Below are 72,089 nucleotides of genomic sequence, written 5' to 3' on the forward strand. Positions count from 1 at the left end.
GATTTGACTGGACCGGTTTAACTTAACGGACGTTAACGGAGATGACGACATGAGTGATTACCGTTAGGGCCACATGGCGGCTTCTGGGCGTGCTGCATGTCAGCGATTGGACGTGGGTCCATCAGCTAGGTCGGGTCGTTCACGCTCGTTTGGTTCCGGGTTGTTGGTTGTTGGGCTGGGTTTCGGATCGGGTTTTCGGTTCGGATCACGTCAGTCAGGGGGAGAAGACGCGTGAAGATGCGTGTGGCACGTGACTTCACCGGTAAATAGTCTCGCTAGCGCGTGAGGTGCGTGTGGAGGGAGCAGCTTTGTCTGTCGACGCGTGAGAGCCCGTGTGGGGGCTCCTGGACTCTGTTTGAAGCACGATTTTCACCGCTGAACTTGTCTCAACGTGAATTTCACAATGGTGTGTACTCAATTTTGGATTTTGAGCAACTTCAAATTTGGGAAAAAATTCAAATTTCCCTTCTATTTGCCTCTATTTGGCAAAATTTCAGCAAACCTAGATGCTCTGATACCATTGATGGGTGGAGGGGACTCGCTCAATCACTAGCTGTGATTGAAACTCAGTGAGGATTGCACACAAATACACTCAATTGATTTCAATAATAAACTAGAAATAAATTACAGAGGAAAATCTCAAAACAAATCTCTCACTCACTGGTTAACGTTATTCACCCGCTCTACCCCACATCTTACATACACACACACATCTATTTATAGTAAAGGATGGATGATAGGTAGGATTAAATTCAAACAAGTAGGCTGGTTGGTAAAGGTAGGTTGCCTACTCTCCACTGCAATTCAACAACAGTGGGCTGGGGTTGGTGGAGCTGCCACCGTCAAATTTTGCTACCACTATCAAGTTTAGTTTTAATCTTCAACATAATATACAAGAAATAGCTAGCTATTACCTATATTCCCGAAATTTTTTCACTATATTTCATCTTATTCAATGAATAGCTATTCTGCGAACTAAAAAAGTCTTATATGTTTTAAACTTGGAAAAATACTTTTACACTTTAAACATTTTTTATTATTTTTTAGTAATTCAGAACTCCAATTTAGATGAGTCAATTTGATCCTCTCAAATGGAGCCAAATTGGTATGGATGTAACCAACCTTATAATTTCTCTTATAATTAAATTTATTTTAATAAATTAAAAATTAATTAGTTTTCGTGAGCAATCAAAATGAAAGACCTTTCATTAATTATTAGGAAATTTTATAGCCTATCCATGTGTACTTGAGCAACTCATGAGGGCACACACAAAATATATATTGATGGACAAATTCCTGAGTTCTCTATGCTCCTAGTAATGGACAAAATACTTCTCTGAATTAGGGCTACACCAATACATATCCTCTTTCCTGTACTATTGAATTTATTTTTATTGATATAATAATCGCATTTTTAAAATCAAATTATATTTAATTTTTTTGACAATATTAAAAATATAGCTCAATTAAAGTTCTCTCGTACTTGAAAAATTGTAAAAAAGTAAATAGCGCAAGACACAAACTTTTGAGATTTAGTAAAAAGAAGCATACGTCTCTTCAATTATCAAAAATTATACAACCTCTCTTGATATTTAAAAAGAAAAAAAAAATACAAACTCACCCCTCTTAAAGATGTAAAGATGTCACAGAACCTCTCTAAACATTTTCTTAAAAAAAAAAATACTTATACTCGTTCTCTAATTTAGCATTAAGTCTAGAGACGGATATTTAAGTGTGTCAGATTTCAAATATTCAATATGTAGGTTTTTTGAAATTTTGGGAAAACATTCATATCTTTTTGTCCAAAAATCAAGAGTGAGGCGTGTGAGATTTTAAAATCTCACGAAAAGTTTATATCTTTTTCGTTAAATCTTAGGAGTAATCAATTATTTTCTTAAATAAATAACTTTCTTACATATTTTATTTGCAAACTAAAATAAAATTAATATTAATTAAGAAAAATATTTAGAAGGAATGGTTTCTCCACGTAAGATTTGTAACCCACTAATTACAGGTTGTTATATTAATATTTGGGTCCAATAAAACTGCGTAGAATTCACACCTAATAATACTTCTCACTTGTATGAGTTCAAGTATCAATATAACATCTCACATTTGGTGGATTCCAATTTTTATGTGCAAAAACCGTTTTTTCTAAGTGTTTTTCATTAATTAATGTTTTTCTCGTGTAGATACCTATTTAGTTAATAGAATAATATCGTACCCTTGATTCTTGTACCTTGATTGTTTGGCAAAATTCTAAATAAATAGTTTTTTTAATACCATATTATTTAATTAATTAATCAACATCATATAAAGTCAAGTGCAGTTGGTCATTTTGTATAACAAAAAACAAAAAACAACAAAAAAAACACAAGTACAAATCAATGTCACCTATCCTAAAATTAAGGCATATAATCAAATACATAATTAAAGTACAAATTGTACACGGTCATCATTTAGAATAAGAACAAAACTCTCAGCCAACCTAAGCTTAATAATAATAATAATATATAGCAATATTCAAACTCTAACCCCCAAGTATGGGACATTGGGAGGAGATTGCCTTGAATGGTGGGGGGAAGAAATCTTGGGTCATATATTAAGATTGTGCTAGCGGTTTCATCTTCACACCTTTCACACCTTTCATATGAGATGTTAAGGGTTGGAGTCTCACTAATTGCCGCAAGTGTTGGTTGGGATTATATGAAGATTTATATAAATAGCAAGTCTTCTCATTTTAGAAAAACTATTGGGTACATCTTACTATGTACAAAAAGTAATTATAACTGTTTGATCTAATTAGTTTTTTTTTTATTTATTACATAGGAACTACAGCCACCAATAAGCCCTCCGGACTCCCTGGTGCGGCACTAAACTTATGAATCAGCGTCCTCCCCCTAGGTCTCGCTGATTAGGTAAAGTCCGGAATGCGGACACGGCCTCCGTGCATCAGTTGGACGTTCGGCCCACCCGACTCCCAATACACATCTCCATTACCATCCACGATCATCGCTAGCTCATAGAAAACTATCACCATCCACGGTCCCCGTTGGGTCACAGAACGAACTCTCACCATCTACGGTCCCCGCTGGCTCACAGAGTAAATTCTCACCATCCACAGATACCGTTGGCTCCGTGAGTGTATCTACCTGGAATTGAATCCCCGATACTCCTTCTTACGTGCTGATGTCTTTCCACCGCGCCATGCCCGTGGGGGCATCTATTTGATCTAATTAGTTGAAATGCATACATAGTATAATTTTATATTGATTTTAGATGTATCCTTATAATATTAATGTATGGTTATATACAAAACACAACACTATAGTCTAGCGGGGCCTAAAGAGCAAGACTTGCATGCACCGCCATAAAAAGGACTCATATTTTTATTTAAGATTTATAAACAACAAAAAAAAAAAAATAATGCTTGAAATATTTTAATATAAATGTAATCTTTCGGAGGTTTTAAAATTTTCACTAGCTTCAGTCGAAAAAATAAAAACTTCTTTTTGTATTTGGCAAAAGAACGACTCCATGGAGTCATATAAGCGGCCCAAATATATCAAATGTTAAAACAAGTATATAAGGTTTTTGAAATATTAATTAATAAAAAATTTTATTTGATTTAATAATTAGTCTTCTCGTTAAGATATCTTACTCATTCAAAATGTTCCAGTGAATCTAGAAACAAATTCAAGTAAAATAGTATCAAGATTGTTTCCTGGCTTAGAGAGTTTGAGATCGATCCAAGCACCAAATTCTTCAATTCTATCTCTCCATTTTGTTGGTGAGAGACCTTCAAATGAAAACCAAGGACCATTCTGGGAAACAAGTTGCTTTGGGACTCGGTCAGTAGGAGTTGATTCAACTTCAATGGGTTCTTCTACAATGGGAGTTGTAGTATCAGTCTGTTCATTGAATTCCTGGGTTCTAGATAATCCTGGATCAATTGGGGTTGCCATAAGCATGTGTGAGATATCCCTAATCTCGTCATCTAATGTAGACAAGGCTTCTGACAATGCTTCAGTGGAAACATCACTGTCATTTTCTTCAAAGGATGCTTCAGGGATAGTCAGAATACTGTCAACAAGCATTGATGGTGGCTGATCCTGGGATGGAAAAGGTTGTTTGAACTTTTGGTCAACAAAAGTGGGATTAGAGGATTCTGATTTGGGCAAAGCTGAGGATCTCGAAGAGGAAGGTTTGAAGGGTGGTATGAGAGAATTTCTTCTGAAGATTTCAACTGTGGATTTGAAATGTTTTGAATAATCTGGCATGTAAGAGGGAGATGGTGGTCAATGAGATGGGAAAGAGGAATAGGATGGTGAATATGGAAAGGATTTAGGGACATAGGATACTGGAGGAGGACGATGTAGATCTCGTTCCATCTGAGATAACTGATCTTTGAGTCTGTTAATCTCTGATTGAACATAGGTCCAAATATCCTTCATCAATGTATCGTCTGAGCTTAGTATCAAGACTAGCAATCCTTCTTTTCAGGCCAGTGTACATCTCATTGAGTTGGGAATCAAAATAATCAAGTCTTTGGTTCATCTGAGTGTCATGAGAAATAAGCTTGTCAACTTTATGATCGATGAAGGATAAAGTTGAATTCTGAGATCTGGCATTCTAAGTTTGCCAATTTAGAACTTGCTCTGCTTGAGTGGGAGGCTTTCTGGAGCCATCTGGTTGAACTTCAGTGTTTTGAACAAAAGGTCTAGAATGGATGTTTAATTCTGGATGTGCTCTGGGTTCCAATGGTGGAAAATGTTTTTGTCATATGGGGAAGCCATAAAACAAGGAATAGGTTGGGTTTGAATTTGGGTAGGTACTAGGTTCTGGTAAGGGACTGGGTCAGACTCTTCTAGAGGAAGTAATCTTTCTTGATGAAAAATTTCAAGAGCTCTGTCGTAGATCCATAAAGGGTTAGGTTTAGGATCTAGACGCCGAATTCCTATCCATGGGCTATTTAGGCCATCAGACTTTCTCTGAGGAGAAAATGGTTTACAAGATGATTTGGTTTCTTTCTGGTGGAATTTGTGACAATCACAATCTGGGTCACACATCATTGGATCGACATCCCAATAAAGTATATGTAATTATTTAACTTTACTTTTTTTCTTCAAAGCAAATTTTAACTAATAAGATGGAAATTAAGAAAAAAAAAATGCTCCATGAACCTTTTTCCCAATTCTAAACAGCTCCGACACCCAATGAGCAACATATATATTGGGCTGTTTTCTGTTATTATTTTTATTGGGGTAGTTTAATATTTTATTAATAGAAAGAGAAATTTAAAAGTGATGAGCTGAAATGGGGAGGAGAGAGAGAGAGAGAGAGAGAGCGCGCACGTGAGGTTGACGCGTAAGGGGCTCTGAGTCAACATGTGGATCCAAACACTGATAATAAAATAAAATGTGGGGAACGCGTCGAGTGAGGAGACGGAGGGCAATTAATTAATAAATAAATGAAGTTGGTATTACCTCTGCCGCGGCCAATATAGCAACTTAAGCATGAGTAAGTGAAATTCACTAGCTGCATTCTCCTCCTCCTCTTAATTGCTACTGCTACTGCTACTGCTACTGCTACTGCTGGCTGGTAGCGGGTGGATAGTACTACTACTACAGGGAGACGACAGGACAGGGGAGGAATGGGGATGGGATCGCCGGGCAGCAGGCGGGGCAGGTTTGCGAAGTGGAAGAGAATGGTAAGGCAACAGAGGGGAAAACTCTATATCATGAGGCTCTGTATCTCTAAGCTTCTCTGTTGGGACAGGTACTCCTAGTCCTAGCACCGCATATCGCATGCCATGCCATGCCCATATATATCTTCGATGAGAACCCTTAAGAAATCTCTCTCTCTCTCTCTCTCTCTCTCTCTCTCTCTCTCCTTCCTCTGTGTGATATATATATCTCTGTAATCTTGATCATTTTGTGTACGGGGCTGTTAAGACCCAAACTCTAGAAAGCATGGAATTAAGAAACTTAGCTTCGTAAATATAAGTAGAACAAGCTGCTTCTCTCTCTCTCTCTCTCTCTCTCTCTCTCTCTCTCTACGTCTTTGCTGGACATGGGTTTGCAGCTTATATTATGTATGCCAACGTACATATGGGCATGATTCAGAGAAACACGTAAGAATCCAACCCACTTCGAAGGTATTGGCAATATCAGTTTTTTTTTTTTTTTTTTTTCAAAATGCTTTCAGCATTATAATCAAGTAGAGGCCTTCCAGTTTGATTATTCGTATTAAGTTTTTTTTTTTTTTTTTTTTTGCCTTATTTATTGACTAACTAAATAAGCCAGCCAAGTTCAATAGTATTTATTTTTTTTATTTTATAAATGAGCTTTAAAATTAAACCTAAAACGTACTCATTAATGCAAACAAACAAGCCATTCGATTCATTTGCAATTCTTTTTTTTTTTGGTTGACTAGAAGTCCAAATTGGCTTGGACTATCCAAAGAGAGGTAGTACAAATCCTTTTAGCTTGGATCATAAATTTCTCCTAGGAGATGCAATTCTAGGTGTAACTTGATTTGTGCTTCATTATTTGCTGCCGTAAAAATTAAAAAATTCATAGATTATATGGTACAGATGATTCGAGAAAAAATATTTTTTTTTTAAATTATATTGAGATTAATTATATAAAATGGATCATTTTATATTACAAATTAATGAACTTAATTATCAAATTAATCATAAATCTAGTAAATAAACATATTGTCAAACTTATAAATGTGAGCCCGAGATAGATGGCTACCTCATGAACTTGGAAAGTCAGTATGATCTAATTCAAGTTTTGATAGTTTAGTTTGTGAAGTTCAAATTTAAATTCAAATCTTATTTATTTGACTGAAAAAGTCCAAACGAACTAGTTAGGGTTACAAACGAGTCGAACCAACTCAAACTTCAGCATGCTCAAACTCAGTCCGATATAGTTAGAGCTTGGCTCGAGCTCGGCTTGAGACTAAAAATATTGGCTTGGCCTCAAACTTGAGTTCAACTCATTTGTAGGCTCAAGTTCAGGCTTAGGCTTGGGATCGGACTTGGGCTCAAGCTGAAATTTTATAAATGATCTAATAATAATAGTTTCATACACATACTTTGTTTGAACTAAAATTTATGTCTTTCTCTTTGGGCGATTGGGATAGTATTGGACTCTTGTGATTGGTCCAACTTAACAAGCCTATTAACGAGCTCATCACCAAGCTCCTTAACAAGCCTAATAAACGAGCCTATTCGAGCTAGTTTTCTAGCCACTCACAAGTTGAAACTAGCCGACTCTCACTGTGCTCACACTTGGCTTGTTTACAAATCGAGCCCAAAAATTGGACTTGAGACTCGCTCATTTAGATAATAAACAAGTCCGGATGAGCCCTTACTGAGTTAAGCTCTTGACCCGCTCGTGAGCGGTTTGATTTGTTTGCAACCCTAGAGCCAATATAGAAGTCATCAAGCATGCATTAAATAGTTCGTAAACTACTTGACCCATTTGGTTAATTAAAAGTTCATATTAGGCTTGGGCTACACAATGAAAGGTAATCCATTTCCTATCCCTTCCCATCTCTCTTAGGATTCGAATCAAGATCTTCAATAAGTGAGGATGTCTTCACCTTTGACTACTAGGATATCTCCACCAAACACGTACACCTAATAATTTCTCAAATTAATCTTTAACATGATTTTGAAATTTAGACCAACCAATCAACCTAGTTAAGTGTCAAATTAATCAAACTGGTTAAAGTGGTAATATATATATATATATATATATATATGCTAATCAAAATTATAAATTCGTCAATTAGAGCAATAAATACTTCAAAGCAACTCTTGAAACAATATTTGTACTATTTCCTTATTATTCTAAATTAATTGATAGCAATGTCGACTAAAACAATCAAGTTTAGTATTTTTTTTTTTTAAGTATCATTTATTAATGATTGTTAAAATTAACCAAATATTTGCTAATTAATATAAATAAATTTCATTTGCAACCCCACACATAGTATTTTTATTTATGCTCCATTAATTTAAGTTATATTTTTATTTGTGCTCGATTTATTTATATTATAAAATATTTTTAAAAGACAAATAAGAATTAAGAGAAAGTACACACATATGGTGGACTAACTCATGTATTAATTGTAATAAAGTTGGTTCAAATTGCAAACTCCTTTTAAAGAGTCTAAAACTATCATGCTTGGTGATTCACATGTCACCCAAATACTTGGTGGCCGTGAGGTTGAATTAAAATTTACTTTTGAAAAAATATTATTATTAAATGAAATGTATTAATTGCACTTTTTTCCATGAAAAATAATTTGGTGTCAGGTTTTCTTCTTAATGAAGTTGGGTTTAAATAAAATGTGGAATCTTAACAATATGCATCACTAAGAATGAAACATTTGTCATCAAGGTAATGTCTGTGATAGTCATAGGTTTAAATTAAATATTAAGAATGACAAAAAAACATCCTCAAATTTTGTTTACATTTGTTCTGTTTTAAATTTTTGGCATGCTTGTTTATGTCGTACTAATAGTAGATATGTACAAATCATGAGTAGTTTAGGATTGAGTCCAAATATTAGAAAGAATTTTGAAAAATGTGAATCATCTTTTTTTTTAAAAGAATGACGGCACCTCCATTTATTTATTGATAACCCTCACTTTTGGCGAAGGAATACCGTGGTTACAAGTCAAGTAAAGAGAGATTACAAAGACAAAACTTTAAAGGCCTCCCAAACGAAAAAACAACACCCACATCCAGCCCAAAAACCGGGTTGGATGTTAATTCACACAAATTTTTGTGAATTTGAAGAGGAGTTTTAAATTGTAGATGAAATAGATATTCTATCACTTTTATTAATGATTTCTCAAAATATATGCAAGTTTATTTGTCGAAAAATAAAAGTGATGTTTTTGCTAAATTTAAAACTTTCCTTCTCAAAGTTGGGAATTAAATTAAGGTGAAATTTGAGAGAAATAAAAGCGGTAGATACCATGAGTATGAATTTTTTAAATTCTACTCTTATGTTCAATTATTAGAAATAATTCATGAAATTACTTCACCTTATTCACCTACTTCTATTAGCATTTTTAAGAGAAAAAACATAACTTTAATAAATTTGACTAATGGTATGCTAATAGAATCAAGTGCATCTCCTAATGGTATGCTAATAAATTTAACTGCTTATCATGAATAGTGTCACATAAAAAGATCAAAGTTATACTTTTTTTAAAAATTTCGAAAGGGCATGAGCAAATTTAGCTTACCTTAGGGTTTGTGATTGTCTAGCATTGGTATTTACAATTTAAAAAAAAAAAAAACTTAAATTACATGCTAGAACTTCTACTCATATTTTTCTTTAATATGCAATAGATAATACATCCAAAAAATTTTCAAACGTTAAGAATAATGTTATTTTTTAATCAAGTAATACAATTTTTCGTGAAGAGGATTTTCTTTTTATGGTTAGAAATAGTGAGAACCACAACAATTGTGATAATATTTCTACATAACCTAACTCATCTACTCTTGCCTTTAAAAAAATGTAAGATTTTGATATTGAATTTAGGAGTAAAAAAGTAGAGGTAAAAAGAATTCCATCCTGATTATTATTATAATTATTATTATTATTAGAGGAGAGTCAAATTAACAAGAAGCATTTTTATCACCTAATGCTATTTTTTGGAAGAAGTTATGAATAATGAGATGAATATCTAATTATTAATAGAGCTTGGAAGTGATAGATTTAACGTTGGGGTGTGAAATCATAGGGTCTAATGGATCTTTAAAAAATCAAACTTAGATTGATCAATAGACAAGTATAAGACTCATATTGTAGCCAAAAAAATTAATCAAAAAGAAGAGTTTGATATTTCTGATACTTTTTCTCTGAGTTTTAGAAGTACATCCATTAAATTATTAATTGAAATTATTTCATTTTATAATCAAAAAAATCATCAAATGAATGTAAAAACTACTTTTTCACATGGGACTGATGAAAAATACTTTGATTCCTGCATAATTGAAAAAAAAAAGATATAAAAATGAGTATGATAATTGTATTTATAATAAATTTTCAGAAAACTCACATATTATTATTAATCTTTATGTGGATGACTTGCTAATTTTTTGTTCACTTTAGGTGTGATAATTACGAGATCATGTAGTATTATATATTTCTTGATCAGTTGCATTACACTCAAAATTTTGAGTAAATATGGATATGATAATTGCAAGCTTGTCTCTAGTCATTCAAGTAATCACTTATTTCCTATTTAGAGTGAAAAAAAATGTAGTAGTTAATCAAAAATAATATAATACATTATTGATAGTCTAGCCCCAACATTACATATACAATAGTTGTACTTAGTAGATTTTCTATCAATTCAGGTAGAGAACAACCAATTTTCTAAACCTTTGAATGAATATCGTGGCAGCTACCTTGCCATATTTTACGTAATTTGGTTTCAATTTCTTTTAGCAACCATGCATGTATTTTTTTAGTTAAAAGATTGAGTTTCCCCATCAGAAATTTTTGCCCAGTCAAAATCAGTCACTTTCCTGGTCTAGATTTACCCGGACTAAATCCAGTCCAAGTTTCAAATAGAGCACAATATAAATTTGGAGACTTGGTTTGAAACTTTTTCACATTACGTTTGAGAACATGGAATTCAGCTCTTGAATTTGAATTTAAGTGAATTTGGACAAAATTTCAATACAATTTTATATTACATCTTATCCAAATCCAAACCTCTTCACATATAATATTAGATTTAAAAGAAATCTAATACAATTTTACACTACATTTTATTCTAATCCACGAATCCAAATTCATGCTCCTAATGCAAGATCAAAATTAGTCACGAATACTTCAGCCCTCCTGTGGTAGGATTTGAAGCTGACAGAATTGGTATTTGGAAGGGGAAAAATTCCAGGTTTTGATTTAGGTGCTAGGCAAAAATGAGAGCTGTGATGGCATCTTGCCTAATTATTGTGGTTTCCTACAATTATGTCAAATACTGTGCATTTCAAAGGGTCCTAGGATTAAACATCCTCTTGAGCACTTGTATTTCTTCCTTCAACCCCACCCCGAAGAACAGCATATTCTTGATTGAGATTCACCTCTATTTAGCGTATAGATAGGCTTGAAGTTTGACTAATTATTTCAAATTCTTCAAATCAATAATGTAAACTTCCCATTTAAACAAATTCCTATTAATCTGGTTCTTCATAAAAATCTACTGCCGTTGCAGGGCTTTAAAATTCCAAATGTATATCAAGCCAACCTGATTTTGGATTCTTCAAGAGTTCATCAACTTCAACAGAACACCAACTGAGGACTAGCGGTACTCTTTGGATTTGAACAATTAACTCCCTGCATCTAATTCACAAATTGAGCATCTTGTAGAATTAAAACTACAAACTAGTAATGAGCTCTCAAAGCTCAGCAAAAGCTCCCTTTCCGCACCAATGTCTTACCGTACTGACTCTTCATTTCAAGAATCATATGTTTCTACTCTTAAAATCTTGGTATATGGCACCTTCGGCCTTTGTGCCAAGATGGAGCTCTACTACCAATTGATAAGTGTAGTGATAAGTTTGCACAGTATCTTAACTAGATAGCTATTTAAGTGTGAGCATCAGAAAATAAAGGGACAAGAAGAAAAATAGTTATAGAGGGGGAAATTAGATGAATCGGGAATAGACAGGGATGCCATAAACTGATTTAGCAGTTTTGTATGAGATGTCAACATCTTTTGAGAAAAGTAGAGCATCATATAACTAGAGAAGTTCATAGAAGAATTGAGGAAATCCTCGAAGTTGTAGTATTCATTCTCATAATCCATGCTTGTCCATCACAATTGTATTTAGATCTGTTAAAGCAAGTAACCCTTCCTTTTACAACAAAATTAATAGAAATTGACCAACTACTTCTTACAGTCAACAGCAGAAAGTAACGAACTGATTCATAACAATTCATATCAAACTCGTGTAAACAAACTCAAAAAGTGTATGCTCAGGAAAATATCCGTGCAGATAATTTGCTCATTAAACTTCCAAAATTACAATATATCACATGAGCTTTTATTTTTCTTTTTCCCACAATGGAAATAAAATACCTCTCTTGAGATCACCAAGATGGGTTCATAATAAGTAACATGATTACAAAAATTCATTTCTTGTTCAAATGAAAATGCTCACCAGGGGTTCCATGAAAAGGCTCCTCGGCAGACTTTTTTGGTGTTTGCCCTTGCTTACTGAGGGCCCCCTGAGGCATTGTAATGCAAACAAGAGAATAAATAAGCTCCAGTCACAAGAGCTAAGGTGTGTACTAAAAAAAAAATTAACAGAAAGTGATTCAAGATCAACACTTCCTACGGGCAGATGTGCATGTGGAGAACATTTAAAAAACAAATTCTTTCTCAGCTAGTTTAAGCTTACACTACAACTACCATGAAATATATGTTGAGAGTGAAAAGCCAAAGTGCCAAATGACTTTGGATATCTCATCAAATGTCTGTGTTTGACAACAAATTCCACATTCACTCACTGTCAACATGGTTAATTTTGGGCATCTATCAGCAGTGTTTGACAACAAATTCCACATTCTCTCTCTCTCTCTCTCTCTCTCTCAACACACAATAGTGGTTGAGAAGCTCGCTCTCTCTCTCTCTCAACACGCAGTGGCAGTCAAGAGAAGACCTTCAACTTGGTTCTCGAAGGTGGGAACATCAACATCCTCAGCATCATGGAGTACAAAAGAGCCAGGAGGACTTCCATCTTTTTATCGAATGGTTCCTCACAGCTTGGAATAAGACTTCTGGGTGACACGAAGCAATAGACACATGACGACATAGTGGCAACATCAAAATAAGGAACAAAGGGCAAAAGCTTGTCGCTGCAACTGAACGCAAACAAACAGGGAAAATACCGTGCCCCAGAGATAAACAGTGGCATCAGGAGATCCATAGCCTTCCCAGAGGGCTGCGACTGAAAGGTTGGCAAGATCTTTTTTTCAGAAGATGAGCTAGGTCGTCCAGTAATTCCCACTTCGAAAAGTAAGTATGAGGAAGGCCTCTGCACTGAAAGGGATGACACTGAAAACTTGCAAATGGAGAAAGCTACCTTTCTCTCTCGAAGCAGTTCCAACTTGGACATGGCAAGAATCTGTGTTTTTGCCCCCCACTGCCGCACTGCAGTAACTCATTAAGGATATCCTTGTACATTGAACATATACAATGCTTCACAGCAAGGAAACAATGGCCCCAATTGTTTTTTCTAATTTTCTGGGCCTGACTCCTACTCTTCTTTTGCAGAACTTGGGTGGGCCTTGACTTGGGCTCTGTACCACAAGCATGGGGGGTTATCTTTCCAGCCCCTCTCACCCTCACAAGCATCTAACTCTAGGTCCAACCCAATTCCTCCACTTCCTTCAAGTTCCATGAAGGCCCACGCAGTGTCATGGACATGGAGAGCTCAAAAACCAAAAGTAATCACCCTTACCCAAATCTACTCAAAGTGTCAAGGAGTCAGGCCCATGCAGTGGCAAGACTATACTAAGTCCAACCCAATTGTACTCATCCTTATCAAAAGAAACACTCCAAGTGTAACCCAGTGGTCAAGTCTCATGACTCAAACGCCCTTGAACCAACTACGGTTGTTCCTAGACTCAACATGGCAAGGGAGTTGAACTCAAATTCCACTAGCACCGAAGGTAACTCTTATCCCCACGGAACAACCAGAATCTTGGATGACAATGCCCAATTCAATAGCCAATGACTAAGAAGGGCATACACCCAACCTCTAGGTTGAGAGTACCGTGTGACCTCATTCTCAAATGGATCCTATGTGGGGCCCCCAATTCCACATGGAAGCCCAAGACACACCTCTATGATACCGGCGGAGGTAGGCTGCTCACCTAGTGTTCCCCCAAAAGTAATGTCTCCAAAGGATTCTTGTTTACATAAGAGTAATCGCCAAGAATCTAATGATCATACATCTTAAGTTCAAGAACCCCACCATCAACACTATCTAGATCCACCACAACATCATAGTGACATACTGGAACTATCGTCATGACATCTTCATAGTCAAGTCAAAGTATTTTGTGAATGGCCGAATGGTTTGGCCTTGAGTTCTGTATATTATATATAGACTTTACAAGAATGCTATACATGGAAAGTAAATAAGTTCTAGCATGATTCAAGTCTTATACATGTAAACTATAATTTGTCAAGCCCTATACATGTAAACTAAATACATGCTAAATGTATAAAATAATGAATGGAGAAATAAGGAAATAATTGTGGGCTAAAATAAGGAAAGAAATCTGTTGCTGTTTGTTGTTCCGTCGACAGGCCCCCTCAAATTGATGTGGGTTGATCAACAAGCATCAATTTGCTACTTAGGAAGCAATTTCGATGACGAGAGAGAGCCTTGGTGAAGATATCAACAATTTGTAATTTAGTGGAAATATGTGAAAGAGTGATAACATGAGTTTCAAATGCTTCACGGATAGGGTGACAATCGACTTCAATATGCTTCGTGCACTTATGATAAACAGGATTGGCCATGATTTGGATAGCACTCGTATTATCGACATATAGAGGTGTAGGATCAGTCTCAGAAAAAATCTAGCTCAGCAAGCAAACCTCAAAGCCAAATAACTTCAGAACAAGCAAGAGATCAATGCATCACCTAAGAACACACACCAACCAGTGATGGACCAACGTGTATCCGCACAACCAACCCAATCAGCATCGCTATATGTAGCAAGGCGAGTAGAATTGCCTACAGGGAAGAATAAACCACGAGCAGAAGTGCCCTGAACATAGCGTATGATCCTTCGGACAGCAGCCAAATGAAGATGACGAGGAGTCTGAAGAAACCAACTAACTTGCTATACAGCAAAAGAAATATCCGGTCTAGTAATGGTGAGATAGACAAGACTACCCACCAACTTCCGGTATAAACTAGGATCAGCAAGTAAGTCACCCTCCTCTTTGCGAAGCTTGGCATTTAATTCCATGGGAGCATCAACAGAAGTACCCTCCTGAAGGCCAACTGTAGCCACCAAATTACTAGCATACTTATGTTGATTGAGTGAAATACCAGAGGGACTACGATTCACCTCAAGACTAAGAAAATATATGGGAGACCCAAGATCTTTCATATGAAAGGACTCTGAGAGATAAGTCTTGAACTGAGCAAGTAAAGCATAATCAAAACAAGTAAATCACAATATCATCAACATAAACCAAAAGAACAACAATACCCATGTATGATTTCCGAAGAAACAATGAAGTGTCATAGTTGCTCTGCTTGAATGAAAATTGTAATAAAGTGGTACAGAATTTATCAAACCAGGCCCTCGAAGCTTGTTTGAGACCATAAAGAAAGCAACGAAGCTTACACACATGTAAAGTTGGAGAGGGAAACAAGCCCAGGGGTGGCTTCATATAAATACTCTTTAAAATCCCCGCGAAGAAAAGCATTCTTGACATTCATTTGATGTAGTGACCAATCACAGGAAGCAGCAATAGCAAGAATTGTACCAACAGTAGTCATCTTAGCCACAGGAGCAAAGGTCTCTTCATAAATGACATCATATTCCTAATTATTCCCAAGTGCAACAAGGTGAGCTTTGTAACAATCCAGACTTCCATCATATCGAACTTTGACTGAGTAAACCCATTTACAACCTAGAGGTACAATTGCTTCCTACATAGCTTGTTGCCAACAATCATGCTTGGCAGTGTGTGAGTAGGATGTGGGAATATCTAAATTGGACAATGCAACAATAAGAGCTAAAACAGAATTGCCAGAACTAGAAGAGGGGAACCCATACCTATCCGGGGTACAGACACTCGAGAAAAGCGATGTACCAAAGGCTCTGGAAGTGCTGCAACTGACTGAATCTGGAGCGTGGTAGGATCAGATATCGGATGAGCCACCGGAAGAGACTGTGAGCAGGAGTGTCGCATATACATGATACTTGGTTTAAAACAATAACTAACTTGATGAGGATCCGAGACCTGCTCCTCAAAGGAGGGGAGAATCACAGTAGAAGAGGACGGTACAGAGGAGATAGGAAAGAAATGTTGATTAGAAAATAACATTCCTAGAAATTTGTGTACGATGTAATGTAGGATCATAGAAAACAAATCCCTTTTGACACACATTATATCCCAAGAATGCACATCGAACAAATTGAGCAGATAATTTATGTCACTCATGAGGAGGTAAATGAACAAAACATACACAACCAAAGGTACTGAGGTTATCGTAACTAGGTTGCTAAGCAAATAAGCGGAAATAAGGAGACTCCATGAGTAGGACTTGAGAAGGTAAACGATTAATCAAGTAAGTAGTAGTTTTTAGAGCCTCAACCCAAAACAAGGATGAAACAGAGGATTCTAGCAAGAGAGTACGTACCACATCTAAAAGATGACAATTTTTGCGTTTGTTTACTCCATTCTGTTGGGGAGTAGCGCTACATGGACGTTGATGAATAATACCTTTAGAAGCCAAAAATGTCTAAAACTCAGTAGACAAATATTCACCACCGGAATCTGTGCATAATGTCTTAATAGAAACAGAAAATTGATTGTCAACATACACAAAAAACTTAGTGAAAGTACAAAAAACCTAAGATTTAGAGCGAAGAAAATAGACCCAAGTAAATCCGCTATGATCATCAATGAAAGTCACATAGTATTTAAATTTTTCATGTGAACTAACCGAGAAGGTCCCCAAACATCACTATGGATAAGATGAAAGCACTGAGAAGCTCTACTAGCATGCAAAGGGAAGGGAAGATTTTTGCTTTTACCAAGTTTGCAAGAAGCACACTCAAGAGATGAAGAATGTTCTTTATTACCAAGTAAACCAGAGTTCAATACATGAGATAAGATCTGAGTATTAGGATGGCCTAAACGACGATGTCATATCATACTAAGATCTGAAACATTATTACAAGCAAAAGACTTAATAGAAGAAACTGGAAAAAGTATTGGAACAGGAAGAAGTAGTGGAAACAAGCGCCCCACTTGTGGTCCCTTCACTATCGGCTCCTCCGCTTCTTGGTCCTGTACAACACAACCATTACAAAAAAAATTAACAGCACGATTGTTATCAACTAATTGACCGAGAGATATAAGATTCGTGGAAAGCTAAGGAGCAAGAAACACATTAGTGAACTTAGAAGAGGCATCTCTAACAGCAGCTATTGGCAAAGAATTGCCATTGGGAGTCTGAATAGCAGATTGACCAGTGTAAGGCCAAATATGACACGAGATAGTGGGATTATTCGTCATGTGATTAGAGACACCCGAGTCCACATACCAGAGATAAGTAGAATTGTTACCTTGGAGCTCCATTGCTGAGAATGCCGAAATTAGCATCTGTTGCACTATTTCGGGTGTGCAGTAATTCATTGTAGGAGGTGCAAGAACAGAGGAGTCAACTAAAGAAGAGCCAAGGGCCACAAAAGTCACTGTGGGAGGTACAATAATAGAAGTCTGTAATGCCTAGGTCTGACGATTCTGCGGGGGGATACGACACTCTATGATAATGTGACCCTTCTTGCAATAAGAGCAGTATTTCTTGGAACAATTAGCAGCAATATGCCCAAATTATTTTCAGCAAAAACACTACAAGGTGCTTGAATGAGAGGCGGTCCTCGTCGTTGAGCAGCATAAGCCACAGGGACGGACCCTGAACTACCATGAGATTGTGCTAGAGTAACTTGAGTACTAAGTTGTTGTTCTTCACGAAGTAACTCACCAAAACAAAAATCAATAGAAGGAACAAGAGAACGATTCAGCGGAGAAGAGCGAACAGATTCATACTCAAGGCGGAGTTTCATAAGAATTTGATCACGACGACTAGCATCGTGAAGACGTTGAATAATGGGAAGAGAGGCAACAGGAATATCCGCGGTAACCAGATCATAATATTCTTTCCAAAGAGTCAAAAACGCCGAATAATAGTCTTGGATGGAACGATTGTCATGTTGAAACATGGCAATCGCATGCTCTAACTGAAAACGACGGGCACCGTTATCTTAATGATATACTGTTTTTAAACAAGTCCACATGGATTGAGCGGTGCGATAAGGTCGCAAGTTGGGGACAATATGTGGCTCAACCGAGCCAAGAAGTCAAGACATAATTCGAGCATCAAGCACAGCCCATGAAGGACAAGCCGCTGAATCCTTGGATTTATCAAGATTGGGTGCACAATCAGTGCCATCAATATGACCCCAAAGATCTTTTCCCTTCAAGAAAAGTTCAAATTGAAAAGCCCACGTAGAATAATTGTTGCTCGTGAACTTGGCACACACAAGTGCGGATTCCATGTTAAAGAAAGGAGAAAATTGAGAAGCTCAAAAAAAACAGACTTTGCCGAAAGAAAAATACTACCAAAAAATTGAGAAGCCCAAAAATAAATCAACACACCTACAAAGAAAACCAAGATGAACCTGCCTGCACAAAAAAATAAATCTTGAACCAAGAAACCTGGTGTGCAGAGAATCACAAGGGCAAAGAAGCACCAGAACCAGGAATAGAAAGAACCAAGATCAACCTTCCTGCACTAAAAATTAAATCTTGAACCAAGAAACCTATTGTGCCAAGAATCAAAAGGGCAGAGAAACACCCGAACCAGCAACAGAAACCAAGATCAACCTTCATGCACTAAAAATTAAATCTTAAACCAAGAAACCTATTGTGCCAAGAATCACATGGATAGAGAAGCACCAGAAATAGCAACAGAAAGTTGTTCCGATCGACCTCCCTGCACTAAAAATAAATTGCAAACCAAAAAAAACTGTTGTGCCGAATCACAAGGGCAAAGAAGCACCGGAACAGCAACAGAAAGTTGTTCCAACAGCCCCTCAGCCACAGAAATACCAGGAAAAAAAAAACAAAGAAACAAAAACTTCTAGAAGAGAATAGACCCACAACAGCCACAGAAACGAGAGACACCTCCGAAACCGAGAAAACAAAAATAAAATAAAATTCAAAAGGAAAAAAAATTAGCAGTCAGCAGGCTCTGATACCATGTCAAAGTATTTTGTGAATGGTTGAATGGTTTGGCCTTAAATTCTGTATATTATATATAGACTTTACAAGAATGCTATACATGGAAAGTACATGTAAACTATAATCTATCAAGCCCTATACATGTAAACTAAATATATGCTAAATGTACAAAATAATGAATGGAGAAATAAGGAAAGAAATCTTTTGCTCTTTGTTGTTCCGTTGACAGAATCCACATTAGCCAAGTTCCCTCCAAGTCAAAGTCATATAACAAAACCATGTGTCACAGGCACGGGACTCTAAGGCCATGACATAATGCTAGGAAGAACATAGTCAAATTTGAGAAGATTACTCCTTTATAGGATCCCCCCTCTCAGACAACAGGTGCTCATGAAGAAAAGGAGGACCAAGAGCTAGGATCCACCAATCCTCGAAGCTTTGCAAGACAACACATGCTTTAAGGAGCAGGTCACCAATTGGGTTCTCCAAAAGATAAAGATGGTTTAGTAAAACCATCATAGTGCCCTTCAAACGCTTTGAAGACAGTGCCTTGAATGTTCAAAGATATTAAAATAAAGAAAAGGGAGGATGGGAGAAATATTAGAAAGGAATTTCAACACCAATAGGGAGTTAAAATGACTAGAATTTTCAGTGAATTACAAAAAACTAGGAAGGTGCTCTGAAGTGGCAAGGACTTGCCCCCACGGGCATGGTGCGGTGGTAAAGCAAGCGGGGCGTAACATGAGTTCCAAAGGTTCGATTCCCATCGGTGACAAAGTCTTGGTGCACTTTGTAGCTCCTCAGGGGGTCCCATCCGCATGATGTAAAGGAGGGGCCATGGGAGGGTGACCGCATCCTGAAGGTCAACCCAAGTGTGTATAAGTCGTGACCGCATATGGATTAATACGGATGGTGCATAAGGGGGGAAGGTAGCTATCCCGTGGGTTTGGTGCTGCACCAGGGGGTCCAAAGGGCTCGTCGGTGGCTGGAGTTCCCACGTGAATCAAAAAAAAATGTTGAGGAAGCTCATCTCATAGAACATAAGGGTCCCAATTATAGATAAAAAGGCTTTAATTACGTCCTTTCTTAAAGATTGCAGAGGCAATGTTGTTTGTTTGTAGGAAACTGAAGTAGTGGAGGTGGATCAGTTTTTGGTCAAAGGTTTATGGTGACAGAAGGCCTGTGGGTGGATTCCCCTTGGAGTTAAGGGTAGTGCAAAGGGTATTCCTATTCTGCATAAGCATACTGTAGTGGAATTAATGGACCACTCCTCTAATTCCTTCTATCTCCTGCTTGTTCAAGAACCTTTAGTGGATACTCATTGGGGTTTATAGCCTAGATGAAGGACCCCCCTAGACATCTTTTTTGAAAGGAAGTCTTGGATGTCAGCATCTAGTGGAGCTCCTTGGATCATGGGAGAAGACCTCAACATGGTGGTCTATCCTTATGAAAGAAGAAGGGGTAACTCATAGAAAAATTGCAGTTGTTTTTGGAATTCATCAATGAGAATACCCTCATTGATCTTCCGCTCATGTATAGCACTTTCGCTTGGTCCAACTCCAAGGATCCACCTTCTTTCTTGAGAAATGACAAGTCCATAATTTCTGCGGATTGGGAAAATTCACTTCCCTAAACTAACTCAGAGTCTCCTGCCTAGGCCCATTTCAACCACTTTTCTATACTCCTTGACATAGGAGAACTTAAATGGGGCCAAACTACTTTTCAATTCAAAAACATGTGGCTCAAGCACAACAATCTCAAGGACCAAGTTAAGCAATGGTGGTCTATGCTCCATTTCAAGGGGAAAGCCAACTTTGTGCCAGTCTCAAAATCAAAGGGATTGAAAGAAAAGTTGTGGTTGTGGAATAGAAGTACCTTTGGAAATGTTCATGTGAAAAACACTACGACTCTTAATGGCATCAAAGAACTTGACAAGTTGGATGATAAGACGCTAGGGTGGGCTTCATCATATAGAAATTGGGGAAATTGAAAGGATGGAAAATAGTAAGAGAAAATAGGTTGATTACTTCAAGAGGATCTACCTCCAAATTAGCCAAAGGCTATGAATTCTGTTATTGCTTGAATGAAAAAGCCTCGCAAAGTTACATATATATATATATATATATATATATATATATATATATATATATATATAGGGTAGGGAACCCTACTCCTATTAGGAATGTAAAATATCCCAATCCAAGTCCTTAATGGATACAATCCTAATTGATTTGGGACTCTGGGAATACTAACACATGAAATAAAAATCCTAACATTAAATAGAATCAATGTTTTAAAAGGCAATGGCTTCAAGCAAGGTGTTCTAACCCTTAAGAGGTGAGGCGTAAGGCAAGGCGTTGGTGCGTAATCCTTTTGAGAATTTTATTTTTAAATTAAAATACGAATAAATTACATTTATTTTATAGTTTATAAATAAATAAAAATTAATAAAATCACAAATATAATGTCTAAAAAAATCAAATATAATTTGCAAACTCCTTATTGGACGTTAAAAAGTTACTAACTTTAATTCATTACATAAGTCATGAAAAGAGATAGCTATAACATTATAAAGTTCAAATTATTTTCAAGATCTACGATACAACTCTCAATTATTTCGGAAAGGGTCCAAGAGTTTTTGAAATCAACTCATATTATGACATTCCTTTTATATATACATGGAGTTAAAATTTTCTAGCCAAATCTAAAAAAGTGCAAAAGGTGTGTCTTTTGTACTAATGTGTAAGCCTTAGCATGTAAGTTGCCTCGAGGTGTGCCTTGATTGAGCCTTTTAAAACATTGAATAGAATCCCATAGATTTGGGAATCATAATACATTAATTAAAAATCCCAATTGATTTGGGAATCTTAACATAGGAGTTTGGCCAAGGTCTTAATGCTAAAAGATGGGTGAAGAGTGTTGCTCAAAAAAGAATTGGACGAGATTATCAATCTAGAAGAGATCACATGGAGTCAAAAATCTGTAGCATTATGGGTAGGTCAAAGAGGGGGGTCAGAACACTAGTTTCTTTTGTTGGACAGCAAACTCTCATTGAAAATTTAATGCCATATCCAAAATCAAAACTAGGAGGGACACCATGACTATAGAAGAGGATATTAAATTTTACAAGGACCTCTGTGTTGACTCTGAAGCCTAGAGACTAGTAGTGGATGTAATTAACTTCAAATCTCTTAGCTCTTCCACTACGGTGTGGCTTGAGAGGCTCTATGATGAAGCAAAAAGTCTTCAAGCCCTCGAGGAATGTAATAGGGATAAAACCCCTAGCCAAAATGGTTTCTCTTTGGCATTCTTTCAAGCAAATTGTCATGGTGGGCGTGCTTCTCAAGCATGAGATTCTCAACACTTTTGAGGAGTTCTATAGAATAGGTAGATTCATGAGTTGCATTAATACCACCTTTGATTTTGAAGAAAGCTGGGGCTTGCAATATCAAGGATTTTCGCCCCAATAAGCCTTGTGGGATGCATCTACAAGATCCTAACCAAAGTCCTAGCTGTGAGGATTTTTTTTTTTTTTTTTTTTTAAAAAGGCCCATTCTAGAGGTCATTGGGCAGCACCAACAGACTTATGTGGCTGGGATGCAGCCCTTGTAGCAAATGAAGTTGCGGATGCCTACTGCAAGGAAAGAAAATGAGGGTTGTGTAAGCTGACATGGAGAAAGGTTTTGATAACATCACCTAGAACTTCTATATATTCCTAGAGATTGGCGTTGGGGAGCTTTGGTGCAGATGGATTGCACAATGCATCAATATCCAAGCTTTTCTATGCTCATTAATGGCTGCTCATCTAACTTCTTTTGCTCCTCTAAAGGCTTGAGACAAGGTGATCTCCTATCCCCTCTTTTATTTATCTTGGTTATGGAAGTGTTAAGCCTCATGTTGAAGAAAGCTACTGAAGGAAGGCTACTTAAAGGTCTTAGTGTGAGAAAAAATGGGAGGTTTATGGAAGTTCCATTAATGAGACCCCCTCCAATCCACAACCTTTGATGCCTTTTGGTTGGGTTTGAGGCTATTAACTGAATTTGGGAAAAAGTGAGATTATTCCAATTGGGGATAGCACAGGAGGGCCTCTCCTAGCTGAACTTCAATCTACAAGATGGGACCTTCCCATTAAATACGTGGACTCCCTCTTGGAGCCAAATTCAAAGATAAAGGAATTTGGACACTAATATTGAAAAGTTCGAGAAAATAGTAGCATGCTGGAAAAGGAGCCAGTCAAAAAGTGGGAGAATCTCATTAGGAGCAGCTTGACTAACCATATTATCTAGTACATGTCCCTCTTTCCCTTTACCTATTTTAGTTGCCAAAAGACATGAAGGAATTCAAAATACAATTCTTTGAGGGAGCTCGAGGCAGGAATTTAAATACCACCTTGTCAAGTGGGCGTTGGTTAAACAACCTATTCTTGCGGGATGCTTGAGGCTTGAATCCCTCTACACTTTCAATAAAGCACCTCCTTGGAAATGGTTGCGCAAATTCATGAAGGAAAAATGGCAGGGAATCATTGCTTCTAAATATGGGCTCAAGCACAACATCACTACTGTTGGAAGAAGATCCTATGGTGGGGAATCATTGCTTCTAAATATGGGCTCAAGCACAACGTCACTAATGCTAAAGGGATGGGATGATTTGTTTCCTCTATCTTAGCTTTCAAATGGAGAACAGGGACAATGTTTTCTTTTGGCACGATGATTGGTGCGGCTAAAGGCACCTAAGCGCTAAATTTCCTTCCATCTTCAGCTTAGCTTGTGACAAGGATGCCCTCATCAGATAGCATCTTTAGATCTCAAATCAAAAGACCTTAGAACAAAACCTTCATTAGAAATGTCGCAGATAGGGAACTTCAACCTTACAGACTTTTACAGTAATTTGCACAAATTCTAATATCGAAAACACCATCAACGAACCAAAATGGAGCCTGGATAGTAACGGTATCTTTTTACAGGAAACTTTCCCAATGGGAACAAATTGGGACAACCTCCCTTGGAATCACATCTGGAAGAATGGAGCCCCCACAAGAGCTGCTTTTCTTGCTTGGGAAGCAAAACACTGGAAGATTTTAACCCTTGACAACCAGTAGAAAAAAGGGGGCCAACAAGTATTTTCTATGTATAGTTGGCGTTGAATTAGTGGACCACATCCTCATGCACAGCCCCTATACTCGGAACGTTTGGACATGGCCTTCTCCTTAACCAGGCTGCAGGAGGGGAGTTTCAACGAGCAGAGCAAGGCTTTGACTCTCGTCCCTCTTGCCATATTTTGGTGTACTTGGAAGGAAAGAGACAGGAGAGACTTTGAAGGATCAATTATGCCCTTGCACAAAGGGTTGTAACGGTATCAATAACCCCCAAAACCATTACGTAACGGCGCTACGTAACGGTCACGGCCTTTATTTAAAACCATGTTCCACGCACAAGCATCAAGAAAAGTCTAAACAGAAAAAGAAATTACACTTCAATATATCTTTTTCACATATTCTTTCCTGTGGTACCAACATTTTGTCATTATTATCCAGACAATTTGGATTTTGAGTTTTGAGTGGTCCATATTTATCTTATCATATGGGCAAAAGATCCTACATAGAAAACTTAGTCTCTGCCAGTATTCTCGAACGATGTCTATTTAATCTTTGACAAACAAGCACATTGATGGGGATCAACATGCACCTCGAGTATCTTTCACGGATATTGTCACACGTGGACAACCACCCGAAGTCCACCATTAGATGTGAACTTTATTTGCAGCAATTGCAGAATTTATGCAATTAAAGACTTTAGCTGCAACAACTATAGTCTTTGTGCAATTGAAGACTTTAGCTACAGCAATTGCAGAATTTATGCAATTGAAGACTTTAGTTGCAGCAATTACAGACTTTATGCAATTGAAGACTTTAGTTGCAGTAATTGAAGCTTCTCTTAGAAGCTAAAAGGATGAAAACTTGCAAGTCAAAGTGTCTTGCCATCTTTATTTTACTTTTGTAAATCTCTAAGATGTCATGTGCATGCTCATGTAAGGTTATAAATATGTCATCACTTGTATAGTAAAGATCATTGCATTATCAATTAAAAAGAAGCCTTTGCTTAGATTTGTGAATCTTGTTCCTCTCCTTGTGAGTGAGTAGTGTGAGACTACATTCCATCTCCCCAGAGATTGGGTGGTGAGAGACCACGACAACCTCAAAGTCATCATCAACACTACACGCCCACTCTTCTTTCCTAGCCCACAGTCACAATCTTCCTCGAGCTTCATTATTGTCTCAAGATTCGGAAGGATCAACAGCTTGTTCGTGGTGTGAATCAAGTACTCGTACATCTTGGTGTTTGTCATTCCGAATCTTTAGTAAGCTCATTTCAATTCCTTGTTTGTTACCATCTAAGATAGCCCCTAAAGGTACCTTGTAAGCCTTGAAACTCTACCCAAATACTTGATTGAAAAATCTTGTTCATTCTCTTTGAATCTTCCTAGATTTTCAACATGAACATGCTTGCTAGTACCATGCTTAGGGAAATTTGATTTGTATGCTTGGACTTGTGATCTACGAGTTTTAATATAACATATTTTAAGTGAACTTGATTACTTGAATGAAATGATCAACTATGGATTTCTAACCAAATCATATACGTTTTCAAAATACCAACAACTTGTGATCATTAGAATATGTTTGTGATGTTCATGCTTGGTTGATTCAATTCCTTCCATAGATTGTGATATTGTGTGCGTGCTACAAAGAGGGTCAACCGTAGGACTAGGGTTACTTAGAACCGCCCTACATCATATTGGTATCAAGGCCAAGGTTAGGTTCACATTTCACCCTACTTTGTGTGACCAAACACCACTCCAAAAGGCTGCCCTAGTATTGGCCGAATCCTTCCCCAACCACTAGGATGTTGACTCGAGCCAAAAATCCTTACTGAGGTCGTAGGGCTGATGATGAGAGAGATACCTCAATAGATGAGTTGTCAAGTGAACCAAATGAGAGTATCTAATTGAGTGTGATGAGACGCATTACGATCATTCCCAAGGATCGGGAGGATTGGCGTCGCATTTCTATTTTCCATACTTACATCAAGCGTGGGAGTAAAAGTTGCAAGATGATCATAGATGGTGGTAGCTGTATGAATGTTGTGTCTAAATCCGCAACTGGGATGTTGGGATTGAAAGTTGAGCCACGCCCACAACCATATAAGGTAGCTTGGGTTGATGCCACTACCATGCCAATGAGCCATAGATGCCTAGTCCCCATTAAGATTGGTGATTATAAGGACGAGATTTCATGTGACGTCCTTCCATTGGACGTTGCCCATATTCTTTTAGGACAACCTTGGTTGTATGATTTGGATGTCTCACGTAATGGGCGTGCCAACACTTATTCCTTTAGGTGTAATGGCAAAAGAATTATTTTGAGTCCACTAGGGTTGAAAGGTGAGAAAAAGAAGACGAAAAGACAAAAACTAGTGGAGAATCATTGAATATCATAAGTAATAATCAGTTGAGCAGGAGAGTAACGATACATAGGTAGTGTATATGGTTGTCAATAGGGAGACCGAGGCACCTCTTCCTGAGCATGAAACACCACTGGAAGTATCACATATACTCTCAGAGTTTGAAGATGTCATCTTTGAGCCACCTAGTGATTTACCTCCCATGAGAGACATTCAACATGTCAATGACCTTGTTTCTGGTTCATCTCTGCCTAATTTACCATATTATAGAATGAGCCTGAGAGAACATGAGGAGTTGATGAAACAAATGAATGAATTCAGGGAAAAGGGCTTTATTCAGGAGAGCATAAGTCCATGTGCCTGCCCTGCTCTCCTTACTCCCAAGAAAGATGACACTTGGAGGACGTGCATCGATAGTAGAGCAATTAAAAAGATTACTGTCAAGTATAGCTTTCTCAAAACCATTGCTTCTGATAGGGATGTGAAGCTTGTAAGCTACTTCTAGAAAACCTTTTAGGCATTACTAGGTACCAAGCTCAAATTTTCTAGTGCATATCACCCACAAACTGATGGGCACACTGAAGTCGTGAATAGGAGCCTTAGCGACCCATTGAGATGTTTGGTAGGTGAGAACATCGCAGCTTGGGACTTATGCCTTCCTATGGCCGAGTTTGCATTTAATAGACCCGTGAATAGGACCACAAGACTTAGCCCATTTTAGGTGTCACAGAATATAGTCCTAGGAACCTTGTAGATCTTAACCCATTACCACATGAGTCTAGAGTGAGTGAGCAGGTTGATACATTTGCAAAGCACATACATGATTTACACTCTCAGGTAAGAATGAAAGTTAATTTAAGCAATGAGCATTATAAATCTATTGTTGATGTACATCGCAAGTTGCAAAAATTTTCAAAAGGTGATATGATTATGGTTCGAATTCGCCCCAAGTTGATCCCTTCAGGAAAGGTAAGAAAGCTTCATGCCAAAAAGATGGAACCATTTAAAGTTCTCAAGAAAATAAGCTCTAGTGCTTACATGTTAGCTATTCTTGATGATTTTGGTAAAAGCAATGTATGTAATGTTGAAGTTCTAACGCCTTTTCTGGAAGCTAATTCTTTTACAAAACCTAGCCCTACTAACCTGCAGATAAACCTACTCCATTCATAACTCCAGTTGCACCAGACAAGCCAAATTTACTGTTGCCACCACCATTAGTCCCACCAAAGAAAGTCAAGAAAATTGAAGAGATTCTAGATAATAAAGCAGCATACACACGAGCTAAAGCGCACCAAAAGTTTCTGTTCAAATGGAAATGGAGACCACTATCAAAAAAAAGTTGAATTCTTAAAGATGATGTCCTTCATCTCAACCCGGAGCTATATACCGAGTACATTCGACATTTTTCTCCGAAGAATTCTTTTCGGTCGGGGAGAGATTATGGAGATCAACATGCACCTTGAGTATCTTTCACTGATATTGTGACATGTGGACGGCCACCCGAAGCCCACCATTAGATGTGAACTTTATTTGCAGCAATTCCAAAATTTATGCAATTGAAGACTTTAGTTGCAACAACTGCGAACTTTATGCAATTGAAGACTTTAACTGCAGCAATTACAAAATTTATGCAATTGAAGACTTTAGTTGCAGCAATTGCAGACTTTATGCATTTCAAGACTTTAGTTGCAACAATTGCGGACTTTATGCAATTGAAGACTTTAGCTGCAGCAATTGAAGCTTCTCTTGGAAGCTAAGAGGATGACAACTTGCAAGTCAAAGTGTCTTGTCATTTTCTTTTATTTTTGTAAATCTCTAAGATGTCATATGCATGCTCATGTAAGGTTATAAATATGTCATCACTTGTATAGTAAAGATCATTGCATTATCAATTAAAAAGAAGCCTTTGCTTAGATTTGTGAATCTTGTTCCTCTCCTTGTGAGTGAGTAGTGTGAGACTACATTCCGTCTCCCCAGAGATTGGGTGGTGAGAGACCACGACAACCTCAAAAGTCATCATCAACACTACACGCCCACTCTTCTTTCCTAGCCCACAGTCACAATCTTTCTCAAGCTTCATTATTGTCTAAAGATTCTGAAGGATCAATAGCTTGTTCGTGGTGTGAATCGAGTACTCGTGCGTCTTGGTGTTTGTCATTCCGAATCTTTGGTAAGTTCGTTTCAATTCCTTGTTTGTTAACATCTAAGACAGCCCTAAAGGTACCTTGTAAGCCTTGAAACTCTACCCAAATACTTGATTGAAAAATCTTGTTCATTCTCTTTGAATCTTCCTAGATTTTCAGAATGAACATGCTTGCTAGTACCATGCTTAGGGAAATTTGATTTGTATGCTTGGACTTGTGATCTAAGAGTTTTAATATAACATATTTTAAGTGAACTTGATTACTTGAATGAAATGGGTTTCTAACCAAATCATATATGTTTTCAAAATACCAACAACTTGTGATCATTAGAATATGTTTGTGATGTTCATGCTTGGTTGATTCAATTCCTTCCATAGATTGTGATATTGTGTGCGTGCTACAAATAGGGTCAACCGTAGGACTAGGGCTACTTAGAACCATCCTACATCACACATGGCCAACAACACAATCAAAAGCAAAAAGTAATATAATGTAACTTACTGTTCCTTTCTGGGCAGTTAGCCTCCGAATTGATGGAGCTCGTGCCATTGATGAAGCAGCTGCAGCTGCAGCCACGCGTATGCTGCACAAAGATAATTTGTGAACATTAACACAACCAACCAACCCCCCCTGGCACCCCCCCTCCCCCCCCCAAAAAAAAAAAATATCACCAAATAAAGCGCTTTTTTACAACCATATCATAATATTGCATCTAGATCATCCAAAGCTTAAACCTACCGTTTATGTACGTCAACAAATTCATCCGTTTCATCCACTATCTCCTCCTGCATCCATTATAAAAAAGCAATCAAGTGAAGTTTGCTGAAAACTGAAGAAACCCACAAAATCAATTGAAGTATGAGACAGTGAAGATTGCCTGTAGAAGTTCTTCAAACACATCTTCCAGGGTGATTATGCCTATGACTTCACCATCTTCAATATCCTGTGTCAAATACGGTAACCCATTCGTTGCAGCGTCATTATATTTAGAAGAGGTTTGTCTATTGCCAACAATAGGCCTTGAAGCCTTCTCGATGTCAACAGCAACACTTTCTGACTTTTCATTATGGTTTGATAACAAAGGAGTAGTTAACTGAGAATCTCCACTAGCAACATTGTTTTCTTCAGGTATTTCCCCATCCACAATTGGCAGTGGATTCTTGCTTTTCCCTTTCACCTTCACCACAGCTGCCATATGACTGCTACCCTTCTGAAACTCATTCAATATATCATATAAAGGCATATCTGCTGGAACCCTGGGGGAATGTTCCACAAATGAACACTTCATTTCCATGCTTAAAAGTTCTAGAAAAGCAGGTTTAAGTATACATAGGGTGAGCAAGCACACCGTGGAATTCTTCGGATTGAAACAGCACTCACTGGGGTCTCCGTTTCAGGTCGTACAGTAAGAAGACTCTTTACCTATTCCAGAAATGGGTCAACAAAGAGGGGTGGGAGCAAGGGGACATATAATTACAAAGAATTAAATCAGCTGAAAAAAAAATGAAAGCCAATTGCATATTTAACAGTAACTTGATGAGGAGCTGTTAGGTTCTATTACTCACAAGGAGAAGGCCAATGATATTTTTTAGATTTCCAGAATAAACAGGAACACGGCTATGGCCTCGTGCAAGAATTTTCCCCATCGCCTCCCTGAATCAAAAAATGGATGCAGAATATACATATATATATATATATATATATATATGAACATATGTATGTATGTATATCTTTGTTCTAGAACTTATTTCAAACACATGAAGTAATTTGGGAAAAAAAAAATGAATGCACTTAGGAGTGTTGATTCCAATCTCAAACATTCCTAAACACATGCAAAAAAGCCTATCACAAGTTCATGGGATTAGTTTGAGAAATAAAACGTTAACAAACTAGTTAATGTCCTCAAGCATTTCAAATGGCATGTGAAATCGAAAGAAGTTTACAATCTCGACAACCAGACAAAAGACCTTTATAACAACAGAAAACCATCAAAACCCAGGAAAAAAAAAGGAACACGTGCACATATGTGCATGGACATATTCACGCATGTGGGAGAGAGAGAGAGAGAGAGAGAGAGAACTCATGAATGGTCAAATTTTCAGTTATCAGAACTTGTTTCAACAAAGCCAAGCTCAACCCTGAAAGCCTAAATAATTCTTCCCAAAACAAAAGAAAAAAAAAACAACAGTTTGCAACAACAGTAGGTTTACAATTTACAGACTAAGAAAGACTCCCAAAATATTTATTTAAAAAAAAAAGTCAAAACCACATTTCATGTCAAGGGACGGTATCAAAATGAACCTCATTCTAAGCAGAGAACTAAGGTAGATATGAATGAGACCAAAAAAATGAAAAACAAAGAACAAGATGAAACTATGAGCAGACCTACCAGTCCAGTTTTGAATTTACATCCAAGGAAAATGTTGACTCAATTGGTGTCATAGCCTCCTCAGCAGTCTGTTCACAAAAATAACTAAATACATAAATATATGGGAGCACCTTGATATTCTGACTGCATCTTTATTTGGTTGCCTCAGAACCTTAAGGTTGGGAGCAGGGACGAGATTAAAAAGAGTAAGTACTAAAACTTGGTAAGTGATGTGCCTAGGCATCATTTGTGAAGCCACTTAGGTTAGTTACTTCTAAGCTTCGACGTAACACTAAATCAAGCTAGCTTAATTTGGATTTATAAATTGCTTAAATTGAGATTGAGAATTAATTCTGCGGAGGAAAAGCAGGTTATTCATTATTTCAAGAATCCAGCAATATGAGCTTGTACTATATATAAATTTGTCTGAAATAGATTGAAACTTTGAAAAGAAAAATAGTTCGATTTAAATTAAGGAAAAAAATTAATACAAATAATCTGTATATTCAGGCTGGTCACATCCAGTAAGAGGTTCCATGACTCAGAGAAGTTAGGGTTCATGAAGAGGACAAGGGAAAAAGAAAAATGAGGCCATAAGCCAGTTTCACTGCTATGTATACCTTTTCCGTCAAATCCAATGCTCCACTAATAATTGTTGTCTCATCATGCGTGAGTTCACCACCCTTACCAGCCTAGAAATGACAACAGTAAAAAAGTGAAATGGAACTTGTTTTTAAGAACTTTCAGCACAGTGCATAGTGCCATGCAATAACTGTGATGCTACATGCACCAATTCCGTGTGACTTAGTTTACCTCCTGGCCATGAATGGAGACGAGGGCTTTTAACTGAGCCCGCCTAAACAGTGCTTCATTATGTCCCAGTGCCCAGTCTAGAATCTGCAGTCGTAAAAGGAGTCAATATATAGATACAGTAAACTTCTAGGTTACATTTGGTTTGCAAAATGTATTCCCAGGAATAGATTAGTTTTAGTAGGTTAATTACAATTAGTTACAAAAAAAATTATGTTGTTACTATAAAGCAAATAACAATGTGAAACATTTTATGAATCCATAATAATGAATAGACAAGAAATAACTATTCTCAAATTTCATCATGGGGATGTCTATTCATCTCTTATTGCATGTTGAATGAAATCATAAGGAATATACAGGGAATAACTATTCCCTTGATTCCCAAAATTTAAACTATATTCCATATTATTCCAATGAATAGCTATTATGTTGAACCAAATGAGCCACTAATGTTAAGAAGTAAATATGTCAAATTAAAAAAAAATTATCATTGATATCATACATAAAAGTACAAAGGGCGACCCCAGGCCACAATGCTCCCCGCTTTGCAAGGGTAAGGGGAGGGTCATCACAGTATAAGCAGCCTTACCCCTGCTTTTATGTAGAGAGACTATTTCCTTGGACTCAAACCTATGACCAACCGATCACAAAGGAGCACCAACCTTATTGAGTTAACATTGATCCAATGCTCGTCCTCATTATATAAAAGTACAAATAGTGTGAATCATTTTTTGGACAAAAAATATCCTTGTCTTTTGAAAGCAAGACGACAAATTCCTAAAAAATATAAATTCATATGCTATGCATAGAACTATAGAGGTATAAATAGTGTAAATCAATTGTGGACAAAATTATCCATACCTTCTAAAACCAAGAGGTATAAATAGTGTAACTCATTTTTTGCACCAAAATATCCTTATTTTTCGAAGGTAAGACCAAGTATTCCTTAGAGAAGTAAATCTTTATAATATACAAAGTAAATTCAACTATAATCAGATAAAATTACATTTACAATGTTCAGAAATTAATGTTTGAATATGAAAGAATAAACACTTCCATTTGATTAAAAAACAAAAAAGGTAACAGTATATATACATATCTATATCAATATTTATACTACATATATTAACAAAATTACGAATAGGGTAAATAATTTTGCGGCAAAAATATGCTTTTTTTTTTTAAATACAATAAAATAGTCATAAAAGACAGTAACCAATAACTTTATTTTATGACTGTTTTATCGTATTTATAGAAAAAAAAATTAATACCAGAAAATTAGATAAAATTGTGTTTATAAAATCTATTTTACATAAGTTAAATAATTGAACCTAGATAATAGACCAAAGAATTTTCAAAGTAATCCACGACAATAGTTTGGTTGTTTGATTTGTTACTATTCTATTAAGTTGCAAGATTATGGACCAAAAGTTTTTCATAGGAATTCAATATAAAACAATAGTTATGTGAATCCCATGTTTGAAAAAAAAAAAAAGTTGATAACTAAAAAATACCTTGCCAATAGGATACGCAATGGGATAGCAAATTATCATTAAAATACGCACGAGCCACACGAAATTCGCACCTACTGCAAGCCCATATCTAGAACATATAGCTTGTGGAATAACCTGAAAAATTAATTAAAGGACCAAATTTTTTCAATTATACACAAGTGCAAAAATTGAAGATGAAGCAAGAAGGTTTTAACGAATTGTACCTCTCCAAAGAATAGAACAAATGTCACGGATAGCACAATGGCAACGAATTGATTGAAAATTTTATCAAGGTAAAGAGGAAGGGCCTGCAGGTTGGAAGCATCAGAGAGTAGATTGCTGTAAGTAAGAGTTAAGCATGAAAATGTATGTGACTACAAGAAGATATTAAAACAGAAAAACTAAACTTTTTTCTTTAAGAGAAACTTTATCGTTATTTGGTGATCTTGTCTAGTTTTATTTTGTGAACTTCAGTTTTTCTCTTTCGTTTTTCTTTTTTCTTTGATGGTTCTCTGTCGTTATTTGGTGGACTCCTTGTCCCCACAAGACGTACCTTCTCTTTTTTTTTCTTTTTTTTTCTTTTTTTTTTTTTTGGGTAACGCCGGGTATCCACAGCCGTCAACGCGCGTCCGTTTTACGGTCCGCACGCACCGGCATGTGACTAATCCCACGCCCTGTAGCAGGAGCCCCACCCACCACAGAGAAGTAATTCAGGCGCCCGCTGCAAGAATCGAACCCGGGATGCCAGGATTAGGCTCACCTCGTGAAAGGAAATCCCGGAGTCCGCCCTTGCCAACTGAGCTCAGCCCTGGGGGCACCTTCTCTTCTTTCTATGTAATAAAGCTTCTCTTATTATTTAAAAAAAATGTAAGACAAACTTTATTAGCAAGGGTAGTACAACATGACCTATAGCCAAGGGAAGAACCTCAAAGCCTTTTAGGTTGTGGCAAATGGCGAGAACCTTTTACATAAAAAATAATGGAATAGTGGAGAGTATTAAGAATTGCAAGCCAGCAAATGGCAAATTGCCTAGGTAGGTATATGGTGCTTGAACCAAAGGGCATTGGACCAAAGGATGGGATTGTTCTTGACTCTAAGGTTATCCAAGGCTGCACAAAGAGTACAAAGATTTTGAGGGGTTGGGGGACCAACTGGAGGAACCAGCGAGAGACAAAAATGAGGGAGGAGGTGAGGTTTTCCAAAAAAAAAAAAATGTCATCATCTTTGATTTGGGTGGGGAGAGGGGAAGAGTGGAGGGAGAAGGGAGGAGGGAAGGATTTTGATGGCCCGCTGCCGCCTTTCCACTTGTAAGAGTAGATGAAAAGACAAAGAGGACATTTGGAAGTAGGTTGTTACTGGTTATTTTAATCATTTAGCCTTGTGTTTTTGCTGCACAACAGCTCAAGTAAGTGTGAGTTAGTAAGGGTATTATGGTTTTTGTCATGTACTTTTGGCATATATTATCCATAGACGCAGAGACCCATCATTTTGATTACGTCATCTAATTTACCAAATATTTTTAAATGGTATCAGAGCGTGGTCCTCTACTTCTTCACTGCTCTGCTGCTCTGTGCCGCCTCATTAATGTTGTTCTTTTTTTTCCAAGAAGCATTTCTTTTTCCCATGATTTCTGCTTCTGCAATCTGGAATTTCCAGCATCAGCCAGTGTTGCACTGCTGCTGCTTTTGCTGTTTTATTTTTTATTTTTTTATTTTTTTTAATTTCCCAGCTGCTTATTGCTGCTTCTATTTTGTGGAAGTTATGGCATGAACATCACATGTTATTGACTAGAGATGACGACTCAAAAGTTGGATGGAAAGAATTATGTTCAATGGTCTTGTTGAATAATTGGGTAAAATGGAAGACCAAACCTCAATGATAGGTTTCTCCCTCTATTTATGATATATATAAAGTACAACAGGAATGACCATAATACCCTTACTAACGTACACTTATTACAAAACAAACTCTAACAATTAATAATAATGCTAAATGACTAAATAACCATTAACACTCCCCCTTAAGCTGGTATCATATGCTCCTAGCTTCTTACAAATGAATTTCACACAAGCACCTCCCAAGGCTTTCATGAACAAATCAGCAAGCTGAAACTCGGGCTTCACTTGAGTGGTTGTGATGAGCTTCTATACAAGTTTCTCTCGAATAAAAATGGCAATCAACTTCAATGTGCTTTGTTCGCTCATGTAAGACAAGGTTGGAGGCAATATGAATAGCAACTCGATTATCACACATCAACTCCATAGGCTGAGAATGTGGAAAACCTAGTTCTTTCAACATGTTCTTCGGCCAAACAAGTTCACATGTAGTATGTGCTATAGCTCTATATTCTAACTCAGCACTTAACCTGGTCACCACAGTTTGTTTCTTACTTTTTCAAGAAACCAAATTACCACCGACAAAGATAAAAACCCGGTTGTGGACCTTCAATCAAAAGGCGACCCAGCCCAATCTGCATCTGTATATCCCTGCATATGAGTGTGACCCTGATCCTGATATAATAAACCTCTCCCCAGTGCACCTTTAAGATATCTCAAAAATGCAAATTACTACATTCCAATGACTTGTTCTTGGGGAATTGAGAAACTAACTCACAACACTTGTTGCGAAGGATATATCTGGTCAGGTGACTGTGAAATAATTCAACTTTCCAAAGGTCTCTTATAAAGACCTGAGTTAGGCAACAAATCACACATATCTGGCACTAACTTACTATTGGGATCCATGTGTGTATCAACTGGTTTGGATCCCAACAACCACATCTCATCTAAAAGACCAAGAACATACTTTCAATACAGTTCCTTTACGAGACCTTGATACTTTTATACCCAAAAAGTATTTCAATGATCCCAAGTCCTTGGTCTAAAACTTACTCTGTAGGAAAAGCTTAAGGTCTTGGATGCCTCGATCATCATCACCAATGATCACAATGTCATCTACATACACAATAAGCAAAATCCTACCAAATGGAGTATAATAATAAAAAATAACCTGATCTACTGCACACCAATGAAGGCCAAACTCAAGTACTACAACACTAAAACGGTCAAACGATGCCTTTGGAGATTGTTTCAATCCATACAATGATTTCTTAAGTCAACATACTAACCCTGACTCCCCTTGAGCAACAAACCCATGGGGTTGCTCCATATATACCTCCTCATGAAGATCACCATATAAGGAAGCATTCTTTACATCTAACTGATGTAGAGGCCAATCGCAAGTGGTGGCTAAAGAAATGAACAAACGTACTGAGGCAAGTTTAGTGATAGGAGAGAATGTGTCTGAATAATCCAAACCATACACCTAAGTATATCCCTTAGCAACAAGGCAGGCCTTCTAACGAGCCACAAGATTGACTTTCACAGTGTACACCAGCGACAACCAACCACAGACTTATCAGGAGGAAGAGGTAAATTCCAAGTATCATTATCATGTAGTTCACGCATTTCTTCATCCATTGTTATCCTCCACCCAGAATGAGATAGGGCTTCAAAAATAGATTTTGGAAGAGCAACGGAAGACAAAGTACTAACAAAACAGTAATAAGAGGATGACAAGAAATCATAAAAAACAAAATTAGAGATCGGATGTTGGGTACAAGTGCATTTAACAGTAATAAAAGGATGACAAGAAATCATAAAAAACCAAATTAGAGATCGGATGTTGGGTACAAGTGCATTTACCTTTTCAAACAGCTATAGGAGGATCAACATCATGGGAAATAAGATCATCAGATGAGGGAACTAGAGGCACTGTGGTAGAAGCTAGAGGAGGCACTTCAGCCTTGAGTCGCCATGTGCATACTTGCAAATTGGGATGATCCAAGCGACGAGGACTCAAACTAGATGAAGATGTAGGAGGATTGGGTATAGATACTAGGTTTGGAACTGGAGAGCAAGGCAGAGGAAGAGACTCATTAAGGTCAACAGAACTCAAGGAATCAAAGTAGTATGGTGTAGACTCAAAGAAGGTGACATCAACAGAGACAAAAAATCTATGTAAAGTAGGACTATAACATCGATATCCTTTTTGAGTATAGGAATAGCCCAAAAAGATGCATTTGATAGCACGAGGATCCAACGTATCCATTCGTGAAGTTAATTGATGGACAAAGGACAACCAAATATACAAGGAGGAAGGGAGAACAAAGGAGACTTAGGGAAGATAACTGAATAAGGGATTTTATTGCCAAGGACAAAGGCTGGCATTTTATTAATGAGGGAGCTAGCTATGAGCACAGCATCACTCCAAAAAACTTTGGGGACATTCATTTGATACAATAGGGTACAAGTGACTTCAAGAAAGTCTTTTTTCTGCTCTGCAATCCCAATTTGCTGTAAAGTGTGGGCACAAGAGGACTAATGGATCATACCAGAGCTAGGCATATAAGTACTGAATTGGGTATTGAAGTACTCCTTAGCATTATCACTATGAAGTCTCCTTACTGGCACATCAAATTGAGTCCTTATTAGGGAACAGAAGGCACAATATCAAACAACTCAGAACGATCTTTCATTAAATATAACCAAGTCATCCTAGAGTAGTCATCAACAAATGTAACAAAGTACCGAAACCCCAACTTTGATGTGACATGACTAGGACCCCAAATATCGGAATGGACTAGCAAGAAAGGACTAACCACTCGTTTGTCGACCCGAGAAGCAAAGGGAACTAGCTGTTTCAACTTGTCCAAGGGTGGATGACCAAGGCAACAATGGATTTGAAGTGTAGATACGAATGTGCAGGCAATGGGTCGAGAATGGACTCAAAGTAGTAAAGTCCATTAGCCTCACGTCTTGTGCCAATTGTCTTTCTCGTCTTCAGATCCTAAATAACCAAAGAATCGAGAAAGAATGTGATAAACAATTTAGTGACTTTGTAAGCTTACTAACTGACATAAGATTGAAAGGAGATTTAAGAATGTATAAAGCATAAGAAAGAGAAATGGAAGGAGTAGGATCTACTGTTCCTATCTCCTTAACAACAATAGTGGACCCATCAGCAAGGGTAACTTAAGGTAGATTTTTAGGATACGGGAGATCAAAAAAGAAGTTGGTTGCACCTGTTATATGATTAGTGGCAGTAGAATCGATAACCCAGGGGCTAGTAGGAAGGATACCAGATGACATACAAACAATAGGATTACTTTTCTGAGCAAAAGACGTAATGTGAGAAGATGCTTGCTAAGACCACTGATATTGTAGAAACCTTAAATACTCCTTTAATATGGTCACAGTACGTGGTTCACTCAAACAAGTGAACCGCGACATTCTCAAACTCCATCACAACATTCTTAAACTCATACCAATGACCATAAGATTAATTATTGGAACAATCAAAACAACCACGAACAAGGTGACCAACCATGAACAAGTCACAAATAAATCAGTATAAGACTGCCATAGCACCAAGCAACTCAGACACAGCCCCAAGAAAGCAACTCACAACACCAAAACAATTGGAGAAGTGAGCCAATGAAAATACCATGGAGAAATCACCAACTAACTTATATAACACTACCATAGCCTCACCAAAAACAGCTTATGAGCACTGTCACTGCTCCAAGAAAGTCACCAATGACTGTTACCAACACCGAACAACAAGCCCAATCTGCATCTGTATATTCATGGATATAAGTGTGACCTTGATCACGATATAAAAGACCTATCCCAAGTTCACCTTTGAGATATCTCAAGATGCGAATTACTGTGTCCAATGACTTGTCCTTGGAGAATCTAGAAATTGACTCACAACACTTGTTGCAAAAGATATAATAGGCCGAGTGACTGTGAGATAATTCAACTTTCCAAGAAGTCTTTAGTATTGTCTAGGATTAGGTAGCAAATTACCCATATCTGACACTAACTTATTGTTAGGATCCATGGGTGTATCAATCGGTTTAGATCCCAACAATCCAGTTTCATCCAATAGATCAAGAACATACTTTTTTCTGTGAGATCTGCATACTTTTATACCCAAGAAGTATTTTAATGGTCCCAAATCTTATGTTTGAAACTTAATCTATAGAAAAAGTTTGAGACTTTGAATACCTTTATCATCATCACTTGTATGACAATATCATCCACATAAGCAACAAGAAGGATCCCCGACCCGATGAAATAGGACGATAAAACATATTATGATCCATTGCCTCAAAGACCAAACTCAAGTACTACAACACTAAAATGACCAAACCATGCTTTGGGACACTGTTGAAACCATATAGTGTCTTCTTTAGCCGACACACGAAGCTTGATTCCCCTTGAGCAACAAACCTAGGTGGTTGCTCCATATAGACCTCCTCCTGAAGGTGACCATGCAAGAAGACATTCTTCACGTCTAACTGATGCAAAGGCTAGTGACAAGTAGTAGCCAAGGAGATGAACAAACGTACTAATGTAAGTTTGACAACCAGAGAAAAAGTGTTCGAATAATCAAAACCATACACCTGAGTATACCCTTTAACAACAAGATGGAATAATCCAAACCATGCTTTGGGACACTGTTGAAACCATATAGTGTCTTCTTTAGCCGACACACGAAGCCTGATTCCCCTTGAGCAAAAAAACTAGGTGGTTGCTCCATATAGTCCTCCTCCTAAAGGTGACCATGCAAGAAGACATTCTTCACGTCTAACTGATGCAGAGGCTAGTGACAAGTAGTAGCCAAGGAGATGAACAAACATACTAATATAAGTTTGGCAATCAGAGAAAAAGTGTTCGAATAATCCAAACCATACACTTGAGTATACCTTTTAACAACAAGATGGATCTTTAAACTAGCCACTGAACCATTAGGATTGAATTTCACAGTGTATACCTAGCGACAGCCAACGAGAAACTTGTTAGGAGGAAGAAGAAGATGAAGTTCAAAAAATTGACATTCGTGGCAAGAGAGTGCTTACTGGTGATGGAAGTAAAAGATCATACCAATCCAACTTGAAGAAACCAAAACAGAAGGGGCCTATAGACTTGTTTTTTACTCCCGATCCAAAGAAAGTGGTTCAAGTAGGAAAGAAGGGAAAATGAAGCAAACATCAATAAATGAGGCGTGCAAGAAAGAACTAAGAAAAAAGGCAATGGGAGATTTTGCTAGGTGGATGTATGATGCTAGAATACCATTTAATGATGTACGTCTAAGCAACTTTGCAGTGGCACTTGAATCGATTGGACAATATGGTCCTAGAATAAAGCCACTTAGCTATCATGAAGTGAGAGTTCCTTACCTAAAGGAGGAAGTTAGTCGAATAAAAAAGAGTTGTTGAAGGTCCATAAGGAGGAATGGACAAAATATGGTTGCTCAATTATGTCTGATGGTTGGAGAGATTCAGTTGCTAATAAGGACATAATAAACTTCTGAGTAAACTCTCCAAGGGGATCAGTATTCATCAAGTCTATTGATGCTTCTAATCTTGTCAAGAATGCAGATAGAATGTATAGATTACTTGATGAAATGGTAGAGGAAATTAGAGAATCAAATGTGATTCAAGTGGTAACTGACAATGCGTCAAACTATGTAGCAGCAAGTAAGAACTTATTTTTAGAACTACTTTCTAGAGTGTATATATTGTTTATTTTAATATTTTAATGGCTTCATTCCCTGATTTTTGAACAGGGAGATTGTTGGAAACAAAGAGGCCACATTTATATTGGACACCGTGTGCTGCTCATTGCATTGATTTAATTTTGAAGGATATTGGGAAGATGCCTTCAATTCATGCAACTTTGAAAAGGGCAATTTTTTTGAGTGACTATATCTATAACCGTGTTGGCATTGTGAACTTGATGAGACAATTGGAGGAAAGGAGTTACTAAGACCTACCGTTACAAGATTTGCAACTGCCTTTATCACCCTTCGTTCAATCCACCTTCAAAAGGACAACTTGAGGAAGATGTTTACTTCTGAAGATTGAAATACTACTAAATGGGCAAAGGAGTCAGCTGGCAAAAGAGCAGCTACTATTGTTTTGATGCCTACTTTTTGGAGTACCATCGTCTATGCTCTTAAGTTAACAGGTCCACTTGTTCGTGTACTCCGTTTGGTTGATGGGGAAAAGAAACCTGCAATGGGATACATTTATGAAGCAATGGATAGGGCTAAGGAAGCCAAAGCTAAGGCTTTTGGTGAGAGAGAGGATAAATTCAAGGAGGCATTTGAAATTATTGATACGAGGTGGGAATGCCAACTCCATCAACCGTTGCATGCAACTGCACACTACTTGAATCTAGAATTTTTCTATTCAAACCCCAACATTTTGCAAGATGAAGAAATTATGACGGGTTTGTACAAATGTAATGCAAGGTTACTGCCAACTATTGAAATGCAAGATAAAGTTTCAAATAAGTTGGAAAAATACAATGCTGCTAGTGGCGTCTTTGGAATTAGTTTGGCAGTGAGACAAAGGAAGACAAAAGCACCAGGTAAAGTGGCATTTGTACTACCTCTTTCTTTTTGAAAATTATTTTTGCTATTACCTAGTAGGTATTCATTTAAAATTTATTTTATAACAGCGCAATGGTGGATGGCATATGGATCAACAACTCCAAACTTGCAAAAGTTTGCTGTGAAAATTCTTAGCCTCACGTGTAGTTCTACCAGCTACGAAAGAAATTGGAGCATATTCCAAGATGTAAGTCATTAGTATATCATGGATTAATTATTAAAGAACAAGAACTACCAATCTACTGCTTTTTAGAATCATTATTAACCATATTACTTTAAACTTTTTGCAGCTTCATAGCAAAAGGAGAAATAGGCTATCCCAACAACGCTTGAATGATTTGGTATTTGTGAAATATAATCGAACTCTGAGGCGTCGATACGACAAACGTGACACCATTGATCCCATCCTCCTAAAGGACATTGATGATAGTAATGAGTGGTTGATTGGTAGGATGGATGGCGATTCTGATGAGGATGATGAACTTGTGTTTGAAGATGATAATTTGACTTGGGATTCTGTTGCTAGAGCTGCTGGACTAAATAACCCCCCGCATCACACTAGATCAAGAATAAGTACAAATATGCCATCATCGTCTAGAGGAAGAGGAAGAGCTTCATCTAGTAGTGCAACCAATGCTAGGGGTCGAACCAAAATGTTGGAACTTGTAGATGAGGATGAAATCCAAGTGGATAGTGCAGAGGAGACGGAAGAGGAAAAAGATGTTGGAGAAAACAGTTCTAATGATGAATAGGAAGATGATGATATCTTCGCCGACTTAGTTGATGATGAGTGATGAGTGATGAGTGATGATTGAGAAGGATTTTTAGATTTTATTCTTTGAAATCTGTTATTGTACTCTTTTCTTTTGATGTTGAATGATGTTGAATTGTTGATGCTTTTGGGCTTCGTCTTGGCAATTTTATTAAATTACCAATTTTGTTATTGAATGTTTTGGCATTTTAAATTCTAATATTACTAGATATTCATATGTTCATATATAAATTACCCTAGATAGACATTTTACACCATTTTAATAATTGTGCGCCTCACCTTCGTGAGGCACGCGCCTTCGCCTCGCCCTCGCACCTCGGCTTCAAAGACCCTTTGCGCCTCAGCTCGCCTCGCGCCTCTGACTACTATGGCCTCAATAAGCCCCTTCCTCTACCTAGCTTTCCAAAGTCTAGCTTGTTATCTCTGCTCTGTCATCCACTTGCATCTTCATCTAGTCTGAGTCCTTCCCATCACCTTGATGATCCTAGTTTGCGAGCGTATACACGAGGGCAACTCAAGGGAGGAAAGCCTACTCCAACTTTTATTGCTATGCCTTTAGTTTCCTCAATGATCTCATTTCCTAAGATGCTTATCTTCCATTTTTGTCTGAAAAGGTAATTAGGTAAACTACACATTTTGGGTGGAGGACTACAATGGTTGAAGAGATGCATGTGTTACACGATAGGGATACTTGGGAACTAGTACCTCTTCATCCTAATAAGTTTGTTGTTGGTTGTGGCTGCATGTATGCCATGAAAGTCAATCCTAATGGTTCTGTGGCTCGTCTAAAGTCCCACCTTGTTGCTAAGGCATATACCCAAGTGTCATGTTTAGATTATTTAGACTCATTCTCCCAATTCAAGTCCTCAAAATATCAAGACATGGCCCACACTACATGTAACGTCTTTGGCTAAAGAACATATTGTAAAAATTGGTCTTCAACATTCTTGGCCTATGGAGTTAATGTGGGGTAATAAAGCTACTATTCATATCGCCTCTAACCTTGTCTTCCTTAAGCACATAAAACACATGGAAGTTGACTGTCACTTTGCGAGAAACTTGTGCAAAAACTCATTATAACCGCTCACATGAAGCCTAAGTTCCAACTTTCTGATTATTCACCAAAGCCTTAGTGGGTACCCATGTTAAATCCATTTATAACAAGCTAGGAGCATATAACATCTATGCTCCAACTTCAATCATTTAGCATTTTGTTATTGCTATGTTAGTAAGTATGAGTTAAGAGTAAGGAATTATGGTCATTGTCCTGTACTTGGCACAGTATAAATAAAGGGAGAGACCTATCATTGTGAGTTGGCCTTCTAATTTACCCAATAATTTGACAAAGATGTTCCAAAGTAGTATATTGATCTTAAGAGACGAGCTTCAGCCCCAAACCATCTTCAGAAAATGGTTTAACAAACATCAGCTCAATTCACTTTGCAGCCATAAGTGTTCCAGTCATTACAGTTGATCATATATGGGAAGATTCACAATTTCACACACATATTTTGTTCATCATAGTAGAATCAACTAGATTCTAAAACTTTAATTGGGAGGAAAATAAGGGGCAGATGTCACAGAAAATTACAATTTATAATCAGAGCCTTCTCTCTCTCTCTCACGCACGCGCACATCCATGCACACACACACGCGCACACAAGGGAAAGTTCAATCAGTTACCTCCATGGCGGCTGCATTACAGAGAAGCAAAGTAACAAGCAGCTGATGTTGCTTCTGAACCACTGGAAGGATGGCAGCTGAAATATATTTTTCCAAAAATGAAATTTAAAAAAAAAACTAAATTAAAAGAATAATAAAAGAAATCATATTTTTCTTCAAGACATTCCAAGTGTAAAATTACCAACAAGAAAGCATTCATAGGAAACCACCTGTCAAATTAATATGCAATCCATGGGTGTACACAAATATTTAAATCAGCAATTTCGTGATATTTGATACACCATTGATAAACTTGTCAGTAAGCATCATCAGCAATTCTTAGAGAACAGAAATCATTACAATGCTGAAAATGAAACCATTACATCAGATTTTCCTTTTCAATTACATGACATTAGCTGCCAAATGTCCACTTCAAATTTCCAGGTTGCATAATAAAGTCTTCAATTCATGCATGAGATTCTATCTACTGAAAGTAATTGTACAAGCCACTCCCTTTATGGTCTTCCACCCAAAACAAGCCGCAGTCCCATTCTGTCTCATCATTTGTTGTTTTAAAAAAGGGGGGGGGGGGGGGGGGAGTGAAGTCATAATGAAGTCGTACGTACATACATTACAAAATGCGTCAATAATCTAGGTAATAATTTCTTATCCCACCTTTTACTTCTACTTTCTATCCGCATGCAGAACTTCTAGAACAACAGTAAACCTGAACAAAGAACAATATCATAGCATACGTCGAGTACCACTTTAATGTGTGCATACATTGTGTATGGAATTATCTTCATTTATTGTACTCCCATAAATCATGGGTAACAAGAGTTCCTGAATAATGGAAAATAATAAAATCAATCAATACAAACTGTAGCCATAAATCAAACACAGAATATCTGCTTCGGATCATTTGGTCAACCCAAGCATCACAACCCACTCTCTTTGGGTCCCCACAGGCAAGGTGCAGAGAGCTGTAAGCTTGGAGCATAATTAACGAAATCGTAGAGATGGCACCTTTTGAGAGCTACTCAGCTAGTAGATCATGAGAAAAGAGAAACAAACTTAGAGTTGATTAAGCAACATGTGCCCTTACAAAGTGGGAATAAACCTCCATGTGTTTTGCTTGAGAATGGAAAACAGGGTTGGCAGTGAGAGATAGCATTTATTTGCAAAATAATAGGTGGCTCAGTTTGATGAAAGCCAAGTTCACATAGCAAGACTGAATCCAAATGAGATCTGTAGCTGTTTCAGCAGGAATTTAGTAGTATGCGCGCAACTGTATGTTGCTTTTGATGAGATCAAATCAAAGCACTCTAGAGTAGATAAATAAAAAAAAAAAAAAAAAAAAACACTAAAAGAATGGCAGCAATCAGGATTACTAGTCCAATCAGCATCAGAATAAGCTTGAAGCACAGAAGTTACTATCACGAGAAGGTCATAATCAAGACTCAGCTTTAAAAATGAAGAATGCGCTTGACTGCAAACCAATGTTGAGTTAATGGATTAGCATGAACTGACCTGATTAACAGCAAAAGCTATATCAGCCTATCAGGTCCTGTTACAGTTAAGCACTAGAAGAAATAGGACCGGAGATGGGTTTTACCACCATCCACACCAGTCCTGCAAAGAAAATCACAAACATAACTATTTTCAGTCAAGAGAAGTCACACAGGAGTAGCACAAGCTTGAACTCCCAAAGTAATGAAGAAAGCCAAAAATTTTTGTAGTGTATTCTTGTTGAAGAGAATCAATAATATCATCAAGTAGCATTGGGTGTGTCGATATCCACAGACAAGGAGAAAAGCCTCAAAACCATTGTCCATTTAACAAACAGAGAGACAACACCAGTGTGTGATCTAGGAAAACCAAACGTAGGAAAGGAAAATGGTTGTTGAAACCAGGCTGAAGGATGTTGCCAGGCCGCACAAGGATTGCTACAGCTCACATAAGGAAAGGATTAGTAATAGCTGGATTTCATGTAAACCTACTAGAAAGGAGCTATTGGGAGAAGATTCTTGGTATCTAAATAAAGCATGGTCCAACAGCCAGAAACAACCATGGAAAACATGGTGCAAATAGTGGCATGCTTAAGATTTGAGTATTTGATCATAGCTAATGCCAATTCCAATTTGATCATGGAAATTTTTTTAAGCAAAAAAACCCATTTACACCCAATGATATTGTGATTAGGCAGTGATGAGACTGACACCAGCATGCCACTACTACAAAAGGCATTATATTAATCAACAGTTGCTTCCCATCACTGCAGATTCTTGTGCCTGGATAGATGTTTTAACGTTGGTAGTAGCTGTACCAGCCATGGGCTAATGATTATCAAATATTCAAGGTTTAAGAGTGTCATCTATAGAACAAATACCCATAGGATGACTACTTCCTTGTTAACCTGCTGGTAGTGTCTCCAACAGCAACCACCATGACTACCTCCATCCAAGAAAACTCCGGCACTTTTAAGACCAGAAAACCACAAACCCATCTCATCCATCATTTGTTGAAAGGGAATAACCTCGATTATAAAGAGTATAATAAGTGTCTCTTCCTCGGTCTGCATTAATGGAAATCCTCAAGACTTTACCTCTCAGTCTGGAGGCTTAATCCCACTTTGCCTCATCTATTTTGTGATTGTGCAGAGAGAGACTCCTTCTTGCTTCAGCAGGAAGAGCCAGAGGGAAGCATTTTGGGCTGCAGAACAGACACGACTTTTCTGTCAGTCAACCACTTGTCCGTTGTTGATGACACTCTTCTGTTTGGGAAAGCTTCAGATTCTGTGTGTGAACACCTACAAGATGATTAGCAGGTACCAGATCATCTTCAATAAATATTCAGTGTTTTTCAGTAAAAATACTCCTCAAAACCTCCGAGCAAGAATCACTGAGAAGCTAGGGATCAAGAATCTTGGAAGTCAAAAGAGATAACTGGGGTTGCCAGTTTTTATTGGAAGATTGAAAGAGGATATTTTCGGTTCCCTCAAGGAAAAATTAAGGCATTTTAGCTGTGGAAAACATTTTTTTATTTTTTTTCCTTACCAATTTCATCTCCATTTCTAAGCTTTCAGTTGAAAATTTTGAAAAACATAGAGAAAGTGTTCATTTCAAAATAAAAATTTTTATTTATTAACAGAGTAGCATAGAGTAAAGGTTATGATGGTGATACATGGTAGTGGCAACAAGTGGCAATGATAACCGGGTGTAGGAGGGTGACAGGTGGAAGCGGCGGCAGTAGCAATGGTCAATGGCAGTAAGAAGTGATTGCAGTGGTGATGGCAAAGGCAACAGAAGGTGGTGATGGTGGTAGCAGCAATGGAGGAGTCAGCAGAACATGATGGTGGTAGGTGCAGCAATAACGGTGATGGTGGTAGTGGCAATAACCACAATGCTGGTAGCGATGGCAACAACGACAGCAATGGCAGTGGTGGAGGAGGCAATGGCAGTGGTGATGGCAATGGTGGTGCTAGTGGAACAAATTTGAGAGATAAACTTCAAAAGATCTAGAAAAATTAAGAAGATGTTTTCCAATGTCTAGTATAAATTTGCAAAACTAGAAAATTATGGTGCGTCAAGTAATAGGGGAACTTTCTTAGAGTTCCAAGTTGATACTAGAGTTTGAAAAACATCTTTAGATTTTTCTAATTGAACTTCTCAAGTTTATTATTCCACTACCACCATCCCACACCATTTTAGTCATTGCCGCCACCACCTAGCAATTGCCTCTCCTATTGCCATCACCCTCTACCAGCAAAATCACCACAGCTGCCACTGGCACAACCATCAAAACCACAATACCACATAACTTATTGCCACTGCCAATAACTATCGCTGTGTCATCGCCATCCAACCACAGTCATTGTCATCACCACCCACCCACCTGCATCAACATTGCTGTACCATCATCACCACCTGCCACCACCATTTACCACCATCATTGCCACCAACTATCACCACCACCACCACCACACAAAACCCAACATACCAATTACTCTTATCTTTTTTTAATAGATAGTTTTCATTTTGAATTATTGAAGGCATTCTCTGCATTAAGAATGTTTAATAGAAAGAAAATTAGGAAGAAAACTAGGAAATAAAAATGAGAAATGTTTTTTACAATTTTATATATATATATATATATATATATATGTGTGTGTGTGTGTGTGTGTGTGTGTATGTATATATATATATATGTATGTATATATTTGAACATCAGTTTTTCCATCATTTCATTTTCACAAAAAAAAAATTCTAAATTCCTAAATTTATAGAGAACGGGAATGTTGAAAACTTATCCATTTATTGACTACGGCCTTACTTTCTTAAGAAGGGGGGGGAGAAAGTTTTAATCAAGGCAATACAAAGCGTTATACCAGATTATTCATGGTGTCACAAACTCACATTGAATGTGTACTAGGGAGATCTTAGACCTTAGACAAAACCTATTAGGCCTTAGATTGGTGTCAAAGTTGATTGGCAAGGATGCTCATGGTTTGAGGGCGGACAAGGTTTAATCTATAGTCAGTTGAGAAGAAACAAACTTGATTTAAAGTATTCCTTTGAACCTATTAAGTGGAAGGGATGAAAGAATTTGGCATTCGAAAAAGCATACTTAAATTTTGAGTATTCCTTAGTCAAAACTGCTTATCACTTGGCAGTGAATTTCCTCAAAGAGCAAAAGTTTGTCGTAGTACATGGAATGATCAGGGAGAACCAAGATCCTGTTCTGAAAGGAATAAAGTTTCTCATTGTAAATGGAAGTTGGTGTTCCAAATAAGATAAAACACTTCCTTTGGAGATATTTCAACAAGGGTCTCTGTTCAGTCTAATCTCAAGAAAATGAAGGTTGCAGTACAAATGATTTAACCTAATTGCAGCTCGGACAAGGAGATATTGGAGCATCCTTTCTATGGCTACCCTTTCTCGCATTCAGTCTGGTTTATGTCAGACTTCAAGTTAAAGATCTGATTGCATAGGAAGAGTGTCCTTGTGGTGTCGGGTGATGGAACTTTGCTGCACATAAAGTGAAAGGATGTTGGAGGACAATTTCTCATTTAATCAACCTGAAGGGTGAAGGCTCGAACAATCATTTATTCTCACTCTACAATAATGTTCTAAATAAAGAGGATTTCCCTTCTTTGAACAATGCTATAGTGTGGGACATTTGGCAGCTGACACAGAGCTTTCATAGTTACAATTCCAGTGTTAGAAGACGGTTCAATAGTGCAGCCCACCTAGTGGACAGGAATGCTTTGTTTGCTAATGAGTAATGACATTTTAGAGTGGAGACTGTCTAAGTTTCCCAGTTGGCTGAGAAACTTGAATCGCTTACGGCTGAACCGATGCATCAGTCAATTTGTTAAGAACAAAAATCAAGGCAGTTGTTTTCAAAAGAAAGAAAACTAATTGAAAGAGGCACAATTCAATTTATTCAAGCAAAAATGTAAAATCAATGCAGTTTTGTTTTCACAAAACAAAAACTACTTCGAAAACTCCACCAAGTATAGTCTACATCACAACATTCACCCGTGTTCTCTCTCTATCCGTGACTCCATCCACCCCTCTTGAGTTTCAGTCGAACTGAATCGCCACGCGGAAATGAAACAACGATTCCCTAATCAAACCAAACCGAATGAGAAAATGACAAAAAATAAAGAAAGCAACGAACCTGCTTGCTTCTTCTCGTCAGAAGTGCCGCTGCGCTGGAGAATTTCGAGGTCAACAAGACTAAGGGACATGAGACCTAGGGTGAGACCAGACATGATCCCGGCGAAGAGGACCAGAAAGCAGGAGATCCCGGCGTAGGTGAACCACCAGAAGGATCCAAAGGCTATGCCGGCGGAAAGCACCGGAGCCTCTCGCGCTACCATGGCAGCGGCGGCCATCCGAGCGACGGCCACCGCATTTACCAGCTGCATCGCCCCCGGACTCTCTCTCTCTCTCTCTCCCTCTCTCACTGTCTCCCTCTCTCACTGTCTCTCTCTCCCTCTCTCCGATCTCTGAGAGAGTCTGACTGCGATTATGGGAGCGGTCGGTTTTGGTAATGCGCAAAGAGAAAATGGTTTGTTTGTTTGAGTTCCGGGAAGAGAGCATTGGACGGACTCGTGGACACAATGCTGATTGGCTTCGTAAATTTTGGTACACGTGGCAAGATTTGGGTATTTTGTTCGAATGGGGATATGGTGTGTGACTTGGGTACTTCTAAGGAGTACGTCTTCCCCGAGGACAATAAAAAAATATATTGAAAATCTTATTAATAATATAAATTTCTATTTTTTTATTTTATTTCATATTTATGCTCCATAGTATACTAATTTTTGAAAATTTTTCTAACTTTCAAAATTTAAGAATTTGGATAAAATGTCAAGGTCAAATAATTTTTAAATAAATATAAAATACGAATTTCTATTATATTGTTTAGATTATAAATGATATGAAAATCATAATGATTACAAATGTTTGATTGTAAAATATTCTTTTATAAACTATGTGATAGATTAAGACAATACATTTTTTAGTCCCCATTATCCTTTATTTTTTTTCCTTTGATATTATAATGAAATTTTCCTTTTACAAATGAAATCCAGTTTAACATCAACTCCAATATAATATAATATAATACAATATAATATGTTAAATTTATATAGCAGTACACAAATTCTCTAGTGCACTCATTCAAAATTAGTGTGAATTATAACAATAAAATTAGAAATTTCATTTTTTTTGGACTTAATTTGGATAGAATTCAAACACTAAGCAATGGTGTGAATTTAGATGGAACAATGATGTAAAGATAGGGATTGGTAAAAATCATAGCAATTGTAGAAAAAGAGAAAAAAGAGGAGGTGAAAAAACTTAAATTAGAAGAGGTGTAAAGTAGGGGTATAATTGGTTCAGTTTGGTTTGATTAGGGGTCAAATTGAAAACCAAATCGAAAATTTTGATTTTTGAACATTCCAAACCGAAATCGAAACCAAACCAAATTTGTTATTCCATGAAAAATCGAAACATTCAGCACTTCGATTTCGATTTTTAAACGATTTTCAAAGGTAGTGGTGCAGCACAGCTGCGCTACCTGCGCAGATGGCAGAGGTGAGGTGAGAAGACTAGGAGAATCTAAGAGAGAGGCAAATCGGCATCGCAGAGAGACTGAGAGTCTGAGAAACAGAGAGATATTGAGAGTCTGAGAGATTGAGAAAGACCGAACCGATTAGTCCTTTGCACAGCAGCTGCCACCAACCTCCTACATTTTCTGCAATTTCTTCTAGTTGTAGCCCCCTCTGCAATGCCTCTTTGTTGTCCCATCTTTTCCTACTCCTTCACGCCTTGGGCTCTCCTCTTCTCCCCCATTTAGTATGCTCGGAATTTCTTTTCTTCCTAAAAATTTGCTAGGCTTCTTAGGGATTGAATCCCAGCAATCTCTTCCAGGGGATTGTCTCCCTAAAATTGTCGAAAGACACAAGCGATGAGACCTACTTGTAGGGAACATTGTTAGGAATCTGTGAGCAATAAACACACGCCAGAAAAATAAGAGACATCAGAAAATTACGTAATTCGGTTTAGATTGACCTACGTCCACGGAGGTGATGGAGGAATTACAATAAATCGGCAATCAATAGCCGTGGACACAGCTCAACGCGGCTTGCACCAGCTTGCACGCGGCACCAGCTCACACACAACACCGCGTCTTTGGCTCCAGCTACTCAACAAACATCATCGAAATGTCTAGCATTTTCCTTTTTTTTAATCCTTTACATCTACGATTTGTTTGATTACGGAGAAAATGTAGGAGTGAAATCTGAAGACTGAAATGAAAGTATGAAACATTGAAACCCTAGTCCCCATTTCAGCCCGGCAAATTTATATATATTAAGTAATTATATTAATTTATATATTTTTTATTTAAATCAGTTTTTCAATTTTTTTGGTTCAATTATATTTTGAAACTAAAATCGAAACTGAAAATCGAAAAATCGAATCACTTGTGATTTCGGTTGAGTTTCGATTCAATTTTTTATTTTTCGGTAATTTTTGTACACCCCTAATGTGGAGAAGGTGAGGGAAGAAACTAAGAGAGTGAGAGGAGAAGAGAGTGAAAGAGAAAGATAGATAAGGATAGAAAACACTCGGGCCTATATAAAATTGGACTAGTTGTATTATGCGGGTAAATTGATTGAGAGAAGTTCTATAAGATATGTTTTATACCTATTTATATCTTTTTACGGTTGTTTTTGTCGGCTCGGGAGTATAGTCAATAGGGGGTGAACTGACTCTTTCGCGTATTTTCAAATTTCTCTACAAAATAAAATTCTTGGCAAGAAATAGGCAATTATACCACAATATATGAAATGTAAATAGTGCACAAGATTTAAAATAAAGAGAAAGGTAGAGAAACTTAACACCGGTATTTTAACGTGGTTCGGCACCAAGCCTACGTCCACGCCTTAAGACCAACTCAGGGATTCTTCAATCCACTATAAACTCCTTCACCGGTGGAGAAGTCTTGCAATGAGAGAACAAATCTCTCAATGCTCACCAAGAGCCTTCACATGAGAACAAATCCCACAACGCTCACCAAGAGCCACAAGGTTCACCAAGAAGCCTTACAAATCGATTCACCAAGAACCTTCAACAACGGTTCACAAAGAACCTTCAACAGGGAACAAATCTCTATACAACAAGAAGATGGGATACAAAGAAATGCTCCTTGATTGAGCTAATATCAATTACAATACAAACCTCACGCTATTCTCTCAAGTAATGAATCAAAAAAGATTAGAGAGCAAGAGAGAAATTGAGCTTTTGTGAATATAAAATAAAATGCAAAGTGCTTAGGGTTGATGTTTAAGATATGTTTTTCACTAAAAACTTGTAAACCCTCAAAAACTTGTCTAAAGAAGTCTATGGACTTGTATTTGTAGCCAAAAACACGAGCTAGTTGTTATGTGACCGTTAGGAGTGAATCCCATATGATTTGCTCAAGAACTAGCCATTTTCTAACCGTTGGTGTTCAGGTCTTGATGTTAATCCTCGACGAATTGCACCCATTGTCAACAAGTCACCCTCAGTTGTTGACGAATTACCCCTTTTCGTCGACGAGTCACCTGGGCTGAATGGCTACTGGAAAAATTCGTCGACAAATCAAACCCATTCGTCGACAAGTCCTGCCAATTTGTCGACGATTCACCCCTATTCGTCGACAATTGTCCTGTTTTTTTAATACTAATTGTAGACACCCCAATTTTAATCAGACCCACCTAAAGACCTGGCATAATAAAGCTAACCTTTAAGTCCAATCAAGCACTGTTTGTTCTTTTTGAAATTAGAGTCCCATTTGTTTTTCAATTAGTCTTTTTCGAATTTGGGTCTTCGTATTCTAAGAGAAATGAAGAGTCTTTTTAATTTTTATTTTGAGCATAGTTTTGCTAATCTTAATTGGTGTCCCGTAATTGCAAAAATTAATATTTTTAGGCTAGGTTTTGAAAATCCTCTGTTTTCAAAATTAAGTTCTTTAAGTTTTAATTAAGTTCTTTTGATTTGAGTCCTTTATTTTTCATTTTTGAAAATTGAGTCTAAGTCCTAGATCTTAATTTGAGTCCTTCAAAAGTTTTGAATTAAGCGTTTAAATCTGAAATTAAGTCCTTCAAAATTGGGAAATTGAGTCTTTTTATTTAGTCTTTTTCAAAACCAAGTGTTGTGGTTAAGTCTTAAAGGCCATTTTATTATTAGATGACTTTTTAGGAAAGTTTGGTCAAACAAATTTTGGGGCAGAATTAAAAACATAAAGTAACGTCACATTTCATGGAAAAGGGGAAGGGCACGTGCGCACACAGGAAGTACAAACACAGAAAATATTATAGGGGAAATAAAAAGTGCAGAAATAAAATGTTACAGGGAAAATAAAGTTGGTATAGGAAAGGTGTACAAATAGAAGGTGCAGTACAAAGAGGGGTGGGGGTACATCCAATTATAGGGGTTACAAATGAAATCAAATACATAAGTTTATACAAATAGTAGTTGCTGGGGGAATAACTATGGGGTATATACATGCAAAAATAACAGGAAAAAGTAAATACATGAAATGAAAATTCCATGCCCTCCACTCCCAGGTTGCCACCTAGACCTTCCAAGCTCACTTGTGCACAAAGAGAGAAGAAAACACATCAGCAAAATGAAATTCATAAAAGAAAAGGGCAATCACATGTGCAAGGAATTAGGTTGTTAAGAAAATATTCCCTGCTAGAAGTGAATTTTGTTAAAACCATCCACGCTAGAAGGAGAATTTTGGCGCCAAAGCACCCCTCGGGCCTCCCTATAAATAAGGAGGCTCGCACTATAGCATGACATGGTAGAGAACATTAGAAAGTCTCTGCAAAAATTGAGGGAGAAAGATCAGAAACCGAGTAATACCATGCAGAAATTGGGAGATGAGAGAATTAAAGAGCAATTTTGCCACAATTGAAAATGAGAGAACATTAGAAATACTCAGCCAAAGTGAGAAAAGGAAACTTTGTAGTGTTGGAGAGAGGATTGTACAATCACTACAAAAAATCAGGGTATTAGTGAAGGATCAAATCAGTCACTAATACTTATAAATTCGTCACTAATACTATTAGTGACAAATTTATAAGTATTAGTGACTGTTTTAAATTAGTTGTTATATCTGCCATTACTACTAACTATTAGTGACGAATTTAAAATCTATCACTAATAATACAGTATTAGTGATATATTATAACTGTCACAAAAACCCTAATACTGTCACTATAAATTCTACATCGGCTCTGCTCAAATTCGTCACTAATAGTAGGGTATTAGTGAATGATTCAAATTCGTCACTAATAGTAGGGTATTAGTGATGAATTACAAATTCTTCACTAATAGTACAGTATTAGTGAGGGATAAAAATTCGTCACTAATATTAGGGTATTAGTGACGATTTTGAATCCTTCACTAATAAATAAAAAATTAAAAAAAAATTAATACTAATTTTTTTTAATCATCAATTATTATAAAAATTTGTAATTACATTTTCGCATACATAACCTGAAACCATAATTACTACAAAATTCATAAATTATTCAAAATTTCGAATTCAAATACAAATTCAATTAAAATAAAGAAATAACATCTGTTCAAATAACAAAAAAAAAATTCAAAAAATTCAAAATTCAAATTCAAATACATTATACAAATTCAAATTAAAATACAGAAAGACACCAAATTAGACACCCCATACAGAACAGAAGCAGAGAGCAGAGAACAGACACGACAATTCAGTAGCGGGAGTAGAATAGTGCATACACAGAAGAAGGAAAAGAAGGTCAAAGGAATTAGAGTCTTGAGATAAAACTAATTTTCCTTTTCCCCTACTCTTAGCATGTAAAATTAAATATGAATGCAGAATTCTGAATGTAGGTCCCCCAATTCAACACTTAGGTTCATACTTGAACCTAAACTCAAGAGTACGTAGTGATCAGACCCGAACCCCATATCCGAATCCTTGAAATCAGTCCTTCGTTTCTCTTGAACTTGGACTAGGGATCAAACCCATTTGGGAATAACTGAACCTGAAACTAAACTCCTGTTCAGATTCTTTGAACCTGATCCAGCCCCCATTTGCCTTGAACCTGAATCCAAGTCTGGGTTCTCACCTTGTCTTGACCCGACACCCGTAGCCCATTTTCATTTCTAACCTGCAGCCCATTTTTAAAATTGAACCACAACCCATCTTCATTTTAACCCAAGGTTGTTAAAATGTTTTAACCCAAGCCCGTCAAAATATTTTAACCCTGAAGCCCATATAATCTTTTAACCTAAGCTTATTAAAATGTTTTAACCCAAGCCCATAAAATGTTTAAACCCCAGACCCACTCGTGTTTTAAACCAACCCAACCATCTACTTTAAAAATTGACCCAAGCCCATTAAAATGTTTTACCCCTAGGCCCACTCGTGCTTTAAAATACCCTTTTTTTTAGCCCAGCCAGTTTAGAAATTGACCCCAAATCCATTTCAAACCCAAAAAGCCCACACTGACTTAGACCCACACATGACTGAGTCACGTAACCCACTCGGGTCAAGCCAGGTCCACACAGCTCACTCTGGGTTAACTCATGTGAGTTAACCCACACTCACCCAATCGAGTTGAGGACGAGTTGACTCGTCTTCAACCCCACACTCGGCAAACCAGAAACCCCCTAACCCTGCAATCTTAAACCTTAACAATCAAAACAACATTCAACCATATCATCACAGGATCGAAACCAAGATTTTGAACACGTCCACATCAACACTTGATTGCAAGATTCAATATTCAAATAATAAACCAACCAACATTCAAATTAAAAAAAAAAAAAAAGCAAGAAGGGTGTGAGAAAACTTAACTTCCCTGTCGGCTTTGAACCATTCTCAGGTCTTGGTTGGAGCTCACCACCCCCCTCAATCTTACACGCAGATAGACCATGAGCTTTGGCTTCACATTGAGAAGCTAAGTGGAGTGCTAGTTAGAGATCTGGGGTTTTCAGAAGAAACCCCTTTGAGAAGGGAGACAAGAGAGGGGAGGAGAGTTATGCCCCCGAATGAAGCTTTTGGAGGTGGAGTTACAAAGAAAGAGAGGGTTTAGAGGTAAATAAGAGTGAGAGGCAGTGGCAGTGAGGCTAGGGTTTTGGGACCTAATCGCAAGTTTGTAGACAAGAAGGAAGGATAAGAGGATCAGGGATGGAGAGAGGTTGAGAGGGAGAAGGTAAGCTTATAGGTGTAGGGTTCTAGTGTTGCAAAGAGGAGGTTAGGAAGAAGAAAGAAACCTAGGGTTTCTTGTTCAAAGAGAGAGAGAAAAAAGAACAGAGAAAGAGAGAGCAAGGGCTGCAAAAAGGGAAGGACAAAAATTAAAGGAAGGGAAAATTTTGGCTTAAGTATCTTAAGCCTTGAAGCCTCCGGATTGCAACACGTGTCACACTTCTAGTTGTGCGATTAGAAAGCTATGTAACCTCCTCCATCACCGTGCGATGTGTGCTTCTTCTCAATGAGCCAGATCTTGCCACGTTGACAATCCATGTACGTCTCATCGCAGCCGTTGGATCTTTGATCCTCATCAACAACAATGATTGTCTCATGTCAGAAGCCTTCATAAATGCTTGTACGCTCCTTCTGATTACGTACCAAAACTGCGTAATTGGGCGTTTAACTCAGGCTTTACGATTTATATTTTTAATTAAATGTCCAAAATTGTTCAATATTTTAATAAAGTGCCAAAATTATCAATCTTGAACTTTATTGCACTATTCATATAGTTTTGGTAATTTTTTGTGCAGGAAAATTCTCGGGAATCAAAACCGACACCTGTTCGTATTTCGTGCATAACTTTTCCATATGAGCTCCAATTGAGATGATTCAAATTTCTGGAGAAAGAGAAAATGATCATCTACAACTTTTGTGTTTTGAGTTTTGTGAGATACAGGCTCCAAAAGAGCAGAATTTGTGACGAACAGAGAACAAATAAACTAAAAAAAAAATTAAAAGAATTGGATAGTTGATGTGACCCGGCCATGCATAGCCGGGTCGGGTTGGCTAATTGGGTAGGGCTTCTCTTTTTTTTATCTTTTTAAACCCCCCCAGCGCTGCTTCCATCAATCCCTCTCACGCTGCCTTCTTCTTCTTCTTCCTCTTCTTCTTCTTCTTCTCCTTCTTCTTCTTCTTCTTCTTCTTCTTCTATTCTCCTTATTATTCTTCTTCTTCTTTACTTTGCTTTACTTCATTCCATCTTGCTCTACTTCTCTTCTCTCTGTTCTCAAGTTCCACTAAACTCCTTACTGTCTCCTCTGATTTGCTATTGTGCTGTGCGTGGAAGACCAACCCGAGCATAGCCTTGCCGAATCCCTGTTCTTGCTGTGTTGTTGCTACCAACCCGAGCACCCCTGCTTCTTTGCTCTTGCTGCTGTCCTGCCTCACTTATTGTTGCTGCGTGCTGAATATCCCAAAGAACCCGAGAGGTCTTGCTGTGCTGCCACAACAAGACTCTCCCCAGCTCCAGCTCTTCTATTGTTCTTCCAGTGCACCGCAGCAGCATCCTTCTCTGCTGTCCAAAAACAGCAACACAGCAACAGCCCCTTGCTGTCCGCACAACACAGCAGCAGCCCCCTGTTCCTCCACAGCACTGCCTCCTCTCCAGCTGCAACACCAGCAAACCCGAGCACACCAGCGGCTGCAAGAGTTTCACCAACACACAGCAGTGGCCAACCATCATATGCAGCAGACACAAACACCACCCTTGCTGGCCACGCACCAACAAGACTCTCCCCAGCCCCAAGGCTCTGTTTTTCACTCTCTTTTCTTTCTTTCTTTTTCCCTTGTCTTTTTAAATTGCAATTGAATAAATTTTATTTTATTTCATTTATTAAAGTTAATCTGCATTTAGGATTTGGATATTTGCTACGTAATTTTTTTCTTGAAAGTTTAGTTTTTATTCATTTATCTTGCCCTTGATTAATGTTAGTGTTAGCTTTGAAGACTTTAAGTTAATTGTTTTTTGTTTATAATTCTTTGGTCTATCTCTTAAAAAAAAATAAAAAATAAATAAAAAATAAAAAAGAAAAATTCCAAAAAGAGAAAAATGTTTTTGTTACGTAATGTGCTTGCATTTTGGTTCAAGATTGTGATTTGATTAAAAGTTTGTTTTTTTTTTAGTGTGTGTGAATCTGATTGAGTTTCCATAGTGTGTTTTTAATTCCATGTTCTAGGTTACCATTTTTAATGAGCGCGTGTGTCAATGTTTCCTTAGGTAGATTAGAGTTTCTATTCTAGCGTGTTTTAATTCCTTATTTGTAGTTTCCATTTTTAATTAGTGCGTGTCCCAATGTTTCTTTAAGTAAACTAGAATTTCTATTCTTGTTTCTTTTTAGTTTTAGGGTTTTTAAATTGCGTGTTATTTAATTTGTCAAAAGTAAAATTGAATCATCTTGAAAAATCCGAATCTGAACCGAGTTCAGTACAATTTTGTTTTCGATTGGACGAACGTAAAATTTGAGATTTAAACGCCTTCCCTGAGGAGACGATCTAGCCCTTGGGCTTAATATTACACGACAGAACTCCTATACTTGGGATAGCTCTCGAGCTGCTCATTTTTCGAGTGAGTCACCTTCGCACCCCAGGAAACACGTGGCAAGCCTGTCCCCCACACTATTAATGCTTGAAACGACTCACTGCAAGCCATTGGATTCTTGCCTGCAACGGACACCCAGGATTGAGCCACATAGCCTATCCTCATCTGCATGCGTCTCCCATTCATCAGATGACACGCGGCAGTGGCCTTGACCGGGCCTAAAATTGGTTGACCCTCCCCTTGGACCGATTCTGCTTCAAACCAGTTTGGGTCCTCTGAACCGGTATTGAAACTAGTTTAGTCTTTTATTTAATTCTATATTTAAATCCTTTAATAATTCACCAAAATTCACAAAAAAAATTCATAAAAATTTAGAAAAATTATTATAAATAAGAAAAATATGCTTGATCAGTTTTTTATGCTTATTTCCATATTTTTAAACTTGATTTTAAATTCTGAAAGATGTTAAAATCATAAAAATCAAGAAAAATACCAAAATTTCATGAAATAAATTTGCAATAAAAAGTGTTTTTACACTTAGAAAAATCACAAAATTCAGAAAGCCCATGATATATATATATATATATATATATATATATTTTTTTTTTGTTTTCTTTAATTGTCTTTTTTGTTATTTGGGGAAAAACACAAAAAACTGTCACCAAAATTCAAAAAAATTACAAAAAATATTTTTGAGGTTGAAAATCATCTTTGACATTCTTTATTACCCCAAATGCACTCCCAAACCTCCTGAATTAATATTTTCCTGCTTAGAAAAAGCCTACAAATTCCAAAAATCCCGTGAGTATATTTTTATAAATTATTTTCTTTATTTTCATCCTGATGATTTAAAAGGGAGACATGAGCTCTTCGGAGTATGGTATGCCCCGGTTATGAGGGAATACTTATATAGTATTTGTTTCGCGCATTTTTTCACAATTTTTTAAAGGAAGTAATTTCGAAGGCTTATTAAATTTAATTTGTAAGATAATTTTCAATTAATTAGGCATCGTTCGTAGAACGGGCGTGTAGGGGGTGCTAATACCTTCCCCTTGCGTAACCGAACTTCCGAACCCGACTCTGGTAAGGCAGATTGATTCCACCCTTAATTGGGTAGTAATCAAGTATTCTAACCACACTCCAAAAGGTTAGTGGCGACTCCATTACACTTTATTTTCCACAAAAATATACTTTTAAAATCCACCACCTCATCCAAGTTCGCCTCGGGAATGTCACGACAGCTTGGCAACTCTGCTGGGGATGTGAGAGTTGAGCCATCAATTAGTTAAAAATTATCCCAAAATTCAAAATTACTAAGCCTTTTTAAGTACTCCCTTTCATGTTGTACAAAGTGATAATTTGATTACACACATGTGCTGTGAATAATGGTTAACTATAAATACCTTGTTTACTTTTAGGAAAAGCATGTGATTACTTGTGGATATTTTGTTTAGCATGTGATTGATTGTGAATACTTTGTCAAGCATGTGTTAATTGTAAATACCTTGTTGTTTGAATAAGCATGTTACTTTGTTTAAAAAAGCATGTGATTGTTTGCGAATATTTTGTTTGAATACATAATTATGTAGATGAATGTGGGTTAGAGGGATTAGGCCAAATTGATGAGTTCACACACTTTCACAACTCTATACTCGGGCTTTCCCTGTTAAGATTGGATAGGAGTGTAATAGTGTTAGTCCCTTTGTGGCAAAGCTTGATGGGACACATGAATCACTCTGCTCAGTGCAGGCTTTGTCCGGACCCTTATGGGGGAGGATTGAAGTTTAATATGGGAACCTTTTATCAATAGGGATTAGAGTCTAACCACACGTGTTTATCCAAAGTCCTTTGCTTAGGATAGAGCCACAGAATACCCTGTATATACAAACCTACCCTAGGTTGGGACAGAAGCTCCATCCTTCTTCGCATGGTTTCATGTTTGTATATGATTGTTTTGGAATTGTGTGATATCATGACTAACATACTATATGCACATAGGCATCACGTATACTTTACCAAGGTTTCGAAAGAGATCCTGAATCATTAATGGAAAACCCAGCAGCCTACCATGAGACTGAGTCTGCAGTACAACAATATTTAGAAAGTCAGCAGACCAAGCGGGGCGACAATCTCAATCAGGGGTCCGTCATTGAATTACTAGATCGTATTAGCATCATCATGAGATCCTATCCACTAGATGAGTTGAAAGTCATATGGAAAGAATGGTCCCCTGCATGACGGTTAAAATTCTCTCAAGAATATGGGCATATTGGGTTCTTGTTATACGTCTCGGTGAACATTTAGGCCATAAAAGCACTAGTTGAGTTCTGGAATCCACCATATTGCTGTTTTATGATGGACGGGATTGACTTGGAACCGACCATAGAAGAATATGCTTCACTCCTACATTTAGTTAAATTGTAGACGCCATACCGAACCTATATACATGATGCCAGTACCTCCTTCGTGAAGGAGTTGTTTGATGCCATTGGGATCAAGATTCGGAAAACACTCTCAAAGGAAGGTGCAGAAGTCAAAAAAATCTCTTGGAAGCAACTGAAAGAAATGATGGAAAAAGAAGAAAAGGAAGAGGTTCAGATACGCGTAATGGCACTAGCCATTTATGGTCTAGTCATTTTTCCAAATGAGCTAGGCACTATTAACCAAGCGACTACTTCAGTTGTAGCACAAGTACAAAAGGGAGTCAATCCAATGTAGGGCATCCTGGAAGAAACTTTCCGTTCTTGCAACAGCTGCAGAATGAAGAGACGATAGCGTTTAAGATGTTGCGTACCACTACTTTATATTTGGATCGTGAGCCACTTATCACCTAACCAAGGAGGTTTCTACAACATTTTCTCGGCTATCCAAATTCCTTTGGTTAAATTCGAGGAAACCCAATGGAAGGAACAATCTGGTTAGCCTGAATAGAACGCGAAACTACACAAGTTGGTTAACTCAGGGATAGTTTGGTAGGCACCATGGATGGATGGCTCGAACGTGATATATAGGTGTGGAAATTTCCCGTGGGTACCATTGCTAGGTCCTTGGGGAGGGATCGCTTACGCACCCCTCATGTTCAGAAGGCGGGTCGAGGTAGTTCAATTCATACCAATGATGCACAGACTGGCAAATGCTCAATTCATATATGGAGAAGGTGATAATTTGAAGCGAGTCCGAGAATTCGCAGTGTCTTGGAAACATGTATGCTTGGTAGAGTCGAACAGTCCGGATTTAAGTGTCCAGAGGAACTATGAACCATGGTGGGCTAACAGAGTGAACTTGCGAGTTAGGAAAATACCAAAAGTCCTCGCAACTCAAACCAAAACTCTAGTAGCAAATTCATAGTTAAAAGAAAGTATGCACCCAACATAGGGGAAAACTATAGGAGCAGTGGCAGAAGATCAATAGATAGAACAAAGGAAGGAGGGTTTGGTTTCCTACTATCACTAGGAAGTCAAGCGGCAAATAACTCAGTACACGCAATTAGAGGGAGGAGTATTAGCCCTAAGAAAAGAAAGATGAGCGCTTCAAGCAGCTCTCGAAGAAAAATCCTGGATGTAGGTGCCAGAGCTGAAATTGAGGAAAGTCCCTCTACATACAGGAGCTGGAGAGTCAGTGGGACAAGTAGAGGGACAAATACAACCAGGTGCTGGAAAAGTTGGAGTCATGCGTGACAAAAGCAAGCGATTGGGAAGCCAAATACTGAGCTTTGCGGCATAAGATAGCCAACGCAATATCTCCAAGGCTAAAGTCAGCTCAGGAAGGCACGAGCAGTATAGTGAGGGACAAGCTTGAGGTTCCGAATTCAAGATCAGGTTGAGTCATTCAGTGCTTTTTGTATTTCCGAAATATTGTACAAAAAAAGCTCTTTTACTAAAAATGATGACAATCTTTTGCATGAACCTTGGCTAGAGTATAATAGTTTGCATACATGATCATGTTGTGTTTTTATATATTGATTCATTTTGCACTGTACATCCATTTGCATAGCATAATCATGCATTCACTATTCTAAAGAGAGGGATTTCTGTACAGAGGACTACAATAATTGAGGCGCCCACTCACACCTACAATACCAAAGAAAGGCTAGGATAATAGCAAAACAGCTGGAAAGCCGGGTCCTAGGCATAGAACAGGGACAGGAAGAATCGAGTAGCAAGATGAACATGATATTGGATTTGCTACTAAACAAGGGAAAGATAGTTGAGGTACATAATGATGAGGCCAAAATGGATCCCGTCCACACTTTGGGTTTTACACCAGTCCATGGGCAAGCATCTGGGCCACTACCAGTTATCGTAGAGGGCCCACCACCAAATATTGCCACATTCATCCCAGCTGCACCAGTACCAAGGTTCCCAATAGTTAGAGTACCTGCGATAATGACTATAGATACAAGAGCAAGCAAATTTGCAACTGAGCATCACTGTGATGTGCTCAAAGAACGCCTGAGAGCCATTGAGGGGACCAATGTGTCTGGTTTTGTTGATCCTGCAGACCTCTGCCTAGTACCAAAGATAGTGCTACCGCTAAAGTTCAAGGTTCCAAACTTCGAAAAGTTTGACGGGACCCGATGTCCATGAACCCATCTACGATTGTACTCTCAAGAGATAGCAACTTACTTGGATGACGAAAAGTTAATAATGCATTGTTTCCAGAGTAGTCTAACCAGTGCGGCCGTTAGATGGTACATCCACCAAGATTGGGCACGGATTCGTACTTGGAGAGATATGGCTACTATTTTCATAGGCTAATACCGCCATGTGATGGAAATGGCACCGGACCGAATAACCTGACAAGCGATGGAGAAGAAACCTATAGAAACATTCAGGGAATACACCTATAAATGGAGAGACATGACTATCCAAGTGAACCCTTTAGTAAATGACCAAGAAGCCATCTCCTTGTTCGTGAGCACGTTAAAAGACCCCTACTGTGGGCACCTTCTAGGAGCAACTCCCCATGATTTCATAGATGTTGTGGCCGCCATAGGGAGGATTAAGGCCGCCATCAAAACAGGCCAGGTCAAAAGCAGTAGCACTAAGACTGGTCCAAGCAAAAAGTGGACCAACAAGAAAAAGGGACCCCAAATTATCCAAGGGCAGTCTAGTCAGAGGAACCAATATTCAAGAGGTCGGAGCTAATGGCCTAAAAGAAACTTTGTTTTTTAACCCACGGTGAATCAAGCGATACATACCAGCGTGAGGCCCCAATTCATGGCTCCTGGGCCCATGTTGGCCCTTCAGAACATGCAAACCTGTGACAGAGGTACCCCCAGAAACTTTTGCAAGACAAAGCCCATTCCCATGACTTACGCTAAATTGTTCTCCCAATTGTGGGGAAAGGGGATGGTGTCTGCAATACCAGGAATTCCCGTTTCAAACCCTCCCCCACACTGGTATGACCCTAAGGCTCATTGCGAATATTACGCAAACTCTTCTGGTCACGTCATTGATCGATGTTAGGCATTTAAGCATAAGGTGCAAGACTTGAGGGATGCAGGTTGGCTGGCATTTGATGACAAGCAGCCAGGAATACAAGGAAACCCTTTGCCAGATGACAGAGGAAACAACGTGGGGATGATAGAAGAAAGAGCTGAGGGGATCTTAGAAGAGGAATTATATTAGATGACATTAGACTAGGTACAAAGTGAGCTCATGGTAGCAAACCAGAAAAAGCAGCAAGTTGTTTGTCTAAATGGCACACTCTGTGCATGCCAAAACAAAGAAAGATCGGTGCAGCACTGCGCGACCTTTAGAGCATTTTTGCAAGGAACTGTAGACAGCAAGTGTATAGAGCTTGGCTACGTTCAAAAAGGCAATGAGGTGTCAACTGTTAGGGAGAATCAGTCAAAACAACCCCAATACACAAATCAACCATTCATTCTTGCTATGAAAAGGAAGTTGCATGACCCTAAAGCACCAACCCATTTGGTAATATCTGCTCCCAGACCATTTCCTTGCCGAAGTAACCAGGTAGTGCCATGGAGATACAATTTTGAAGTGCATGTCGAAGGGGAAACCAACAATATGGCCAAAGTAAAGATGATTACCGAGAGCGGAGGGGTGTACACACCATAGCACATGGAATAGACGAGTTCAGGAAAGGCAGTAGAGTAGAATAGAAATATAAAGAAACCAGTTCCACCTTAGGAGGCAGAAGAGTTCTTAAAAATAATCATAGTGAATACAACATTGTCGATTAGCTAAAGAAAATGCCTACGCACATATCCGTTATGTCGCTGTTATTAAATTCAGAAACCCACCGAGAGGCTTTGCAGAGAGTTCTTAACCAAGCCTATATCCTACAAGACATCAGTGTTGACAACTTCAACCATGTGGTTGGGGGCCTCACAACCACCAATTATAACATTTGCTAACAAAGAAATCCCGGCAGAAGGACAAGGGCACAACCAAGCTCTGCACGTCTCTGGTAAATGTCGAGACCATATGATTACGAGAGTACTAATAGATAATGGGTCATCTTAGAACGTCATGCCAATGGAAACCTTGCAAAAATTGTCCATTGATCTTTCCTACATGAGGCAGAACAACTTGGTTGTGCAAGCTTTCAACGAAACCCGTAGGGAATCGATGAGGTCTATAGAAATTCCTATGCAGATCGAACTTGTCACTTTTGATATAACTTTTCAAGTCATGGTCATTACACCATCTTACAGCTGTCTGTTGACAAGGCCATGGATACACAATACAGGGGCAGTTACATCATCTTTGCATCAGCGGGTGAAATTTGTTGTGGAAGGAAAAATGGCATGTGTGTATGGGGAGATAGACCTGATGGTGACCAAACCCTCATCTACCCCCTATGTGGGGGCCACCAAAGAAGCTTTTGAAGATTCATTCTAAGTCTTTGAAGTTATCAATGCCATTATGGTGATGGAGGGTTGTCATGCCCCGAACCTCGAAATGGGACCCAGAGGTGAGAATGTAACCTAACCTATCCCTGTATCATACAATCATCAAAAGATACAATACAATAGATGAGGGTCGGCCCCTGTGAGGTTCCCAGGCACCCTAGACGCATCCAAACATAATCATATACGCACCTGAAAAAGTCATACTATATCAACATATACAGTACCATAACAGAGTCTATACAAGAGCAGAACATGGCTTTAATAAAATGTACAAACTGGGTGCCCAAATGCAACTCAAAATGGTAATCCAACAAAACTACAGTCCTAGCACTTACCCAAGCGCTAACGCAATACACCAGCCACTACGCTCGCCACACCAGGACGCTAGTTCCGGTTACTTGAAGGACCTATAAAAAATGTACATACAGTAGGGGTGAGACACCTCTCAGTAAGGAAGAACACATGTTATATCGGTGTGTGGCATTTGAGTGTTATCATAACAAAAACATACACGCAGTTAAATGTAGTCCAGTACTAGTTTACACAGTGCAAATGCGCACACACAACATATGATTAGTAACCCAGTAACCAGAACAGGCGATCCCATCAGCTCAGTCCCATCATATACACGCACATGATTAGTACACAGTGTCGTCACACTCATCGGCCGGAAGTCGATCCGGCATTCCGGTGTTGGCCCGTACCCAACTCGCGAAACACGGCGCCACCGGCACATAGCGAGTCCTCCACTCCCATGGCATCATACCGGCGCTAACTGGTGGATCCACACCCTTCGGCCTGATCTGCCGAAATAGGCTCACACCCTCGGATATAGAGCCGGCCACTCTTGCCTACGTGGAAAGCGGTAAACACAGGCCCTCGGATATAGAGCCGGCCACTCTCAGTACCTGGAACAATTTCGAAATCGCGTTCCTACTAGCATTTCAACATATCACACACACATGCATGCTCATATAACCAAACAAACCACACCCATTTGGTAATCTAAATTATGGTTTTCCAAAAAAATACAGTTTATACAAAGTCAAGGCACGACCATCCCAAACACGCAGTATAAATCAACATATACATAGGTTTTCATCAAAACCAATGATGCAGCCCATCGCCCCCTTTTTCCCAAAAAACTGTAATAAATGAAAAACCCATTTTTTCCCCCATTAGATCCCCCCAAATGAGTAGCCAAAACACACACAGGACCATGGACCACAGTTCCACTAAGTCCGATTTCAAAAATAACCAATATAAACATAGTTCCCCTTACCTTAACCCCGTTACTAAATCCCAAACTCCAAGACTCCTAAACAATGAACCGAGTTCCAAAACCTATAATCAACAGTACATAAAATACTCACAAGACTGATACCTGCAAAACTACCAGATCAGAATTGAAAACCGAGTCTTACCTCGATTTTTTCGCGAAAACCCAAAAATCTCCGAAACGAGATTCCGATCCATAGAAGTTGTAGAGAATCCTTCCACAATCCTCGTGGTAACCTCGAATTTCCGATTCTATCAACGACCGGCAAGGAAATCTAGAGAGAGAGGGTAGAGAGAGTTTAGAGAGAGAGATTTAGAAAACTTAGTGATTAAGAAATGAAAATTTCCTTTTATACCCCTTTGACCCGGTTAGTTTTTGTCAACGAAATGTGCCTTCATTGACGAAAAGTCAAGGATTTCATCGAGGATGTCGGCAGCCCCGTCGACGAAGTCTGATATTTAAAATTTCCCATACCTCTCGGCTTCTCCTCATCAACGAACCTCTGAATTTCATCGACGAAAAGTCTTCTGCCTTCATCGACGAAATATGCAGAAATCCATTTTTAAATATTTCGGGTTCTTACAAGGGTTCCCCCATTCTTTAGCCCCATATTTCTTCTACAACGCGTAGAGTGGCTTCCAAGATGATCTGTTCGGGATTTCGCCCAGGTAAGGGATTGGGCAGGCACCTTCAGGGCATTTCGACTCCTTTGCTGCTAGAAGGGGTGAAAGATTGGTATGGCCCCAGGTACACTCCCACCCCCGTAGACCAAAAAAAGAAGATGGCAAAAAAGAAAGAGTAAAGAATGGAAAGACTTGTAGGGAAGGTGAGCACCAAGTTGGGAACTGAAATCCCACAAATCAGCCAAACTTTCATGAAGAGCAACTAGGAAAATCTTGAAGCAGAGATGAGGCATCTAAGCATATTAGTTGTAGACCTGGAAGACTCCTAAGATGGCGCGAGCGAATGTGTTCGCCCTTTATCCGTGGGAACCGAGTTGCAGAACTTGAACGCTTTGGACTATCTAATTGCTTTCATGTAATGATTTCATTTTTCTTATTTTTATTTTTTGTTTGTAATCTGTAGACAATATAGCCTCGAATATGTTTTTCTTATCAATGAAATGGATTATGCATTCTTTGACTTCATTTGCATCTTGAGTTTAATCGTCAAAGGGTTGTTTGCTTAAATCTCACGTAGGAATAGGGAAAACGATAACATTTCTGAAATCAATGTTAACTTTGAAAACTTAATCTATGAAGCAGAGATTAAAGAAGATGAAACTAATTTATCACCTGAAATGGAAAGAATGCTAAAATCTGATGAAAAACCAACCTTGACCAGTAGTGACCCCACAATTACAATAGATCTGGGAATTGAGAAGGAACCAAAGTAAGTAAAAATTGGGGCACCGTTAGGGGGTGAAGATAAGAGCAAATTAGTCAATCTTCTAAAAGAATATCAGGATGTTTTTGCATGGTCTTACCAAGACATGCCAGGTTTGGACACAAACTTGGTAACTCATAAGATACCCACTTACCTCAATTCTAAGCCGGTAAAGTAGAAATTGAGGAGAATGTGGCCAAAAATGTTAATCAAGGTAAAGGAGGAAGTCCAAAAGCAATTCGAGGCCGGGTTTTTAGAGGTATCCCAATACCCAAAATGGATGGCCAGTGTGGTTCTGATAATGAAAAAGAATGGAAAAGTTTGAGTTTGTGTTGACTATCAGGACTTAAATAAAGCTAGCCCAAAAGATAATTTCCCACTCCCCCACATAGATGTGTTGGAGGACAATACAACGGGGCATGCTTTATTTTCATTCATGGATGACTTTTCAAGATACAACTAGATTAAGATGGCCCCAGAAGACAAAGAGAAGACCACCTTCATTACCTTATAAGGGGCGTTCTGTGATAAGGTTATGCCATTTGGTTTGAAGAACGTGGGGGCCACTTACCAAAGAGCCATGGTAACCTTGTTTCATGACTTAATGCACAAGGAGATAGAGGTGTATATGGATGACATGATTGTGAATTCTCGAAATGGGGATAGCCATATGGTACATTTGGAAAAGTTGTTCAAAAGGTTACGAAAATGCCAGTTGAAGTTGAATCTAGAAAAATGCACTTTTGGCACCACTTCGGGGAAGCTATCGGGTTTCATCGTGAGCAAAAAGGGGATTGAAGTTAACCCGGACAAGATAAAGGCTATTCAAGAGATATCTAGCCCTAATACGGAGAAAGAAGTTTTGAGCTTTCTAGGCAGGCTCAATTTCATAGCCCGGTTCATATCCTAGTTGACCACCACTTGTGAACCCATATTTAAGCTGCTAAGAAAGAATAACCTGAAAAAATGGAACGAAGAGTGTCAAGAGGCTATCAAGAAAATAAAAAAGTACCTCCTGAACCCTCTAGTGCTGGTTCCCCTAGTACCTGAGAGGCCGCTCATACTCTACTTGGAAATATAAGAGAACTCTATAGGTTGTGTATTGGGGTAGCATGATGAGTCCGGAAGGAAAGAGTGGGCCATATATTACCTAAGTAAGAAATTCACGGAATATGAGTCTAAGTACTTAGACTTGGAGAAGACTTGTTATGCTTTGGTATGAGTGGTCAGTAGGCTGAGACAATACACATTGTATTACTCAACCTGACTGATCTCCAAGATGGACTCGATTAAGTATATTTTTGAAAATCTTGCAGTGAAAGGTCGGGTGGCACGATGGCAGATGCTATTGACCGAATATGACATCACCTATGTGACGAGAAAATCCATCAAGGGTAGTGCCATTGCAAAATATTTGGCGGATAGAGCTGTTGAGGATTACCAGCATATGGAATTTGATTTCCCGGATAAGGACATCGATTTGATAAGCCAAGAAGAAGGAGATCAAGTTGGATGGATGATGTTGTTCGATGAGGTGGTCAATGTATAGGGGCATAGAATAGGGGATATGCTCATCTCACCAGAGGATAAACTTTACCGAGTCACAATCAAGATCACTTTTCCTTGTACCAAAAACATAACCGAGTATAAAGCATGTATATTGGGTTTGCAGGCTACCATAGACCGGGGAATCAAGGAATTGGACGTAAAGGGAGACTCGGCGCTGGTTATTCACCAGTTGACCGAAGAATGAGAGACTCGAGACTCTAAGTTGATACCCTATTAGGAATACATCCAGGAGATGAGCAAAGAGTTCGACCACATCCGTTTTGCCCACCTACCAAGGGAAAACAATTTGATTCTTGATGCTTTGGCCACATTAGCAGCTCTGTTTAAAGTTGAGTCGGGAGTAGAGGTTGAACCAATTTGTATAAGGGTGCAGTCAAAGACAGCATACTATGCATTGATGGGAGAGACCGATGGGAAACCTTGGTTCCATGATATCAAGACCTTCATTCAAAAGAACGAGTATCTCGAGGGGGCCTCTAACAATAATAAAAAAACAATCAAAAGATTAGCCATGGGATTCTTCCTGGACGACGAAGTGTTGTACAAAAGAAATCACGACATGACTCTCTTACAATGTGTAGATGTGCAGGAAGCCAGACAAATTATGCAGGAGGTCCATGAAGGAGTTTGTAGTACCCATGCCGGAGGTCACTCATTGGCTCGAAAGATCCTTAGGATCAGATTTTATTAGATGACCATGGAGAGGGACTGTATAGAATATGCGCGGAAGTGCCACAAATGTTAGATTTATGGAGATTGCATACAAGTTCCGCCGGCCCAGCTACAAGTCTTGTCCGTGACTTGGCCTTTCTTCGCCTGGGGCATGGATCTAATTGGCCCGATAACCCCAAAGGCCAGAAATGGGCTTTGGTTCATCTGTGTGGCCATTGATTATTTCACCAAGTGGGTGGAGGCAACATCGTATTCCAGTGTCACCTAGAATGTAATCTGCCGCTTCACAAAGAGAGAGTTGATCTGCAGATATGGGATCCCAGAAGGAATAATCTCCAATAATGCCAAAAATCTGAACAATGAGGCGATGACAAAGTTGTGCAGTCAGTTCAAGGTTAGGCATCATAATTTAGCTTCTTACAGACCACAAATGAATGGAGCAGTCAAAGCAACCAACAAGAACATCAAGAGTATCTTGGAAAAGATGACCGAGACCTACAAAGATTGGCATGAAAAGCTCCCCTTTGCCTTTCTAGTCTACAGAATTACAGTCTGAACCTCTAAAGGGGCTACCCCTTTATCTTTAGTGTACGAGATGGAGGCGGTGGTTCCAATGGAAGTAGAAATCCCCTCTTTACGGGTATTGAGGGAGGCAAAACTAGCAAAAGCAGAATGGGTACAATCTAGGCATAATCAGTTGAACTTGATTAAAGAAAAAAGAATGGCTGCCATAGAACATGGACAGTTATACTAAAAAATGATGATAAGAGCTTTCAACAAAAAGGTTCGGCCTCCACAATTCCAAGAGGGAGACTTGCTATTGAAGAAAAAATTTCCAATCCACACTGACCGTCGCGGGAAGTGGACTCCCAATTATGAAGGGCCTTACGTAGTAAAAAGGGCATTTTTCAGGAGGCACCTTGTTGCTGGCAGATATGGACGGGACAGATCTTTTGCACCTTGTT

The 72,089-nt window shown here is 38.2% G+C and overlaps 1 protein-coding gene across 1 annotated transcript; it reads right to left on the bottom strand.

Annotated features, from left to right (window-relative positions):
- Positions 1-12,021: 12,021 nt before the first annotated feature.
- Positions 12,022-50,376, bottom strand: LOC131150208 (DUF21 domain-containing protein At4g14240-like). Its single transcript, XM_058100804.1, has 13 exons — positions 49,909-50,376; positions 44,248-44,324; positions 33,554-33,637; positions 33,351-33,464; positions 31,837-31,920; positions 31,644-31,715; positions 31,045-31,112; positions 30,221-30,308; positions 30,004-30,077; positions 29,533-29,911; positions 29,394-29,440; positions 29,157-29,238; positions 12,022-12,276 (listed from the first exon to the last, which is right to left on the bottom strand). The coding sequence occupies exons 1-13, from the start codon at positions 50,156-50,158 to the stop codon at positions 12,181-12,183; spliced, it is 1,515 nt and encodes a 504-aa protein (XP_057956787.1). The 5' UTR covers positions 50,159-50,376; the 3' UTR covers positions 12,022-12,180.
- Between the last annotated feature and the right edge of the window lie 21,713 nt (positions 50,377-72,089).

Source organism: Malania oleifera, chromosome 3 (assembly GCF_029873635.1).
Source record: "Malania oleifera isolate guangnan ecotype guangnan chromosome 3, ASM2987363v1, whole genome shotgun sequence".
Lineage (NCBI taxonomy): Eukaryota > Viridiplantae > Streptophyta > Magnoliopsida > Santalales > Ximeniaceae > Malania > Malania oleifera.

Coding starts and splice junctions, on each gene's coding strand:
- LOC131150208 (XM_058100804.1), bottom strand. CDS start 50,158: ATGCAGCTGGTAAATGCGGTGGCCGTCGCTCGGATGGCCGCCGCTGCC. Junction 44,325..49,908: donor TGACGAGAAGAAGCAAGCAG/GTTCGTTGCTTT, acceptor AATATATTTCAG/CTGCCATCCTTCCAGTGGTT. Junction 33,638..44,247: donor GTAATGCAGCCGCCATGGAG/GTAACTGATTGA, acceptor TCCAACCTGCAG/GCCCTTCCTCTTTACCTTGA.